Raw genomic sequence first — 72,089 nt, 5'->3', positions numbered from 1 at the left:
CCATGTATTGCAGATGTGATTTAAACAACGCATTATACACCGCTCTTTTCATTTCATCAGACAAATAACTCGCACATCTTTTGATAGCAGCACAAGCGCTGGACAGTTTCTTCTGTACATGACAGACGTGATTTTTGTAATTTAATTTTTCATCAATATATAGTCCAAGGTATTTGTAGCAGTCAACTTTTTTAATTAGATTATTGTTTATTTTAATGTCTGTTTCACTTATTTTTTCATTTTTGTTCCTAAAGACCATATATACAGTTTTGTTTACATTTATTTTTAAATTATTTCTTAATAACCATTTGTGAGATCTGGCTAGACACACATATGTTTCCTTGACTAATGTTTTGAGACACTCACCGACAAACAGCAAAACGGTATCATCAGCAAAAGTTATGTATCTACAGTTAAAGGTGGCTTTTGACAGGCTGTGCACGTAAATAAGGTAGAGCAGCGGTAGGACAGATCCCTGTGGTACACCCATGATAGTCTCTTTGTTTTTACTTTCTTTGTTGTTCACACTTGTATACTGTTTACGTTTCACCAGATAAGATTCTATTAATTTATAGGCAACGCCTTTAAAGCCCATTGACAACAGTTAACTCAACAGCTAACACATGACATTTCTCATCCAGAGCTTTTGTTATATGATCCTGTCGTTCAATCACTACCGCCTCCGTATTGCTAGATTTCTGGAATCCAAATTGTTGTGGATCAAATTTAAAAGTTTTTTCTATAAATTTTATTATCCTTCTTTTGATTAGTTTCTCGGCAATTTTAGATAGTGTTGAAATAAGAGCTATAGGCCTTTTATTTGTTGGTTCATATTGATTTCCTGCTTTATGAATGGGTATGATTTTTGTTACCTTTAAACACTCTGGAAAACATCCATTACTAAGCATCTCATTCAACAAGCGAACCAGGATAGGTATTACCAAGGTCTTTACATTTATTATATCAGAGGTTGTAGTTTCATCACTCCTGCATTTTTTTTTAGTTCATTTATAATTTCATTGATTTCTTCATCTGTACATGGTGTTAAAAAGATAGTTTTGTGTTGAGTCTCCTCCTCAAATATAGTGTCCAATCCTACCGCCATTCTTTCTTGTTCAACTTTTTTCCCTATTTCATTTCCAACGTTTAGAAAGTAATCATTTAAGGTATTAGCAATTTCCTGGCTATCATATATTTTTTTATTGTTTATTTGTATGTATTTAATATCATTGTTCTCACTTCTATTATATTTATTGTGTATAGTATTATTTATGACTTGCCATATTTTTCTTTTATCTCCACTTGCCTGTTCAATGTGGCCATTTACAAATTTATTTTTTAATTTTTTTCTGAGGAATTCACACTGATTTTTCAAGTTTCTTAATTCCTCTTAAATTCTTAAAAAGTACTTCTTCACTTTTCTGGTTGGTTGTTTTCTCTTGAACTGTTATTTGATTTTTTCCATGCAGTTGATGCAGTTTAAATTCCTCTTGGTGTGAAATGTATTGAAATTAGGTTTTAGTGCTTTTAAAAAGCTTTTTTATTTTAATCAAATCAAATTACAAATTTCTGACAATTAACTCCAACTTACCTCTTGTGTCACGTGATGAGAATCCCCATCACGTGTCACATCATTTGTAATCAGCAGTAAAATTTATATTGAACAGTGCAAAAAAATATTAAATCGGTTGAAGTACCAGAGAATAGCGATCTGGTAATCGTGAATATTTTATCGACCTCATACTTTGGTATGTCAAAGGGCTATCCTATAGTGCAGCATACAATCTCCAATCCAACGGTGTATAAAAAATGTAGGTTTATAGACTTATAAACAGTAAGGATGTAAAAAGGCGTTAAAAAAATAAACAATTTAATCGATTCACAGGGGGTGATTAACAGAACTTTGTCAAATATAAAATTAAATACGATATCAACAACATCGTTTGACAATGACGTTTTTTTTTGAGAAGTTATTAAGGATGGTTCGTTTTGAAATGAAAACACTATATATTAACATCCTAAGAACAATAAAATTGCTCATTTCATAAAATGTATGGCTTCTCAGGTAATGAACAAGACAACTTAAAGTCAACACGACTTTAAAAAAAAAATTAATAGGAATAGGGAAATTTAAGTCAATAAGATAATTAAATGATCTTGTTGACTTAAATTACCTTACCTTAAATTACCTAATTACCTTAAATACCCAATTCTTCAAATTACCTGTCAGCCCACGAGGTTCATTAGAGGTGATCATCTGAATAGTGTTATAAAAAATGTATATTTGACATAAATTTATGTTTAAGAGAAATTATATCAATCTTCATTTTATGCTATATGATTATAGATAATTAAATAGTATTATGAAGAGGTAAATACGTTAATTATTCTCATTATTTTTGTACTGTTTTGCTCGTATTTTGTAGTTTAATTTATGTAGGGTTCTACTTTAGTTTATTATTTTCTCCTACAGTGTCTAGTTTCTAAGTAGTTCATCCTGTATAAGCATTCCATTTGAGTTTCGATATGGGTTATTTAGGTTATATTATTATAAATCCTTTAATTTAAAATATTGTAAACATTTTAAATTGTCTAGAAAACCTTGCTTGCTTTGATTGTCAGTATTCTCTTGAAATTATTGGTCTCCTCTTGATTCCATGGATCTTTAAAAGGGACCGTATTACATTACACTATAATCACCTTAATTAGTTTTGCTATCTTCCAAACAATTAAACTACAGTCAAGACGATTCAGATTAAAGTTTTTGACATTGTTAATAGAAGAGTGTTCCTAATATAAAAAAGAATTCCTGGAGTAAGTGTGGTCCAGAAATTATTATGTTACATTTCGTTACAATTCGTGTGAGAGGTCCTGATATTTGGAAGCTTATTTTACTGGAACCCTTAAACAAGAAGTTAGTCCAAGTTTGATGAGCAGAAAGTAGAACAAGAGAAAAAGTACCGTAAACTGAGAAAAGAACGAGACAAGAAACAAAGAGAAGTACAAAAAAGACGGAACCTGAACAAGGAGCAGAATAAGAAGAATGAGACAAACTGGAAGATTTATTAAAAACAATTAAATCCGACCTGAAAAAAGGAAATAAGAAGACCTAATAAAGACCATAAAAGCAGACTGAATTTAAAAGATGGTCTTAAGAAGGAGCAGGACGAACGAAACAGAAAACAATAGGAACGACACTTAAAACTTTTGAAAATTTGATATCTTGGCTATGTAATGTCAGAAAATGATGTCAAGACTGATCTAGATAAAGTAGAAGCAATGGAAAATTGAATACCACACCAGTTAAGATGCTTATTTTGTATTATTATATTAATACTCTAATACTTTTGATTAACATAAACCTTAAACCGATTGCCAAAAATCGTTTCATGAACATCCTTGACTTGAAAAACTATTTGGACATTACTACAAGGCAAGAAGAATTATTACTCCATCAGGGTCTGAAGGTCTATCAAATAAAAAGTTACAACACTGACATTAATTTCACGTAAAACTTAAACACTTATAGTCTAGTAAGTCTTATACAGATATACCCAAACCTTTTTGCTACTATTAGCGTTAAATATTCAGAATGGATCATTGGATAAAGTATCTGGACTGATCCACTTTGACTCAAATGGCTAATGTGGTATGGAAAAATGACGTCCAGTCAATTATTTCTTGTAAAAAAAATGTTTAAAAAATGCTTTCTTGTTTTTTAGACAAATATTTATTTTATTATTCAAATTGTTCATGAAAAGTCAAAAACATCTTTGCTTTTATATTAGTTGAGTATGGATATAGGAAGACAAATTTATTGGTGTGCCTCTATACACACCCAAAAAATTAAGTCATAGGGTTAAAATCTTATTTAAGTTAATACTTACGACAGAAAACATATATATAAAATAATCCTGGTTAAAATTATATATCAATAAGCAAAACTGGAGTACACTAAAAAAAGAAGTCACAAGCGTCACAAAAATCTGAAAAGAAAACAGTTCCTCGATTGTACGTCTTATTTGGTGCAATTGCAATGCACACAACTCAATTTCCTTTATATATTTCAATTTATTTATTTCCAAATTTAATCTTAAAATAGATGATGCCAAGTAGCCGTATTCACATTGTAAATAATAAAAGAAGGCGAATATCATAAATTTGTGTAATAAATTGTTTAGTTGAATTATTATATCATTAGCACATAATATGTAGCCTTTCCATCCCAATACTACAATATTTTCCCTAAAATGTCTTGAATAGAAAAATCCTGTAATGCTCACATCTAAGAGGATAGCAATTAAGATATAAAGATACATGTATTGAAAAAAGTGTATTTTAAGTTTTTTATGCTTTAATTGTATTTTTTCTAATTTAATAACTTGCTGATAAAACTTCTCCCAACGTAGTCTTCTGCAGAATGTTCCAAATATTGGTTCTCCTTGTAATAATTCTGTAAGAAACATATTTATTTTTGTAACTGTGATCAGTACATCGCAGTTTTTTGGAAATATTGTACTATAAATCCATATTGTAAAGCAAAAGAATGTCAATAAAACTGAAACTTGTAGAGTGTAAATTGAATGATTGTAGAGAGTCACTTTACTGAAATCAAATGGAGGAGAAAGGGCAAAAACTTGAGTAAGTTTCCCTATTTTCCTAAAATATTGAATGGAACGTGTTCTCTTGACTATCCGAAGCGACATTTCTAAATGAAATAATTGCATAAATAGAATCGGCTCATTATTGACAACTAGCAGCATAAAAACAAGTTATTTAATTGTATTATTAATCATCACCATTTACTAAATTATAATTAGATTAAAAGGGAAAACTGCAACTCGGAAACACATGCTATAAGTCTTCGTACAATAAAATAAAAACTGTACATGGATAAAGTACAATTATAATACATATTTGTAGTAGAAATAGAAAAAATGTCAATTTTTTATATAAAAAAATATTCTTTAATAAATAAATGACTTTTTTTTGCATTGTACACTGTAGAAGTTTTATTTAACTCTGACTTTGATTGGAAGATAAAGATCATGCTCCCCGTTTCAGTAAGTAGTAGTGAAACAACCTTCTGGAATTGCTGATACGTGCTTGCGAATTAAGCAAACGAATTCAAATGTGAATCGAGGAAGAGCTAATATTTTATATTTTTTAAAGAATTTTAGATTAAGAGTTCCTTTATTTAGTCATAATGAATAGCGAATTTCTTTTATAGGTTACAAGTTTAGCTCCCTGGAAATCGATCTGATCGATGAGTCGCCTTTTATGGACTTGTTTATAATAATGAGTATATCAGTTGTACGCTGTGTTTGATTAATAAATAAAACACACTATTTGTACTCAGCATAAAATAAATTAAAAAAAATTGCGGCCTATCACTTTCAACTGTAGGCCATCATCAGGGCTTAAGACATTGTCAAAGCAACGACACTTCAAAAAAAAAGCAGTACACAACATGTTACCTATAGTTTCTTAAGTACTAAAAAAAAAGTTGTTTAAAATAGGTCCTGAATTTAAAATTCAGAGATTAATCGACTTTTATACTGCTGGTATAAAGTACAGAGGGTTCCAACCTGCTTTTAAATAACAAGACTTTTAAAAATGTTAAAGCACAAAGGATTTGAATCACACCATGATTTAATGGTGACTTGGTAATTTGGTACGATTTTATGCAATGCCTTAATATCTAGGTTGATTTAAGTAAAACTTGCGTATTCTGTAAAGAGATATATTTTACCGCTGACGTCCACGTTATAGCGATGTCATATATAACCAAATTAGGACCTAGAACTCAACTTGAGGTACCTGGCATTCTATAGACTTTGTCATATAAACCTTTAGAGTTTTATAATTAAGATATGACTTATTACAACTATTCTAGAGGCATTCTTCTGAACCCGTACTGCTGCAACTTATTAATTAATTAAATTATAATAATCAGATTCTCAATTTGGTTTTTGAAGTAAAATGAGTACTGAGGATGCAATTCAACAATTGACTGAGTGAGTATTAAATAGTTTTAATGAAGGCTATAAGACCTTAAGGAATTTTATTGATCTCGCAAGAACTAATGGAGCACATTACATTCTCTTGCAAATATGGGTGATGTATGGTTAAAAGGTAATCAGTTAGAACTCTTGGAATCATACCTTAGTGATCGAACACAACAAGTAAAAAATTAATAATCTCGTTGGAGAGATAGGTACGGTTGAAAATAGTGACTGTACCACATGGTACAGTCCTTGGGTCACTTTTATTTTTGACCTATATAAATGTAAACGACCAAAATTTTATAAATAAGACACGAGTGCTCACGACAAATATATATTCCAGACTACCGGGCTTTTCCTTTTTAAAATACATTCTAGCAGATCTAAAGTCCAAACAGTTGGATAACAGATATGGGTAGATTCCCACCATCGTTCGAAGGCTCATTAGTATTCTTATCACGTCCCAGCCTAGGGTTGCTTTTAGCACCATGTGGTCTCATTTTGGACCCGGTACTTCTGCGTAGATTACATAAACAATTTTATAAGAATTTTACCTAAATTAAATTGTTCTATGATTTGTTACACCGATGATACTGTAATTCTAATTCTAGTAAAAGTAAAATCATAGTCAGACGTACAAAAGCTGGCTAAAAAATATATCACATTAATTCAACTTTGGACGGATCAGCATCTGCTAACTCTAAATAATATTCAAACATACTTCATAAATTTCTCAATTTATTATAATAGTAATCAACAAGAAGAACGTTTGGAACTAACAATACATACTTATCCTTGTCTTGCAAATCAGAAGGAAAATTGTACTTCTGATTCTAAGATTTCAAAACCTCGGTGTTTATATTCATAGAAACCTGGAAGTCAATATGCACATTGATTACATAATTAAAAAGATGAGAAAAACAATTTATAGGTTTCAGCAACTACGCGAGTTTATGCCTCGTGAGTTGTTAGGAGTGGTCTATCAGGCTCTAGTTGAATCCATTCTAAATAATGGTATAAGAATTTGTGTAATGCATGCAGCACCATTTTATTAAACTTGGTTATCACTTGAAAATATATACTAAAAATAATAAATAAAAAACGAAAAAGATACCCAACATTTAATTTATTTTTGAAAAGTGGTGCTCTAACTATAAGAGGATTTTACCTAAAGAGCATCCTTAACTTTATGAAGAATAAGAACATTTATCTGATTCTACTTCAACGCTTTAATATTACTAGATCTATCACGACAGATGTTTTTTTGACTAAGGTGGATTTTACAATTTATCAGCGTCATATTTCTTATGTGGAGCCAAGAATCTTCAATCTTCTACCACACGACTGAAAGTACAACTATAAGAAAAAACTATTTAATTAACGCATAACTAAATGGATAAGGTATATATGAAAGGCTTCCATTTTGCTATGCGTAGAAGTAATGACTTAATATTCTAGGACCATAAAACATTCAGTGGGAGCGATTCAAACGATTTATCGCATGACCCCCTTTCTATTTAATTTTCAAAATGGCGTCCCGCCGTTATTTTGCAAAAGTTCAAGGAGACACCCTGTATAAACATTAAGGATTTAATTAAAATGACAGAAACATTAAAAATAGTGTACAATAGCAGATTTTTAGCATAGCTTTCAACGAACTCTTGTAAACAGTAAAAGGCTTTGGAACATAATTCTTTCTTAACTGCATTTTTAAAAGAGCTGTATTACAAGGTTTTTATATTTGTTAGAAGTTTATTGAATACTTTCACAGCTATAAGCTTGGGTCTCGTCTATCTGATACCACATCGATAGACGGCAATAAGATGGTACAATACTGCTGCATTGTCTAGTTTGATAGTTGTGAACATCACTGTGAGTTAAAAATGCATCTTGTATTCTTAACATAAAGAACGCATGATGTAAACTGACGGCAAGGTTGGTATATTAAGTTTTATAAATGTTGACCCTTCTTACAACCAACCCAACCCAACCCAAATATTCTGGCTGCAAAAGCTTTTCCACCCTAAGCCTAAAAAATTAAGAAGAAATGTTCCAATTGTCCCTGGTCTACCCTATACATCAGCCTTTAAACACACATCAATAAGGCAGTAGTGCATCCGGCAAAGGAATTACAAGCATAATAAAAAATAAAAGATTTTCTTCATAATCTATTAATTTCTCTAATATTCTATGATAACAATCATTCTAACTAAGGCAATTCCCAAGCATTATAATTTTTATTCCGTTAAAAAATTTAATTCATTGTTTTCCATATTTAGCCTTGGAAAATGGATTGCCCCATATACACATATTCGATTTGTAAATAATGCAGATAACTAAAAATCAAATATTATAATCTACTATAATACTAATAATCAAATCACCCTTACTGTTTATAAGCCTATAAACTTTTTTTATATGTATAGGTGGTAGATTATATGCCCTTAAAAATTATGTACCACCCTATAGGATAGCCATTTGATGACGATAAAATATTCATTATTACCAGACATTTTTGGTGACTATTCACTGGTATATACGTTAACCGATTTAATTTTTTTTGGCATTGTTGAATAGACATTTTAATGCTCCTTACAATGATATGTCATACTATTGGGGTTCCGATATGACAAATCAAAGTGAGCTAAGCTGTCGGTGAGGAGGTGAGAACTTTCTCAAATATAAAATTAAACATTACCCTTTATATCTAGATTGACGTGTTTTTTTAAGAAGGTATTAATGCCATTAAGGGTGGCTCTTTTTGAAAAGAAATGACTGTATAATGTCCATCTCATAAAGCGGAAATTAACACTAACATACCCTAGAATAGAACCACTAGAACCATCGCTTTTACAAGTAAATGCTCCCTCTATAAAGAGTCAGTTTACCAAAGTCAAATAGAGGTGAAAAAAAAACATAATTTGTGTAAACTTTCCCAGTTTTTCAAAATAATCAATCAATCAATTGTCTTTTATTCATTATCGTAAGCGACCTTTCTAAATGATAAAACACTTTGCTGGATAAAAGACTCTATTAGTTCTAATTGCTAAGGCATTATAAAATTATAAAACATTTTATAGTATTAATACGATGCCATCATAAAAACCACTGGCCATTATTTACATCACTCATGAATACAAAAACATTTCTTGAGTATTCTAGACTTTTGAACTAAATTTTTAATTTTATTCGAAATATTTGATGAACGTCTTTGTCAAGACATCTTTTATTTTATTTCAGGCCTTTAATTTTCTATTTGCAGGCTTTGGGAGTAATTTTTGATGCGTTTTCGATGCATTTCATCTATTTTTTGCTTTTAAGTTATTTTTATTCTTAGCTTTTAAAGGCATTTAGTCTTTTAGGCTTTATATTTGTATTTTTATATTAGAGTATTTGGAGAAGGTTTTTATGAGTTCTAGGAATTGAATATAAGTTTTCCATACTTTTGTAGTATTTTTTTTTGTCTTTCAGTGATTCGACGTAATTTTTACGCCTTTCAGGTATCGGAATCATTTTTCAGTTTATTCCAATCGTTAAAAATTTGTTTTTGCAACAAAAAGTTATTTTAATTTACTTTACCATTATTCGTTTTGTTTTGAAAGTTTTAATCCCTCCCAACACTTCTTTTGCTATTTGCAGGCGTTTGGTTTTTTTTTAAATATCTTGCATACATTTCACGACACTTTAACTTGAGTTCCACTTGACCTCAATGAACTTGAAAAAAAAGATCTTTCAACGTTTTCCAGACTTTTGGAAAAATTGTTGTAATCAGCTGTAAGACATTACTTTTACGTCTTCCAGGAATTGGAAATTATCTTTAATTTTTTAGTGATTTGAAGTAATTTTCCATATTATTCCAGCCGTTTAAAGTTTCTTCCACCAAGAGTTCATCTTAGTACTTTATTTTATGCTTTTAGATATGTTTCATTTTGTTCCAGGCATTTAATGTCCTATAAAAAGAGAAACAAATTTTTTCGCTATTTATGTGGTTTTCTATGCATTCAATTCAAACTACCCGACTGAAAATTCAGTTTTTTTCAAGTTTTTAAAGACTTTTCTTAGTTTGTTCCAAGCGCTTGGTATCTTCCATCAGAAGGAAAGGAAAATTTCATATCTTAGGCATTAGATGTTTCGTTTTATTCCCGTTATCTCATGTATTTTTTACATTTTCCCTGAATTAAAAAAATAGATTTCTTTCCAGACCTTTTTACTATTTTTTTATGACTCGTCGTAAATTATATTCTTCTTATATTCGTCTTAATTTTTACGTATTTCGGGAATTTTCTATGAGCTGCCATTTAAGTACAGCGAAAAAAGAGTAAATACAGTAAATACATGTACTGGTATCCTCCAAATCTCTCAAAAATCTTTTTAAGAAAGGATAGAAGTTGACCACAGTTAATAAGACATACCAAGTTTTATGATATGTATTATACAATGTTACAATCCACAAAAAAATTACTTTTATGATCTGAGCTTCAGAGGTAAGGCCTAAAGGAAGGGCTGTACTATTCATATTACGAAACCTCCAAAATTTTAATCTCACCCTTTTCAATGTAAAGTAAATGCTTAGTGCCTTGGATTAAAAAAATCTTTATTCTTTTAGATAACAAAACTATGCTAAAGTTTAGAAAAGTATTGTTAACACCGTGAATATATCTGCTAGCGGTTCTCCCTCATTGCAGGAGTGTCTTTTTGTAGGAAAACGTAGGTATATAACCCACATTGCGAAAAAAATAACCTCAAAAAATGTATTCCAGAAACAACCCCCTCCCTTACAAAAACTACCCTTTTTGATTTTCCAAATTATTTCTCAGTATCACTATTTGATTTATTGACAAAATTTATGGCAGAAGATTTTGTTTGGAAATTTTATCTGGTTTTTTAAGCTTACAATTAAAAAAAAAACATTTTTAAAATTCCCTTTTCAGTGACGCTAACTCTCTTAATATGCATTTTCTGCCCTATACTTATTTTTCTTACTATTTTTTGGAGTACTATCACTATGTCAAATTTGTTTACAGCATTTTAATGACATCCTGTATAAGAAGCTACCACCGCTATACTTGGGTTACCGAACAGATGAAGTGGTCACGTGATCGTTCTGCGCCGGAGGTGTGGCCTAGAGCCTCGATAGGGTTCTTGACTTGGGGTTTTATTTAATTTTATTAGTCGAGCGGCTTTAGATCGTTTTGGTTGAATTTTCTGCTATTCGAATATTTGAATCTTCGCAATATTGAAAAGTTGAGATTGTGTTTATTTGTTTGTTAACAAATAATGGCTGACGCACCACGTACATTGTCACCCCCCAAGAAAAGAGTACGAAAACATTTGACCATTGCCGAAAAGGAAGTGATTATGAACATATATAAAACATGTGATAACGAGCATCCAGCATACAACAAATTGCAAAAAGTCCAGTTTACAGCAGAAGCAGCAGGTAATAAATATTTTTAATATACAGTGTGTCCCAGGATGAGATGATGAAATAATTTATTTTAAAACACATATTTAAAAAAAGATAAAAGCTACTTAAGTAATTCTCAAAACCAGATTATGATCATAAAATTATATTTTATAATGACCGGGTTTCAGAAAAAAGCGCTCCCTGAGCGCTCGATTGTTGCTCAGGTATGACAATTTTTATTGGTCCTTACTATTATAGGCAAAACTTCCAGCGCTCAGGTAGCACTCGGTTCTGATGAACCTGGCCAATTACACCCTAAATGTTTGACCTGGCACGATTACTTAAAAGGATTACCTATCCCTTTTCGGTAAACCCCAATATATTAACATAACTTTGCATAACAAAATACTTAAAAGGGATTATTATATCATTACCTGGCACAACCTCAAAATCGGTTTGGACCCATTTTACAGGCGACCGTATTATATTTTAAAAAAAGCTGCTTACAAAGCAAAGCTGTACGGTAAAATAATTTAAAATAAGTAGGCATAATTCTCCTCGTCTAAATCTGCCAAGGTTGCATCGATGGGCGGGCCTATATTTCGCGCACATCATTTACTCCATCTGTTCGGTAATCCGACTATAGGAGGCCAAACGGCGCTCAAGTCGGAATATTGATGCAACTTTTAAATTGATATAAACAGTAGTAAATAAACACAGTATAAATAAATCTTTCTCGTAGTCTTAAGTGATCGTGTTTAGTAAAAACGTGTAAAACAAATCAGTTAAAAATGTTACAGTATTGTAATCCACACTTAAATTTGTTTGGAAGCTTATGTTAGAAAATCGATATACTTATTATGATTTTAGTGAGTTGGTTTTTATATTTAAAATTCGCTACCTTAATATAGCAGTGTAATTCCTAAGTGGCAGTGAAAGATTTAAAACTTTTTCATTAATAAATTTAGTGATATTTCTAATGAGTTATTTTACATTCTTTGCTTTATATGGCAAATTATTATATTTTGTAGTGTTATAATAATGTTTTTTATTTCCAAAAGTACTCACTTATATTTAAGTTACATACTCAGATAATTTACCTTCTATGTTGTAGGATCTTGAGGCATTTAGAGTGGGAAGGATTCTACACGAAGGTCTACGCTGATGAAGGTTTGTTTAGTCATTTTCACAGGGAAATTCATCGGCGCAATTTGCAAGCGCTCATTTACTAATGTGATGCATGCAGGATCATTCAATGATGATGCGTGGAAACAGGGGTCACTGTCAATCCTGATAAAACAGATCCAAATAAGAAGGAATCTTTCGTTCAGATCTTTAGTGATATACTAAACACCTCTGCAACTAAAGCAAAAGGTTAAGTACATGGGGAGTCGATCTCGACAATAAGCTGACGTGATCAATCACGTTAACAAGGTGATAAATAAGGCCCTCCTGTAACAACTTCGAGGGTCTGCCAACTGGCAGGAAGTTTAAAGTGTGTAATAGAATTATGTTTGTAAATCGTCTTCTTAAGTTAACCCCAAAAATTAAAGTCATCTGAGAGAAAATCTGCAGATTTACGAGGGTACTCACGCCAGTCTCTAAGGTAATTAGGACAAATATTTGTTAAAAATTCTTTTACTCTAACGGCATATTGAAATTGCTGAAACTTGTTCAGTTGTTTTGCAGTAACTCAGGGTATATTTGGGTATTTAAAGTACCATCAATAAAAAATTATCCTATAATATGGTCGCTTAAAATAACAGCCCAACCATTTAACTTTCGAGGATAAGGAATTGAAAACTTCTGTGCTCATTCTTTCCAGGCCAATATCGGACAACTGAACGATTGTTTCCCATGTAATAATAAAGAAGAATTATCCGAAAATAGAATATTTCGATACAAAATTTAATTTTCATTTGCTTTTTCGATTTTTTCTTTTAGTCCACTGTTTCACAACATTCTATTCTGCGCCACTGGTATTCGAGAAATATCTTATTTAGTTTTGGAATGTTTGAAACATTTGTATTCATGTTTTTTCCAAATACTGGTAATAGTATTATAGTCCTTAACCACTTCTAGTTAATTGTGTTAAATCCACATTACTACCAACCATTTCTTCCAGTCGTTCTTGGTTGATAATAATAATAATAATAATAATAATAATAATAATAATAATAATAATAATAATAATAATAATAATAATAATAATAATAATAATAATAATAATAATAATAATAATAATAATAACGTTTATTTATCCACATATACATATGCTTACAAAGCTGTAAAAAAACATCATTGTAACAAAAAATGACAGTCAAAATGCGGATTAAAAGATCATTAATATATTTATTTACTACAGATCCAATATTATAAGAAAATGATCGTTTAAAGATTTCTTTTCGATGTCGTGGAATATCTAAACGCCGTCTATTTCTAACATTAGCCTGACAGTTAAAATTAAAACACATTTAAAATTGTTTTTTTGCAAGAAATTGGTCTATTTTCAAATGTAATTGAAATCAAAAACCTACATTGTACTGCCAAACTTGTTGATGTTGAACACTGTTGAATTCAATTGTAATGCATACTGTTGAATTCTATTGCCTTCATAAAACCATTTAATAATTTGAACTCTTTCGGAAGGACTATAGCCATAATAAATTAAGAAAAAAATTATAGCGCTTTAAGAAAACAGTGCAGCGTGCAGTGGCAGGCCGTTAAGGCAGGCTGATATTTTTTTGTTATTCTGTAAAAAATGAAAACAGTTAATACCCATATAACCGGAGGCGGCCGCTTATAAACAAGAGGAAGTACTATGGTAATTATTTTGTTTTAGGACAGATTTAAATTTATTGTTTGATAGTTTTACTTTTTTAAACTACATTAAATTAAAGTTTTGATTTTTTAAAATTGAAGTTTTACCTCCACATATATTTTTTTGAATAAAGACAATTAATTATCATTATTGTTTTAATCGAACAATTTACACTTATTATTTTATCTTGCTAGAATGACGATATATGATCTATATCTTCGGCTCTTCAAATTTATTTTCAATTTTCACTACCTGACAACAGCCCAAAAAATTATTCAGATTAGATTTTAAACATATTAAAAATTTACTAATTCGTCAAAATGTATCGTTTCAACATTCTGTTCTTAATATTCACAATATTTTTAAAATTACATTTAAGTTTAACAGACCAATGTGTAATAACAAAATTCGAAGATGTGTCAAATGTGGTGGCAACCTGCAAAGATATAGTTATTAATAATTTGATCGTACCAGAAGGTCAACAGTTGACTCTTCAGTTAACAGAAGGATCTACATTGGTATTTCGAGGAACAACGCTATTTGAATATTTTGTGTGGACCGGGCCTTTGATGATTATTTCGGGTAACAACATTACCGTAATTGGAGAACCAGGTACGTATTTATTATTGAATACGCAGTACTGATAAAATACAAAAATAAATTACAAAAAATTAACCCTTTGCTTTCCTTAATAGTTTTCTCAAAACTAATCGATAACAGTTATGGCCAACCAACAAACAGCCTGCAATAATTAGCTGAAGAGTAGACAAAAAAAAAAGAGTTGAAAAAGTCTAAGAGAAAGAGAATGATGATTATTTATTTAATGCAAAAGTGTTATGTTCGTCTATGTTAGTAGGCTTTAATTTCTCCTATGTGTAAATAATCCTACTAGCCCTATCATATAACGAGTAATCAGCAATTCTTTTGTTGATAGTTTTAATAATATCAGTGAAAATAGATCAGGTGCGCTTTATGAAGATCGATATTAGTTCGAGTCTGTCTCAAGTCGAGTTTGGTATATTAAATATACTAATAATCCTTCGCCATATCTCATCCTTATCAAAATTCTGCTTTGATTAGGAGGATAAAAGGATCTTTGTTTGAAATTTGAATGAAGAATTTGCTATTTCAAGTATTTTAGCTGCTAGACAGACGAAATCCCAAAACTTTTTTACCAAATCGGTCTCAACAATTCCAAAATTATATCGTTTATAAAAAAAACATAGGCCTGGCATTAAAATGAAACCATTTGTTTATCCATTCCATCACAGGATTTCTAACTCACAACATTTGGTAAAGGAATTTTATACATTAAAATTACTGAATGTTTTTTAGCCAAAAACAGTATGACTTCAAAAGTCAATAGTTTCATTACAAACCCTGGAATATCTTGACTAAATCTTTGGAAACTAATGGTTCAAATATACGACAAATAATTAAATTAACAAAACCCTGTCATAAAATATTTGGAAATAGAACAATTCGTATTATGAACAAATTGAAAGAACTCGTCCATTATCTCAAAGAGACCTACGTAAGTAGAGAAAAAATAAAAACCCTAAGTCTCGGTCTCAAAATAACTTATTTACAACTACTTATTCTCAAAATAACTACTTTATACAAAAATAAGTTATTTTAAGACCGAGACTTAGGGTTTTTATTTTTTCTCTACTGTATTGTGAACAAGTTGGAGGTTCAACCATGGATAATTGCTTAGAATTCTTCCATAAACATTCTAATACTATAGGCATGCCATTATTACACTATAAAAATAATATTCAATCTTTGCTTATCAACAAAAAACTTTCCTGAACTGTAGAAAGAGGCACGCGTATGCCCTGTTTTCAAGGTGTCCTGTCTATTGAAAACTACAGACCAATTTCCATTCTGTGTAAGTTTGGTAAGGTACTAGAAAAAATTCTTTACTTGCGCATTCAACCATTTATCTCAAAAGATTTATCGGAATATCAACATGGTTTTTTAAAAGGAAGATCGACGGTTACAAATTTGACTCTTATAACTCAGTATATAGCGGAAGCATTGGACAAACAAAGCCAAGTAGACATAATTTACCTGGATTTTTCTAAGGCTTTTGATCGATTGGATTATAGTATTCTATTAAAAAAACTTCAAGTCTATGGTTTTTCATCTGATTTTAACTCCTTATTTGAAAGTTATTTGTTAAGCAGAAAACAATATGTTTTTCACAGGGGCTTTCGTTCACATAAATATATTGCATCTTCGGGGGTGCCACAGGGCTCTAACTTGGGACCGTTATTCTTTCTGGTATTTATACATTTATCAGTTGATTTAATTACTATCCTTATCAAAAAGAAACTCCTATGTGCCAATGACCTCAAGATATTTTCCACTATCGTAAACATAAATGATTGTTATTCCTTGCAGAGCGACTTGAATTGTATTGGTTTGTGGTGCACCAAAAACAAATTAAATCTTAATGTCCCGAAATGTAAAAAGGTTACTTTTTCACGGAAAAAAAAATCCAATTGAATTTAAATATAGTTTATCAACATATCTAAATCGGTGTGAATCCATTTCGGATTTGGGTGTACTCTTTGACCCTAAATTATCCTTTGTGGATCAGGTGGAGTTTGTCTCTGATCGCGCTAGTGGGGCACTGGGCTTTATAGTACGCAACTGTCGGGGTTTTAATAACATAGAAGCAATAAAAACATTATTTTTTAGCTTTGTACGTTCTAAACTTGAATACACTTCTGTTATATGGAGCCGTTACTATGAAATTCGTAAGTGCTTGATGGAAAAAATTCAACGAAAGTTTCTTAAGTATCTATCCTTTCAAGTTGATGGTTTTTACCCTCCACACGGCATTTCATATAATCTTTTAACTCGATTCTCCGTGGAATCACTTAAATTTAGGAGAAACAAAGCCTCAGTTGTGTTGTTGCATAGAATTCTGCGTGGGGATATTGACTGTTCTGAATTTTTAGATAAATTAAATTTTTGTGTACCACGATTAAATTCTAGGAATACTAAAACCTTTTACTGTACCAAGGCAAATACGAATATACTCTTATATTCACTGTGCTCCGTGCGGAGTTATTTACATCTGTGCCCTGTATGTAGTGTGCAATAACGCTCATAGAGTCTCACAATATTGTGATTTATTTGTATGCTCTGGTGCTGAAGTTGTAAGAGCGTTTTTGAGATTATCCAATTAACTTTGCTGTTTGTATTGTTTATGTTTTTTTTCTCTCTTTGAGATTTAGAGGGTATGTATTTTATTTCTGGGGTTTATAATTTGTGGTTGCTTATTTTTATATAGGAAGCTTAAGATTGTTGCTATAAATTATTAAAATATAGTTTATACTATATTACGGAGAATATTTTAGTTTCAATTTATGTATGTCTTTATTATATCTTAAAAATTGTTAAAACATTATTGTAACCTTTGGCTCTGTAAATGGTTTATACTGTTGGGCTGTATTGCTAAAAATAAATAAATAATTAAATAAATAATAAATACATTCCATGAGTTCAGTGAAAATAAGTTAATGATCTTAAAACATTGAAAGGCCTTTCAATGTTCTAAGTTAATGATATATTTGCCATGTTCGACAAAAATGTAATATTGATAATGTTCTAGAATTATTCAATAACTGCTTTTGCCTTGTCACTAAAAATAATAATAGGGTAGAATTTGATATTTATATAAAAGAAACAAATACTTTTAGATACATAACTAGTGACTCTAACCATTGACGACATAAAATATATACCATGGATTTCTTAGTACTACGTTTAGTATAATTTCCTCTAAGTAGTAACAGATTTAATAAGAAGAAAAAGAAATAACTAAAACAATTTCTAGGGTAAATGGTTATAATGATAGGATTATTACATCATGTTTACAAGTGGCCTTACATCCCAAAGATATTGATGGACATTTGTAAAGTTTTAATTTAGCTTTAATTTGCCTCGAAGATACTAAGTATGTTAGCGAAACACGTGTCGAGAACAAAATAAAGAGGTTTGGCAACCAGAGGGCTATAAAGAGATGAACCTCATTATTATACCTATAATATTTACCACTTTTGAGTACTAATACACGCTACATTTTACTGGAAAGACTGGGGTCATCAAAAAATGGAAAGTGATTAATCTATAAAAATTCTTTCCGGAACATTCAAGCCAGAAATTTAATATGTAATTAGTTCATTGAGGTGATGGCTTATGGATAATAAGGATATTCTAAGTTAATTATAAGGATATATTTATTAGTAGGTAATTAACTTTATTAAACATAATTACATTAAATATATACAGAGCTTTTCTTTAATGTCCCTTCCCCCTCTTTATTTTTTAAACGGATCAATTCAAAATATTGAAACTTGAGGTAATTCAATTAAGAAGATGCTGGAAATGGTTACTTTGAACTTCTTGATTCAAGAACTGTCGGTCCGAAATTTCACACCGAACATTGTCAAAAACACTAACATCGATATTTCTAAAAATATTCGTTATTATTTGTTGTAAATGCAATACTGAAGCAGGTTCAGTTTCGTTTACCTTTTGCTTCAAATAGCTCCATAAAAAAAAAGTCTAGAGGTGTCAAATCTCGCGAGGGAGCTGGCCATTCCACAGGTCCTCGACGGTCAATCCAACGACCGGGAAAATTATTATCTAAATAGTTCCGAACTTGTCTGGAGTAGTGTGGTGAAGCTCCATCCTGCTGGAATACAATATCCATATCGAATTCATTAGGATTTGTTTCGACAATTTCGATGATTAGAGGGTTAATAGTATTTTCCAGCATATTCAAATACCCTGTTAAATTTTGTTTGATAAATAGAGGCCTTATAATATGTCGCAATAACTCTGCCCAAACGTTTATTTTTTCTGGATATTGAGTATGAGTTTCCCGGAAGACGTGAGGATTAGTGTCACTCCAATAACGACAATTTTGTCTATGAACATTACCGTTGAGAAAAAATGTAAATACATCACTAAAACAAATATTATGGAGCCGTAGGATGCCGTGCAATGGTTTTCGTCATAGTTTCGCAGAATTCTGTTCTTCGATCAAAGTCATCTTCAGTTAACTGGTGTACCATTTGGATTTTGTACAAATCATACTTATTCCTTTTTATGTTGGTTCACAGTGGCAGGTTCTTGCTGCATTGACCAAAAAGTATTTAGCTAATATTCCTTGATTTACTTAAACATTAACCATTAAATAAACTTTGTTAAAAAAATGTTTGTGTCCTATTTTATCGATTACTACTAAAACCATAGAATGAACATAAATAAATTTATCAAACTTCCTCTCCTATCGCCAACTATTGTCTTTTAGTTATATACATTAATCGGTCATCTTTCATAGCCACTGTTTTACATCTTCAGAGTACCAAATAATTGCTCTGTAATATCAACCAGCAGAAGCTAATTCATGAGCATAGATGGTTTTTCTATAGAAAGGTTGTGACTGAATAAATATACAAATTTGGTATTTAGACCTATAATATTGCTATAAATATAAATAGTGTACCATTTGGTTTCTGTACGGATGATAGTTATTCCTTTTCAGAAGTCTCCATACAGAAATGAACATAAGAAAACCTCATGTTCATTCGCGAGAATATTTTAACTGTACAATGATATCTGTTTTTGTACTGATATTTTTGTCACTGTCAACAAAAAAAACCAAAACAAACTTTTATCGAAATTATCGCTATCGCTGTGGATATGGCAGAGAAGAACAATTATTTGTAGAGATATGCATGTCAGTGTTTTGGTATTCAGGTAATTATTAAATTCACCACCATTTTGTGGTAGGTAAAGATATTGAATTTATATTCTAGGGTTATAAAGTACTCGTCAGGAGCTTGTGTGAAAAATGATGTGCCACAAGACCACCCTTTCCATTTAATTTTTTTTCAAGATGGCGCCCAGCAGCCATCTTCAAATTTTCATCTGTTAATTTTGCTTTAAAACATAGTATTCATTCGTCAATTACATTACCTAAAGTTTTACTATTACTCAAGTTTCAATATTTTGAATTGATCCGTTCAAGAAATAAAGAGGGAGGGACATTAAAGAAAAGCACTGTATATAGATAATAGAACTATTATTGGAATAATATGTTTAGAAATATATCTTATCATTTACATATTATAAAAAAATACCATAAACTTGTAATTACAATATAAATTTCAGGTTCAAGTCTTGATGGTCAAGGCCCCCTATACTGGGACGGACAAGGTACATGGGGTACAACAAAGCCAAGATTTCTCACAATTACAGCAACTAATGCAATTTTGGAAAGTATTAACATTAAAAATTGTCCTGTTGGATGTACTAGCGTTTATAAATCAGAAAATCTTACTATTAGAAATTGGAAGATTGATAATTTACAAGGTGATGAGGTACTATTTTTTTATTTTTTTTTTAATAATGGTGCAAAAAATCTATTTTCTGTTAGGGTGTGGCATCAGAAAATAAATTTGGTCACAATACTGATGGAATAGGTATTAAAATGAGTAAAAACATTTTAGTAGAAGACTCTATTATCTATAACCAAGATGACTGCATCGGCCTGAATAGTGGTAAGTAAAATATACTCAAGTTAATTACTGCTAAATAAACCATATATTTTCAGGCACACATCTAATTGTTCGAAATATGTTTTGTCACGGAAGTCATGGCCTATCCTTAAGCGTAGCCACTGCAACAATTGAGGATGTTATTATTGAAAATTCCATAATCACCATGGCTGAAAATGGTATACATATTAAGACACATGTGAATGCTGGTGACGGATTAATCAAAGATGTTCTTTATAGGAATATTACTATGCTGGGTAAAAACAATATATTTACAAATAATTACAGGTTCATACAGTACAGCTTCTTTATCATTTTATTTAGACTGCAAATATTATGGAATCAATATTCAGCAAAACTACGTAAACCTTCCAGCCGGCCAACCAGAAGATGGTCCACCAAAGAATAATATTCCCATACATAACCTGACAATGTCTAACATATATGGTAGCGTGCAGAGTGGGGCTGTTCCAGTTTTTATTTTATGTGCAGAAGATGGATGTTTTGATTGGACATGGGAAGGGGTGGAAATATATGGAACCGCTCAAGATAATTGCACCAATTTTACTCCAGATGGATATGAATGTTAATTTTTAATCAAAGATAAAATAAAAAAGTTTATTTAATGTTAAAATAATTTAACTAATTTAGTTTTCTTTAGTTAATGGTTTAACTTAATTAATCTGTTATTCCCGCTTCCTGAATTGTCATTTGTTATATAAATTTTTTTGTTTATCTTTTCCAATCAACTCATATTTCATAGTTAACTACTTACTAATTACTACGATTTTTTTAAGATATTTGAGGTGGCTTACACCCCTTTATCCCCTGAAAAACGTGTGTCTGTGATATGTATGGTGTCTTTTATAATCTTTATTTTATAAACCGAGTTTGAAGGTGTAACAAAATGTTTAACAATTACGGTGATTTTTTTTATTATTTATTATTTCACAAACATTTACATTTTATACTACAAAAAAATTAAATCTACCCACCACTTGTATTTATTGATTTATGTTAATATGGTATTATTCTAAAACCATATATAAATTAAGTTACTGTGTACTCAGACTATGTGGTGAAGAATAATGGTTAAAATTAACTCCTTAGGCACGCGATCTATACTAAGACATTATCTCCGAAGTACTATACAGCTCTAGTGGTTCGATCTATTCTCTATTATTTTTTTCTATACAAAGAACTCTAAAATAGCCTTATGGTATTTAATTTTAATTTACGGTATAGTTACATCTATCATGATACCATGAGATATGGAATTGACTGTCTTGAATTGATCACGGAAAATAATTCATCAGATATTTGTATCCTCGAAGCATCCAACTGTCAACAACAAACACTCACTATCAAGTGCGTCTGTATTGTGAGGCTACTAAATAAGACTTTTGTACAGAGTATTTCTTGAATTGGAGGAAAAAAGGGATACATTTCAAGAATAAGATGTTTTTGTCCTATTACTATCTAGTGAGACTATTATTATCATTGTTAGATTAATCTACTGTGACTTGATCCCAAGGAGTGTCCCTAGTATTGACCTTAGAAGAACTCCATATCTTCTGAGACTTTCCCCTCAAAGTAGGTATATTACTTTTTTTCGCAATAACTTATCTACCATACTATAATGAGATATTTTATCCGCAAACTTTAAATATATTTCTCGATATATTAACAATGGCGAAAATTATTGAACGGGTTTTGAAAAACTGATAACTGTCATGTAGCTTTTCTTCTATTTACTAAAATTGCTGTGTCAAATAATAAGATGATCGCGAATAATGGCGCTCGAATTAACTCTTGACAAACTTTATTTCACATGTCATGTATACAAGAGGGAATGGGTTTCAAAAACAAGAGCTGTTGTTCCATAAGCCATAGTTGTCCCAACATAAAATTAGATTGGTTTATGTTATTTTTTTTAGAAGTTGATTTAGCTGAAACTGTTTTTTCTTAGGCCACTATCTACTGAGACTGATATTATTAATTTAGATAATGAAAAATATTGGCCAGAGAATTCTTTCTATCTCTCCTAAAAGTTCACATCTAGTATGTAAAGTCTTTTTCCATACAGATAAGTCAGCATTTCTATATACATAGATAAAACAAGCTTATCCTCCAGGTGGTCTAGAGTGTTATAATTTACTCTTATAAAACTTTAAACCATGAAAAAACCTATAAATCCTTATATTGATTAGGGTTTTATAGTTAAAGATATGACAAATTTGACTAATATTTCAGTCTTATCGACTATTATTTTTTCCTGACTTGAGTATAGCACTTGGTTAATTAAACTAATGGTAGCTACATGTGAAAACGTAATATCCGTTCATTTAGTAATGGCTCTTCCAACGGTTAATATTCAAAGCAATACGCGCTCGATTATTTATTTTGAGAAATTAAGTAAATTTTCACAACTTCTTTCTTTATCTCCACAATATGATTTTCGCCGAATGACGCTGGTTACTGGCAAGCCATATTTGATAAAATTGGCTTTTACAATTACAAATTCCGCATTAGTACTTTGGTTTTTTATTACCTCCTCGGAATATCAGACTGGTGTTGTGTTAGTGATAACTAAAATAAATATCGTTCTTGGATTTCCAATATTCTTGGAGCCGTTGTTTCGTACATTTTTCTGTCCACATCTTTGGGCAGAATTTTATTATGAAATTGTTAAGTTACAAAATGTTCAGTTAAAATGCCAAAAAGAAAAAACGCATTTTCCAAATTATATGTTTTATTATCTCATGATTCCTTCACAGCTGAGCATATTGATATACGGTCTCTTCTATTTTAAAAATTTTACTATGTTTTTTAAATATTTCGGCTGGAGAAGTTATGTATTTCCACTTTTTGATATTGTGGCGCAATTCTTTAATCTTTCTCACAAGTTTATAATTTGTGCTTATTTATATTATTTAAAATGCGAGTACAATTACTTAGGAATCTCGATTTTATCCCTTGAATTACAAGAAAACAAAATTGCGTTTCTTAAAAAAATCGAACTTTGTGCCTTGCAACTTCATAAGGTCAAACGTGCCATGCAAAACTTATATTCTACAGGATTTTTCTTCATGATTGCATTTACTTTTGCAGCTGCCCTGGAGGCCAGTTTGTTAATATATAACTTTAAGAAAGACTTTTTTATAATGGGGATTCTTATAGTAAGTATGAATATGTTTCTACTATTTTAACACTTACACACACTTTTTATTATTTTTAATTTTATAAGATAAAAAAAAGAACATACAAAATTTTATATAAATATTCTTTAGTTTCCTATTTTTAAGATTATCTTTTGTTTATTTTATATTTTGTTTGTATGTTTCCTAATGACAAATTTTCAATATTTCCCTATTCTTGATTTTCCTATAATCCATCGATGCAGTTCCCGGAAGACCACTGTGTATAAATTTAACATTAGAGGATTGCTGCATTCTAATTATTATGTTTTTTTTTTCAAATGCAATGTTGATATCATATTAGTTTTTGAATGTAATGGCTGTAATAAATATTTTTATGGAAAATGTTAAAAAAATTAAATTCCTGGATTTCATCTGAGAAAATCAGTATTAGTTACACAAAACCGCAGAAGTAAAAAATTATTTTCATCTTAAGCCAGAACTCACTCATGAATCTTCGGCTGTCTTCTGGTTTTTTTTAGGCATCTCTAGAAAGAAGCTTAGGTATACCACATGTGGCTAGTATTACCTGACTCCTTATATATTTGTATGTGAATTATCTTTGTTTATTCTTTGCCCACATTGTACTTGCATCTTGTACGCTTGGCACTAGATATGGTAAAAAAGTTGGCATCCAGGGCGATGCATTGATTCTAATTGCTTAGAATCAATGCATTTTTGCCCTAACCAACATATCATGGAAGAACCCTATTCTTTCTTTTCTCCTTTTTCAGAATTGCTCTTTCTCCACTCTGAGCAAAATGAAAAAAGCCAGCGATTCTAGGTCGAGGAATGATATCAACGAATTGCAGAAATTTCAGTCTTGAAGAAAGTTTGTTAAAAAGTATTGAATTGACCATGTGTGAAAAAAAGATGCAAAAAGAGATCTACTTTAAGAGAATGTCATGGGAGATGTTAAAGTGTAAGCAATATCTCATCTTGTTCTTAACTAAAACACAGGCTGCTGGTGTGCTCTTGCACCTAGTGGTCTTTGCACTTTACACCATCATATGCGACGTATCTTTTTCATCCTTTACACTCCTTAAAACAGTTCGGCTCGTGACCTTTGGAATTTTACTCCTCCACCCTCGTCAATATGGTAAAAATATTAATTTGTCGCTTTCTGCGAGCTTTCTATACCCTTTTATTACCATCCTTGCTAATATTTTTGGATTGCTTCAATATTCTTGTCAAGTAATGTAAATCATTAGCTTTAAAAGTCGCTCTTAATAAATCAGCAGGGTGATTGACAACACTACTGCGCAGCATAAATTAATTGAATCAGTTTTCTTCAAACCTGACCTCATTGAGGATAATTTATGTTACGTCTTAATAATTGACTTCTAACTAATCTAATAAATTTAGTTAAAAGGAGTGAAGAAGTTTTTCTTTTTCACTGACTCGTTCTCCTTTATATTTTCTCTCCCATTTTGTTTTCCAGTAGGAAATATTTTACACACTTAATAATATGTCGAAAGTATTTAAGTTTTTTTTCGCAATATTTTGATTATTTCTTCCTTATTTTAAATGCATCTACACAGTTCTTACTTATGTTGGTAATTCTATCGGTCTATCTATTGTTTGTATGGTTAATTTTATTAGAGCTTTCAATTATACCTTTCTATTGCACTAAACATTATTAATTTTAACAAGCTTTTTTTTAGATTCCAATTTTTGCATGTATCTATACATGTGACATTACAAATAAAGCAGTTCAAAAATTAACTGAAAATACATCGGCGATGTCTACTAGCTGTCAAGATGATCCTGAAATATACGAAATGTTAATGGACTTATCGTTCAAACTTCGTCTACTTCAAAAGGAATTTACCGCCGCCAGATTTCTTATTGTAGATAGAAAGGTTGCAGTTTCGCTGCTTTCAGCTGTTGCTACTTACTTTTTTGTCATTCAACAGATGTATATTCATAGACGAGAGTATTAGTATAACTTCTAGTATTTTAGTAATGGATGTATAAATAAATTCTAGTAAACACTAAATTCCTCATCAACAGTTTTTTTTTTTATATCTTATATCACCGTATGATGATAGGAAATCTATTATAGCTATTGAAATACTTCTGATTATTAATAATACTTTGATTAATAAGCAAATAGTAGTTTAATTAAAATGAACAGTTCTGTATCGTATTACTTTTCTATGATTGATGAAAAATGCATTAATGCATAAATTTTTTACTAGCTATTCTATCGATCCTCTTTAGCCCAATCACTGAATGACATATTATTAAGATACAGAGCATTACGTTTCCATCCATATATAATTAATATGTTTACAGTTTAGTAATAGGTAAATAACTAATTTGTGGTGTCCAAGTTATATGTTATGCAAGTCAATCGTTTATTTTCGTTCTACCACTTCCTTGTATAGGAAAATGATACTCTTACTAGATAGGGTATCTATTTGCTAACTATAAGAAAAAAGATACTTAGTAAACTGCTTATGTTTTTGAACAATGTGTATTAACCATTAACTACTATCCTCCCCATAGTAAAACATTACAGCTACCCGCGGGTCAATATGACCCACTTTTTTATTTTGAAAATAAAAAACTGTTTGATCAAAATAAACTAATTTATTCATAGAAAATGATGAAATAAACATTAATAAACAAATTTTGTTGGCCAAAATATCCTAAACACACTTTGGGCAGATTTTTTTTGAATATTGCTGGCAAACTGGTATTTTGCAGGAATCGCAGAAGGTGTTCGTTTTGCGGTCCTTTTTCGGTGGGCAGAAAGCACATCTCTTTCTCTTGAATGCACCCTGAGCCTGCTGAAGAGCACAATGCGTTTCCATAACAACCTCAAGTATATCTGCAGTCAGTTCTCTCAACCTACGTGGTATTTTGTTGTTGTAAACTCTCGATCTCATATAGGGTTCGCCTAGTTGACGACCAAGATTTTTAAAAAAAATTAATCTACAAATTTATTTTCCTTCAGCAGCAAATTGATAGATAACTCTGCTGTTGATTGCAGAAACGTTCAAAATCATGTGAAAAATAACCATTGACCATCGGCGTGTCCTGCGAGATGTCGAATATGTTGCACATTTCTGGTCTAGTGCGTCAACACCGGCTTTTGTATCGTTGTAAAATAACACTATATCTGGCTTTTTTGATGAGTCGTCTACAACATTATCGTTGTGCATTGTCGATAACAATATTACGGATTTGTTTTTTTTGGGAACGTGAGACACAATAGTGTGAGTAGAGGTAAACCCGAAAATGGAGGACTCTACTTCACCTTTTTTGCAAGGTAAGAATTCGGGTGGAACAAATCTTTTATTCTTCTTGACTGTGCCAACATATGTCAGCTTACGATTGAGAAGTTCACCAGTTAATTCCATTGATGTGTACCAATTATCTCCCGTTATGTTTCTATTGGTCCCAACCACAGGACCAACTAAACGAAGTACTGTTTCTGTCGGTATAGACAAGTTAGACCGATCACTGCGTTTTCCGGTGTAGATTTCAGAATTAATCATATAATGTGATTTGGAATCTGCTAAAATTTGAATCTTGAGGCCGTATTTCGCCGGCTTAACAGGCATGTACATTCTAAAACCGCAGCGCCCTCTAAAAGGAACTAACATTTCATCTACGGTTAAAAATTCAGAGGGCGTGTAACAGATCATTGAGTTTTCAACAAATTCATTATAAATTTCAGATATTGCAGCCAGTTTGTCGACTTTCATTCTCTCCCGCCTGGTAACCATATCATCGAATCTTAGGCAACATAATAGGAAAGAAAAACGTGCAAGAGACATCGTACAACGAAATATATCTCTACCTGTCCCGTCGGTAGCCCATAGAGATCGTAGATCTTCGTGTCCGGATTTAAAAGAACCCAGCAAATATAAAAGGCCTAAAAACGCCTCTATTCAATTTTATCGGTCTCTTGAATAAAAACTGGTCGAAATAATGATCTGCTATTTTTGCGCTTCTTGAAAGTTGTATACTGACCTTGCATAGCTCTAATTTTTGCATTGGTATGTTCAACAATCTTTTCAAGAATAGAGTGTGTGATGAGAAGTCTCCAAGATTCCAACTCCGATGACGAAGGGTTCTGGCGAGCTGGTCCTTTCAAACCAGGAAGTATTTTTATAATATTAGTACTTTTAGTTTTTCCCCTAGGCAAGGGCACCTGACACCACTTAGTTTTATCTTTTCCTTACCACAATTTTGTTTTCGTTACTGTTTGTCCTTCGTCTTCGTATTCACTTTCCGATGATAACTCTGACTGACCCAATGGTTCATCATCTGGCTGCCACTCATTTTCGCTATCGCTGTCATGTTCACTGAATTCTTCAGAATCACATTCGTCCTTATCGCTTTCGTCTCCGTTGTCAGAAATCAGGTTACATGCAATATATCTGTCGTCAATAACGTTTGTGCCGCTGGGTGATGGTTCATTTGAAGTAGTTCTATTTTCTTCAGGCTTATATCTTTAAGCTTTCGAAATAAATTTTCAAAATAGGCTAATAAAACGGTTGCAGTGTCCAAGTAAATTCCTAGAGTCCTTACCTATATCTTTCAGTTTTTCGATATCATTCCAGCTCTTTCTTTTTTTTTTTCTTTGAAGCAAGCGCTTTTTGTGTCTACAATTACAACCATCAACTTCCTCTTCTCCGCACACTTTCACTATTAAGTTGAGTCTTTGTGACTATTAAGTGACTTTTTGTAGTCACAGTTTAATAGTAGTTTATCAGAATACATGATAATAAAAAAATCAGTCATTTTTATATAGAAAATGTCAGAAACGAATATTCTGCCAACGTATACTTATTCCTAAAGAATCACATAGAGATTATTAAGAATCTATTTTTATAACGATACCACACCAGGAAGCTGCTCTTAGGAAGATTTTTATATTCTAAATCAATCGCCTGCCACGGAACCTTCCCCATCTTAGATTCTGATTGTTCACTAACACGTTAAAACATTAAACTTATCTAAACTTTGTCAAACTTAAAATCATTCATATCTAATTGATTTTGTCGCTCTTTTTGGGCTTCTAACGTCAGAACGTCAGAACATGGGATCCAGAACAAATAGTCTTTTTTTGCTTTCTAAGCTTTCCAACATGTTATTTAATTGCTAATTCTGTACTTCTAGGATACTGATACCAATTTGACTCCAGTTACGGCGCAGGATAAAGGGTACTGGCTGTTCAAAAGACCTCTTACTTGTTGACAAATACCATTATAAAAGTAGGTTGCGTTAACAACACATAACGTTGGGTTAGGAAAATGTACCAGCTTTTGGGTGTGCTAGAGGATGTGGCGAAATTGATTCAGTTGGTCCAAAATATGATATAATTCTAATGAAGATTTGTGCTTTTATCAAGTATTTCATAGTCTACATGCAGGTCTACGCTGATGATCTGGTAACCGCTCAGGCAAAGAATACTGTCATAATACACAGCAGTATGGTAATGTCTATATGGCACCTGCAGCAATCAAATACACAGAGCCATCTGGTACACTTTGTATATTAAATAAATCTTTAAAGACTTTGAGTACACTAGAGTAAACATTGGCTGTTTTGGATGGTGCGCAACATCTACACATGGGGCAGAGGAGATATTTTGTTGATAAACATGCTTAGTATTCCATGTTCCCCGTGATTCCTCCATTTTACAGAAAATTAATTAGCAGAAAGTAAATTATAAAAACATTCTTTATTATAAAGCAAAAGAAAGAGTGAAATTCGTTTAATAACCAAAACTATTTTGTACTATATTTATACTAATCACTAATAATAATTAATATTTTTAATTTAGATTTTTTAAGTCCTCAAACTTTCACATAGAACGGCAACGCTGTAAATTTCGCCTAGAAATTTATTTCCTCGATAAAGGTATTTGGCAACTGTGCCCCTTATGTACGTTTGAATTCTGTACCTTTTGTATAGGTATATATTTGTGTTCTGTGTTGTATAGTATTAGCAATATTAGTATTAAAAGGATGCTTTGAGGTTTTCAGTGCATTTTTTTTAATTAATAATATAATTAAAAACTTTCTTTTTTGCTGAAAAATTAAAGTCTTAACTGATTCACATATATTGGCAAAATGGAAATTCAAAATAATATTATAAAAGACGTCATATTTGTTAAGTATCTATTGAGTATTTCATACCAAAATTAATCTTCTTCCTTTTATTTTTTTTTAGAAAAATATTAATAAAAATGTGTAATTAAGTAAATTATTATAAGGGCAAATTTTTCGCTTATTCGAACCAATAAACGCCGCGAAAACAATGTGGGTGAAGCTAGTCTCCGGTCGATATCTAGCGACTAAATCCAGAACGCAGCATGTGTTGAATATACAAGGTGTCCAAATAGGGTATCAGCACTTTATTTGTGCATTTAATCTCAGACGTGGCAACGCTGCCACTTACGGTGGGAGTCAAAATGTAAACGGCTTTTTGTGTACGTGCATTTTACCAAAACAATAATTCAATCGTGACAGCACGCCGTCTATATCGCGCTCATTACCAATTACATGATATTCAATTATCACCTACCCCTGATGTTATTAGAAAATGGATGAGAATGCTTGAAGCTACTGGATCCACAGTGAAAATTCATAATCCAGGCCGCCCACGAATCGTAAGAAGTGCAGAAAACATCAAACGAGTACGTCAATCAGTCAGAGAGAATCCAACCTTATCTGTACGGAAGCGAAGTCAGACGACTACTCTCAAAAGTCATGTTTACATAACATTTTGACCAAAGACTTGCATCTGCATGCATATAAGATACAGTTAGTGCAGGAATTAAAACCGAGGGATTACGATACACGGTTAGAATTTGTCAATGAAATGATGGAACGATTCGTCGATTTCAATAACATTTTATTCAGTGATGAGGCTAATTTTCATGTAAATGGCCACGTAAATAAGCAAAATTGGAGGTACTGGTCTGACGTTAATGCTCGCAAAAAACACGAACGTCCACTGCATAGCCCCAAAAATGTCGTATGGGCTGCTATGTCTGCTGATGGCATAATTAGGCCGTATTTTTTTGAAGATCAAAATGGACGGGCACTTACCGTTAATACCGAGCGGTATTGTGCAATGTTACAAGATTTTCTCTTGCAATATCTCTTCGACAGTTTCAAGGTTTTAACTTAAAAACCTGGTTTCAGCAGGATGGTGCAACATGCCATACGTCAAATCGGGCAATTGAAGCTGTTCAACAATTATTCCCCAATAAAGTCATTTCAAGAAGAGGCAATATTAACTGGCCTTCTAGGAGCCCGGACCTGTCGCCACTTGATTATTTCTTATGGGGTTACCTCAAAAGAAAGGTCTACGAGAATAATGCAGCTGATACAACTCAATTAAAGCAAAATATTCAGGAGGAAATAAGATTAATATCAAGGGAAATGTGTGGACGGGTTATCAATAATCTTCGCTCTCGATTTGAAGAGTGCATACAGCGCAACGAACACCATTTAGACAACATTGTTTTTGGTTCATAAATTGCCATTGACTGTACATTAATTTGCCATAAATAAATGATCATAGAAATATGGTGTATTTGGTTTATGCTATTTGGACACCTTGTAGAATGCAGAGGTTTGTAACGGCCATAAATCGATTAAATTATTCTTTTTTAATATTTGGACAAAAAAATATTAAAATTTCTCAGGAATTTCAGAAGATACAGGTATTATATCGACTAAATAACATCGGGCGCGTACTATAAATAGCTTGCTGGCAAGCAACATACGAGCGGACACTAGCTTCACAAACACATGCAAAATTATGTAGGAAAAAAACACAAGGTGGCAACACTGAATACATGCAGTGTAAGCAATAGGTTTGTTCACACTGTAATTTTCGAACAAGTTTAAAACAGGGCCTGGAAAGTTTGGGCGATTTACGGAACACTAAAAAGCTTCTACTCCTTCAAATTTAGATGGCGCTAAGAATGTAAAACTAGTTAAATTACCGCTTTTACCGATGCTGCATGGACTTTACGTGAAGTAAAATAATTTTCTCATGCATAGAATTGCTTATTACTTATTACTGAGTTTCAAGGCTTAAGAATCAGAACCCAAATATTAAATATATCGGGCCTGTTAAAAAACCAGGTAATCTTTAGTGTCTTTTGCTATCCACAGATTTAACATAACAGCTTCTTCTTCAGAATCCATTTCTGACTTTTGTTGTTTACATTTGCACTTGCCATTTTCACAAAAAAAGTTTATTGCAACAACTTTTTATGCAAATAGAATGTCGCCAATGTCTACATTCGATTAAACGTTTTTTACTGTTTTTATCCCAGTTTCCTTACAATGTAATTAACTGCTTTTTTGGAAATTTTTCTGTATCCCAGGTGTCAGCATACCCAAATGAAAATTATTCCCAGCAGAAACAACACACTGAACTAAACTGGAAAAGTTCTGTGCGAAATATGAGAAAAAAATCAATTTTGATAAGATTTTTCGCAAAATTTGGTCAATGAAAGTTAGTTTTTCTGGCAGAAGTAAAAAAGAAAGCCGGTGCAAGCTTAAGAACTATGAAAAATGGCTGCATTTTATATTACATCATTTGGTGCTTGATAGTTTAGTTTAACTAGTTTGGCATTCTTAGCGCCATCTAAATTTGGAGGAGTAGTAAAAGCTTTTTAGTGTTCTGTAAATCTAATAACTTAATTTTGTTTGTATAAATTAGGATTTTTTTTTATAATTTCTTTATATTATACTATATGTAGTAAGTTTTTCTTGACTTTAATACATTTACTATAATCTTTTGTAACACCCTGACTTACAAAGTTTGTTCTTCATACAACAAAGTTCCATTAAGGAATTTGGAAGAATTGTTATATTTTATTTAGTGTTTTAACAAGGGCGTCCAACAGTTAATTTTTATCGTAAAACTTATGAATTTTTTGCTATAATCTCTTCTCATAATATAGTAGTACATTTTGTAAATATTTATTGTTTAATTTCTGAATCACAGACCTATGAATCTAGTAGGAAATGTATGGGTCTTTCAGAAATTATAGTACGTAAACAGAAAAAGGGACAAATTGAGGAATTTATTTAATATGGGGACAAAAAAGTCCCAATTTAACACTTTTTCTTTGTGCCTGAAACAGAATTAAATTGGGGCTTTTTTGTCCCATATTAAATAAAGTCCTCGATTTATCACTTTTTGTGTTGTACTATAATTTCTGAAAGAACCACGCATTTTCCACTAATTTTAAGCGCACGGTATAGTAAAACAAAATTCAAATTTGGCGCCATAATCAAATTTTAAATAACCCGCTATTATGACGTCACAAAGCAATTCTTACTTCCAGTTAGTACTACTCCTCGAAATTCAGACGGCGCAGCAGTCGATCGACGTTCATTGTTCTATTGGCTCTTACGGAAGTTTCCTATCTAAGTAGTATTAATATATGGTTCTAATAAACTAATAAAAAATAAAATAAAAATTATTGGTGCATTTTCAAGAATATTTTAGAAATATATATTTAACATTGATGATTTTCTTGCTCTCTTTAAAATGAAATAATAATAAAATAAAGATATCAATGAAATTAGGCCCTTTTTGAAAAAATATAGTCACTAATTATATTAATTATTATCAAGCAATAAGGCTAATGTTATTTTGTGCCTGTAATAAAATAATATCGAACTGTTCAATAAATATGAAATTACTTGGAAAAAAAAACATTTTATTATTAATAGATTTAATACATCTACTGGATGAGGTGTTATGTTACATGCGACATCACGCAATACATCAATATACTTTGTTTGTTTTTTGGATCAAGTTGTTTCCATTTATAAATTTAATATCATAACTATAACTAGTTTCTACCAATATGCCATCCAAAGCTGTCGTACTAAAACGCTCGTTCATTTTTCTAAATACGGTTTTTTTATTTCTTCCCATTGCCTCGAAAACAAAGCAACAATATCTCAACAGAATTTTGGAAATTCTACAATGGGTGTTTTTTATTATGGTTATAATAGTACTGCCTTTATCTATACTAGTGAAAGATACAGTTTTTTACGATACACCAGCTTCTTCAAAGGTCGTATACGACTTTTCAGTGGTATTTTTGTACTTCACCAATTTATACTTATCATATGTTAGTATTTTCAGAAGAAACGATGTTCGGGATCAAATGAAGTGTGTCTTAAGCCAAATCAACTTTGATAAAGAGTTTTTGACTCATTTTGTGATTTTTTTAGTAGTTCATTTGGCAAATACATTTGCCATGTTGTACACACAAGTCAACAGGACACAAAACCAATTTTACTATTTTACAGTTATTTTGTCTGATGGAGTATTCACATGTAGACTTATAATTGGTTTGTTTAATATATTTTTGACTATAAACAACGTATGTAAGGCTATCGTCGCATTTAATGAGAAACTTTCGCAATGGAACAACTTAGCAATGATTAAGAAATTTAGGCTCCAACATAATGAGCACTGTGACTCCATTCAAATGGTAAATAACCTGTTTGGTGGATTATTGCTCTTGATAATATTTTACTTTGTGACCTGTATTTTGCGACATGCGGTATATATACGATTAAATTTTGGTGTGAACCTCAAAACAATTGTGAGAAGCTCATGGATATTATCTTATGGGGTAGGTATAGTTTATTATAATATTTATTAAAAAGACACAGTATATACCAGCTAAATCTATTAAAGAATCCTTAACTGCAATATTTATTAGATAAATAGCTTAATTCTTTTATTTTTAATAACACGAGATATAGACTTCTACTTTGCAAAACAGCTCAGGCAAAAGATAATGATGTGGTATTATCCTAAAAGTAAAAAAATTTAATCTGTTGAACAGTGGCGTACTATGATGTCTTCGTCGCATATTATCCTACTCAGATGGCGACAGGTCTTGGAGGTTTGGTGTTTTGAACTTGGGCATTCCTACTGAGCTGGTCAATCTCTTGTGAAACCTAGTGAGTCTGGAGATCAATAGGACGTTATGTTGGATCAATGGAATAAAATCTATAATACACCCATTTTTAACTGGGAAGTGAGTCGTAAGTTGGGAGATCCTGTAGATGAAGTGGACTTCGTGCTGCCTTAGGGAAAATTTTCTGGTTTCCCCTCTTTATTTCTTTTCAGCATGCGTTTAGGCTAGAGAGTAAAAAGAAAGCTGCACAATATCTTTCAAATGAAAATATAAGAGTACTGTGAATAATAGTTAATTCATCACTACTTCAGGCATACCATCTGTGACTAATCAAAGAGCAATATTAATCCTTCGTTTACTAGTTTTTGCAAAAACTATTAAACAATCGACCTTACAGCGGAAAAAAGGCTTTCCAAAAAGCCTTTGGTCTCCACATTTTAACGAGATTACTCAAGGTAATGAAAATGGTCGTAAAGAGGAGTTATTTAAAGAATAATTGTATTTTATATATAATAGGGGGTGCTGAAATTAACCAAGGAACTAATATTACAAATGCTTGTCTCTCAACTTTTTAGGTAGACCTTTGTCAAATGCAGCCTACCACATGTGTAGAATCTAAAGTAAGAAAGGTGCTTCCAATTATTCCGGAACGGTTTCACCTGTATCTAACCTTAAAGGCATGACATACGCAAAGAATTGCGATATTTTACTACGAGATTTAATAAATCTAACTAAAATTTTCAATATGTAAGGCGAAGTTTAACTCAATCGTCTGTTTTACTGATCGCCTTCCATATATGAAACTTTTTCTTTTCCGCATTTAATTGCTAACGGACTGTTAATGGATTCCGATATAAGCATTATCCTTCCTACACTAGAGTTAAAAAAATTTGAAACCTGTCTTAAATATAAAACAAATAATAATATGTCAACAATTAATGATTTGGAAACAAATGCCGTATGATTTCTTTTGAGAGTATTATAGTGTTTTTACCATTCGTTAGGCATGAGTTAAAACACTAGATGCACAAAGAAATTCAACTGATTTATTTTACACGTATACGCTATACCCGAATACTAAAGACTACTAGAAATATTCATTTACACTGTATTTATTTACTACTATTTATGTCGATTTAAATATCGGGCGATATCCTTATATAATCAAGGGACCATGGTTCTGGAATATTCAATAACTTTCCACGTGTCTCAAGAGATGTCGTGCGGTGCGTCCGCTTGCGTCATCACGATGATTCCAGAATGACAAACAACAGCTGATATTCGCGGTGTGGCCAATATCCATATTGTGACAGTATTATTATAGGGATTCAGAATCTTTGGCTTGAAATATATCACATCAATGAAATTTGTGTTTTGATATAATTGAAACCAGAGTGCAAAATATCTCATTAAATTTAGTTATTTTTTTTTTTAAGTAATTTTTAAATGGTCTTAGGAAATGGAAAAATCCATAAATAAAATACTTAGTAAAATGTACTAACTAATATAACACTTGTTTTTGCGATTTTAGATTCAAGCCGCATATTTATCACATATCGGTGAGAAGATAACCATGGAACACCAAAAAACAGTCGCAATCTGTTACAAATTGATTTCAAATCTGGCCGCCAAAAATGTTTACGTTAGAACTCATTCCGAAATTTTTCTTCTGGCACAGCAAGCTGCTCACAGATCCAGCAAGATTTCAGCTGCTGGATTTTTTAACATCGATAATACTATGATTTTATTTATGGTCACCACTTTTTTCACTTATTTTATTGTTGTTATGCAATTGCTGGCAGGAAAAGATCCTTAGACACTTGATAAGAGATTTTTTTAATTGTAAGAGGAGTTAGGCTGAACAAAAATAAAAGATATAAGAATGTAGACTATTATTATATATTTGTTTATTTAGTAAAACTAAGAATATTATTAACTAGATATTTAACATATATTTTGATGTAAAACTAATTAACATCAATCAAATCCTCATCCTAAACCTGAAACTTTTATCTAAAACTATTCTCAAAAATATAATATACTAAAGTAATCCAGTTTAATCAAGATTACTTTAGTAGGAGACCCGACGTTTGTCCCATTCCAAACCAAGAATCATTTACAATAGCTAAAATGCTATTCCAGAACTGGTTATGCCGATTTGGTGCCCTCAGAGAGATACATTCAGACCAAGGAAGATACTTTGAGTCACAAGCATCTCAACAAGAAAGCAAAAGTTGTCTTCGGTGATGAGCTTCGTTTACCTTTGAAGCCGAAACTCTTGAGGAGTACATCGACCATTGCCAAGAGTTTTTGCAAATGGTTTATAAAAAGGCACGGGACTTTACCTAGAGAGTAACAGAATGAAATGACGTTATGGCATGATTGCTGAATGAATTCTACTGGTTTTAATGCCGGGAATAGAGTGTCATTATATCACCCGGGGAGAACGAAGGGCAAATCACCAAAGCTCCGGAAGAACTGGAAGGTCCGTTTCATGTGGTCACCAGAACCAACGACGTATTGTATCGGATCTAGCGATGTAGGACGACAAAGATGAAAATTATAGCGGCTTATCATTACTCAGGTAGTCCTGGTATTTGATTGATTGGGACGATCAATCAATTTGAGAGTGGAGTAGTTATGAGAATGTAAATACGTTAAATGTTTTCATAGTCCTTCTACTGTTTTGCTCGTATTTTATAGTTTAAATTGATTTCTTAAGTTTATTTAGGGTTCTATTTACTTCTCTAATTTCTAGTTTTAAGTAGATCATCTTGTTTGAGAGCCCCAATTTAGGTTATTTGATTTATCAGGCATTATTAAATATTGAAATAATGATTTAATAATGTAAATATAATTAGGTATTAATATTCAATTTCAAATCCAGTCATTATATGCTGTTTGTCCTCGAAATGAATAGAAGAATATGCTTTTTAAAAATACTTTTTTGAAATTAAGAAAAGCTACAATCCATAGAGTTAAAATTCATAATAATTGTAAGCAATAGACCGTAATGAGAAAGCATAGAACTTAGTTTAGCACAAAATAGAAAAATTTCGCTGTTGGGGAAATGTTAATAATTGGAAGAGCTATAAAATCAACACATATCGAATTCATGCAAATTCGGCATTCTGAGTACAACAGCAGAGAGTCATGAGAGAAAATTTAATGAACTGATATTGATGAATTTTATGTAGGAAACCTATTAACATTTAGTAATCAACTGTAGTAAATTGATTTTTTAATTAACAACTTGGTGTTTTTCTTCTTGATCTTGAAAGAACTTACGAACTTAACTTTTAAATCGGGACATATACTAAAAAACAATTTTGCTGTATTTTCCTTTTAACTTTTCCATTTAAAAAATATTGCTGCATTTCTATACTTACTGAATATTCGATTAGATATTTTAAGAAAAAGTCAGCTATAAATACTTCATTTTGTTCAAAATTTTTTGGACGACTTTTGATGAAAATCAACGTAAACATCAATGATTGAAGGCCTAATTAGTACATGTATAAATCCTTTGATAGTATCAAGCTTTTAACAATCTAAAAAAATGCTGCTCAATAACCCGAAAACGTTTATATTTATAAAGTTATGTAAGGGAGAAGGAGATGGTGTCTATGTTCCGTAGTCTCATGAAACCCTTCTAACTTGCAAGGTTGATTTTCCTTTCGACCTTTTTTTTATATACTACTTGAATACACTGGCACAAAAGGCCAAACCCTATGGTAGTCAAGTTTCATGAGCAAGTAAATCTTTGAACTTGCAATGGCTTTATTTTTAAATGTAATGCGACGTTTCGTTTGATGTGCATCTCCAACCGTTAGTGTAAGTGTAACCTAGCAATAACTATTCTACGGGCTTCTATACGAATAATATGCATTATACCACAGTAGAGGTCTCCAGATATTAGGAATTTCGACACTGGGCTGGCTGCAGATTTTGCGCGATATACGTTGCTTCAAGAATTTTTTTTTCGGTGTTTTTTCTTACATAAAATGTTTCTACCCATACATAAAAAACTTCTACCCAATGTATATTGTGGGCGTTGGATTAAGCGTGTTCTGCAATTCCTGATCTGAAAACTACGAGTTCCCGTATTCACAAAGTATTTGATATATACAGTTCTTGGTGTCCACTAAGCTTTCTGGTTTAGTCTTCGACACGAAACCTCGTATGGTTGTATTCGACGTAAAGGCAGTTTTCACGTTGAACTTCTTAGAGATTCTCCTGATTTTCTCTGAAGCTCCTCTGATATACGCGATCATTAAAAATCCTGATGATTCCTCTGGCTTTTGTGGTTCTCTTCTTTTTGTTACCGCTGCTTTCTTGATTATTATTTTGATCACCTTGAGTGAGCTGCAACAAAATGGGTACTCAGTAAATCTGATAAAAAATTATTTTTTAGTTATTACTACTGTGACAATGTCTACCACCTAACTAGACGCAAAACTAGATTTTTTATTAAGTTCTGCAAGTTTTAGTGACGTTTGGAAAAGACGTGCTTTGAGACTTAATTCCACAGACTTACGCTTACCGATGCATGTATCAACAGATGCATGTATCAAATACCTTGTGAATGCGGGGACTCGTAGTTTTCACATCAGGAATTGCAGAACACGCTTGGTCCAACGCCCACAATATATGTACATTGAGTAGTAGAAGCAAAAATTCTATGTAAGAAAAAACGCTGCAAAAAAAAATTCTTGAAGCAACGTATATCGCGCAAAATCTTCAGCCAGCCCAGTGTCGAAGTTCCTTATATCTGGAGACCTCTACTTTCACGATATAATGCATTTCATGCATGACCAAAAGTTCCATATGACTACGCATATTATTAGTATAGAAGCCGGTAGAATAGTATATACACTTACACTAACAGTTGGAGATGCACATCAAACGTAACGTCGTATTACATTTAAAAATAAATCCATTGCAAGTTCAAAGATTTAGTTATATATATATATACCTTCGTAGCATTGGCGTTACTCATGAAACTTGACTACCATAGGGTTTGGCCTTTTGTGCCAGTGTCTTCAAGTAGTATATAAAAAAAAAGATCGAAAGAAAAATCAACCTCACAAGCTAGAAGGGTTTCATGAGACTACGGAGCATAGACACCATCTCCTCCTCCCTTACATAACCTTATAAGTATAAACGTTTTCGGGTTATTGAGCAGCATTTTTTTAGATTGTTAAAATTTCATACTATCAAAGGATTTATACATGTACTAATTAGGCCTTCAATCATTGATGTTTACGTTGATTTTCATCAAAAGTCGTCCAAAAAATTTGGAACAAAATGAAGTATTTGTAGCTGACCTTTTTAAAAATATATAATCGAATATTCAGTAAGTATAGAAATGCAGCAATATTTTTTAAATGGAAAAGTTAAAAGGAAAATACAGCAAAATTGTTTTCTAGTATATGTCCCAATTTAAAAGTTAAGTTCGTAAGTTTTTTCAAGATCAAAAAGAAAAACACCAAGTTGTTAATTAAAAAATCTATTTATTCAATTTTAATGGCGTTTGGAAAAGACGTGCTTTGAGACTTAATACCACAGACTTACACTTACCTATGTTCTATGCATCTGCAGATGCACTCGATATCCGTGAGTAGATCTTGTTGTATAGCTCTGGATGGAATGATATGGGCCAGTTCGAAAGAGCAATTACAGTGATAGTATTGATAAAACAGAATTAACTCCGCTAGCTTCGTTCTATGCGCCAAACAGTCCAAGGTTCTAATCTTCTTCATCTCTGAATCTTTTATAAAACTTATTGTCCTCTTCTGAATGGAGTAAGGCAGCTTCAAAGTGCAGAGCTCCATATGTGAGAGCAAAGAGATAAAAAAAGCATTAAAAGCTGTTGCGATGCATACAGCCATTTTATTTTAAACAGGGTCCCAAGTTTTTAAGAAGCTGCTTTAGCTATTCTGGCTGCATGATTATGCTTTCATATATTGACATATTGCTTTCAACGTTCACACTTAACAAGAGAACTGACGAAGACAACGGCAAAGCAAGCATGGGCATAAAAGACCTTGGGGCAGTAAAGGTACCTTCTTTGTATATACAGCAGCCTGAGTCTTAGCTGCGTTAAACTCAATCAGATTGCACTCACCTCCCTCCAAAATGATGTTAAGGTTGGCATTAATAGTTGTTACCTGGAAATGCCTATGGTACTAGGTGTCATTAAATTATGTTTGCAAAAGGAACTTTTTCTTATTGGCTCGACCTATATTCAATTATTCTAATTCAATTAATAGTTGGCTCTTGTTTTGTCTTTAAAAAAACTTTAATTTATTAAAATGAATGCGGATTGGGCTTTGTCGCAAAATATCGGATTTGAGGATATTAACCAATAAACGAGAAGTTTACTGTACTAATTTTAACTCCTTCTAAAAGAGTATAAACAGCCGTAAAAAGCTGAGAAAAAATAATAGCGCTTTAACATTCAACAGTTCAGCGTGCAATCACACAGCAATATAAGGCCTACGGTTATTATTATTGTTATTTATTATTTATTATTTTACTGTTTTAATAATTGTCTTTAATTTACATTACCATATAGGGTTTAACTTGGACTTCCTTAAAGGTAAACTTCGCCTCATGCTATGTGATTTTTTTTTGACACTTTTTGACCTCAATATATTTTTTAAATAAAGACAATTTGTTACTATTATTATTTCAATCTAACAATTTACACTTATTATTTTATCTTGCTAGAATGACGATATATATGTACATCCTGCTCTTCAAATTTATTTTGCTATTATTGAAATTACGCTCTTTATCATTAAATAATTTTCAAGGTTCTCACTATCCGACAACAGCTTAAAAATTGTTCAGATTAGATTTTTAAATATATGAAACAACTCACTAATTCGTTAAAATGTACGGTTTTAACGTCCCATTCTTAATATTCACAATATTTTTAAAATTACATTTAAGTTTAGCGGATCAATGTGTAATAACAGAATTCGAAGATGTGTCAAATGTGGTGGCAAACTGCAAAGATATAGTCATTGATAGCTTGATCGTACCAAAAGGTCAACAGTTGACTCTTAAGTTAACAGAAGGATCAACATTAGTATTTCGAGGAACAACCTTATTTGAATTTTTTGTGTGGATAGGGCCCTTAGTAACTATTTCGGGTAACAACATTACTGTAATTGGAGAACCAGGTACGTATTATTATTAAATATATAGTACTAATAAGTCGTTTATGCATAAAAAAATAAATTGTAAAAATTATCCCTTCGCTCTTCTTAACAGTGTTGCTAAAACCATTCGATAAGATCCATGGCCAACTAAGTTGACCAACTATGAACCCGCAGTAATTACTTGGAAAGTAGAAAAGAAAAGAGAAGAACCGAAATTTGGTTGTATTAAAGAGCTTGGTACTTCTAATGTTTTAAATATTTCAAAACTTAGGATAAATCTCTTTTTCCATTACATGGAAAATACAATCCTTCTGTTGTTCGATATTAATTTCGGGCAAATAAGCATAGAAATTTTCAATTCCGGACTCAGTATCATTTTTTATTGATGGTACTTTAAAAGTACAAAAATACGTTGAATTGCTCCAAAACCAAATTGTCCCTGCCATTCAAATTGTCTTAATTTAGTGAAATTGTCTAAATTTAGACGTGACATCTGTCTGTTTTCAACAAAATAAGTGTGCTGCTCATAATGCGGTTATGATAAAAGGATTTTTAACAAATAATTTTCCTAACCATCTTATTAAAGGCCTCCTACAACGTTAGATTTGTTCTCAAATGACTGTTTTATTGAGAGTGAAATTTTATCTTAAAGAGACCATTTACAAACATGAATTTATTAGACCAACAAATTTTGCAAGAATTGCGAGATAAATTATTGAATGTGCCAATTTCATTCAACCAGAAACTCTTTTGAAAGTACGAAATAGCTTTTATAATAGGTTAACTTATTGTTTAGCCAAAGAAAATCTGTTTGAGCTTTTTATATACCTAAACAATTAATTTTAAAGACTTTTAATTTTCCTACTTTTATCAGAGTTATAACACTTTAATTTGCATAATGCAACTTACAGCATAATAAATATTTGAAGATTATCATTCTATGTGGATTGTACAGTGACCCTGTGAATTTTTTTTTGTGAATTGAGAATTTTGGATGATATTGCAGAGTATCCCTTTCATTTTTTAAGATATAGCTTTGCAGAAAATTAAAAATTGAAAACACCCTGTATATTTTAACACCCTGTATTTTTTTATTAAAAATCAGAAAAAAAAAACATATTTCTGTTTATTTTTTTATTAGTGAGCCATGACTTCCTTTCACACATGCATAAAAGTTGAACACCTAACGTATATAAACCTTGCATTAAAAAAATATTTTAGAAATATCTAAACTCTCGCGTAATATTCTGCAAAATTTTATAAACAAGTAATGTTCTTACCTTCATGAAATTCAGGCTTTTACTCACAAAACACAAATATATAGAGAAGTGGTGGTTGCATACAAAATCATAGAAATTCTGCTGCTAGTGTCCTCTTGCTTCGCAACGGAAACTGTTACTTGCTGCTAACTTGATAGTTTGACGTACTTAATTGGACCAATCAAAATGGTAGAAAGGCACGGCCAAATTAGAAATTTCAATATTTATTCGCAATATCTAGAGATATGTAACAGATATTATATAAATTAGAATAAATCTAAAAAAGTTTAAAAGTATTTTGTTAGCATTGAACTACTCCAACCCAAACAAAAGCGTAAAGTTGTAATTACAGCTATTTAAATTTCAGGTTCAAGTCTTGATGGTCAAGGCCCGCTATACTGGGATGGACAAGGTACATGGGGTACAACAAAGCCAAAATTTCTCACAATTTCAGCAACTAATGCAATTTTGGAAAGTATTAACATCAAAAATTGTCCTGTTGGATGTACTAGCGTTTCTAAATCTGAAAATGTTACTCTTAGAAACTGGAAGATTGATAATTTACAGGGAGATGAGGTACTGATTTTATTTAAATTTCTTTTAATAATTTCAACTAAATTCAATTCAAAATATTTTATTTGCCCATAAAAAGAAAAATAATTCTAACTAGAAGCTAATTGCAGCAGAATCACATAGTTTTCTTTAGACAAAAAGGATGGTATCGCGATTTTTAAAACCGTTGACACCTGGCATTAAGGATACCAGGAGTGACACAACCCTACTACTACTACTACTACTAATACATTTAATAACTTAACAGAACGAAAGGCTGAAAAAATAATTGCAAAAAAAATTGTATTCATAAAGAAAAAGAAACAAAATAAAAAGTCACATGTATGGTGCGCAAAAGGTCGAAACTGGCTCGGTGGTACCCCGACAGACAAGGGAGGACTGATCCGCGACATCCGAGAGGGCCTTCAGGAACACTGAGAGGTTCTTAAGTAAATGTATATGTCGTAGCCAGATTACAAAACCTGTCGTTTTATAAAACGCCTAGTCATTTTATAAACGGCGGCCAGATTGTCAAATATTAAGTGTCAACTCATTATTTTACTATCTGGCTAGCCATTTTATAAAACGACTAGGCGTTTTATAAAACTACGCTAACTGCTTGGCCCGATTATTAAACGCTAAAAAGACATTTAATCGTTTGATATTATGACATTGTGAGGAGTGATGCATTTTAGTCTTTTAAAAAACGGCGGCAAGTATTAGCCAGATACTCAAATTTGATCCATAATTTCAGTTTTGCTTGGTTCATTTAGTTACAACTCTTCTTGGTTTGTTTAGTACTCTAAAAATATGGATCCTGTTAAAGTAGCAGCGGCGGAAGTAGATAAAAACTACTTTTATTCCCAGTTAGAAGAGTTTTATAAGGGTAAGTATGTAACATGAAACATACACATCAATAATAATTATAATAGTATAGTTTAATTAATAATTATTATTGTGTCCAATCGATCTTCATCTGTTCATCATCCTGCATTTAACGTAACGCATCCTTGTAAGTTGCAAGTAATAAGTAATGAGACCTTAACCTCAAAGTTCAGGTTGGGCTTTATTCAAGTAGCTTACCGCATGAAACAGTTAAAAGCATTTCGGCAGAAGAGGATTTAGAAGATATGATGAAGGAAAATTCAGTAAACAGCTTCGAGGAAAGCGACATTATCGTAAAAAATATTCCAAATGAGACAGAACCAGATTCAAAGATCTTTAACATTGATGACATACCAATTGTCTTGCAGGATATTGTTGTGAGAGAAGAAGGTACTTGTAATGGGCATCAAAGTATTTCCGAAGTGGTAGTAATGGATCAGGATAATGTCAAAGAGAATAATTATATGGATGGTAATATTATTTTACAGACAACGCATAAAATAAATCAGGTTGAAGAATTTCCAAGTTTTTTGGGTAATGGGTTATCTTCGGGGTCAACGATTATTAACTGTATAACCGAAAATAAAAATGTTTTTAATAAAGAAAATGGGGCAAAACGAAAACTGTGCTTATCCTGTGATGAAAGCGAAGCTTATCCTGTGATGATATCTTTGTGAAAAGGAAGAATTAATAAAAACACAAAGAACACAATGTACAATTGGTCAAAAACGTGCAGCTGACCAAATGGCCCAAATAACTAAAATAAAAGTCAAGAATTTGCAAGTGGGGAAGCATATATCTGTGGAAGTTCCAAAATTTGATAGGCGTTTCCTTGACCCAAAAGGGGTACTAGGAAATATTCTGGATATACAAAATGGGGTATACCAGATAGGTACAGAGCATGGTCGCCTTAATCGATGGTTTTCCAGAGACGAATTAAATCCAGTTGGCAATTCTAACTTTAATCCGTTTGTCACACCAGATGTTAATATCTCTCTAAGGGAACCAGTTTCTAAGGTTTCGCAATTTGGAGGACAAGGTTTTAAGAAATGTCAGTGCAAACCTAGTAAACTGCAATGTTGCACTAAGAAATGCCTTTGTTTTAAGGCTCGCGGAAAATGTACCAGTAGGTGCCATTTTAGTGGTCCATGTTCCAATAAATGAACTTTTTTTTCATCAACGTTTATTTTGTTTTTTTTTGTTTTAAGTATGCTTATGTATACATAATACATAATAAGAATATTAAATGTTTATTTATTTTTGTATTTTTAGTGCTTTTTATTAATAAATAATAAATTTTTATTCATTTGTTTTATTCATAAAATAAAGCGTATTAACATATTCATCTAACTGTCTTATAGGACAAGGACAATTTTTTATCTGCTTAGTGCTGCCAAATATGTATGTTGATATCAATAATTTATATTTTAATAAATACTTTTAAATAGAATTCGTATTTTACAAACCAACTGAAATACTCCACCCACAAGAATATTAAACGGTGAAAACATTACCGTTTGACATTCTGGCAAAGTTGTCATGGTCGTTTTATAAAACGCCTAGTCGTTTTATAAAATGACAGCTTTTATAATCTGGCTACGACATAGATATTATAGCATTTTAAAAACGTCTATATTTTCATTTTAAAAACTTTTGCGTTTTATTGTGATTCTAGCAAAAACACTTTTATATATTTTGCAAAATTCCATTTTGACATATTTTTAGTATTTATTGAGAGATTATTCCATAACGTTGTGGCATTATATAGAAAAGACTTCTGAAAATTTGCTGTTCGATGACCTGGAATTTTAAAATTATATTTTCGCCTGTTTGACATATTGAGAATTTGGTTGTCTTTCAGATACGGTGATATATTATGTCTATAAGGTATAGAGTAAGTAAATCGCATACATGAGTTCTGTAACTTTTGAATTTTTCTACAAAGTACACCAGAAATCGAGTTAGTATAAACAGCATCTCCATAATCAAAGAGAAATTACAAGGGATTCGTAATTCGTAAAGGAAAAATATTTTTTTAAGTGTAAAATATTTTTTAATCTAAGATATGCCAATTTTAATTTATTATTGATATGACTTTCAAATCTTAGTTCGCGGTCCATAAACATTCCTAAATTTTTAACCTCATCAGTAATTGGTATAAAAACATTTCGACGAGCTCTTAATCTCTCTAATCTGATAATTTGAATGACACATCATTACTTGAGATTTAGAGGGATTTATTTTTAAATTGTGTTCTTGTGCATATAGAGCAATATTATTTAAATTAGTATTTATATTTACTTCTGCCTGTTGAATATTATTAAAGTTTAATGGTAAATACAGTTGAGAGTCATCTGCATATTGAAAAATTTGAGAGTGTTTTAGTGATTTGTTCATGTCAGCAACATAAATTGAAAAAAGTAATGGTGATAGAATTGAAGCTTGAGGAACGCCTTTTTCTATTTTGTTAAACTTTGATTTTAGAATACTGTTTTCATTTTTAATAACTACACAACAAAATCGATCAAAAAGGTAACTTTGAAATAATTTAATGGTATTACTCGAAGCCAATATAATGTAGTTTGGAAAGTAATAAGTTGTAATCTATAGTGTCAAAAGCTTTACTATATTCTAACAAATAAGGTTAAATCCTTTTTTTTCCTTGTTAAATCTAATATCGTCGGAAATTTGGACAAGGTATGTAGTGGTGCTAAAATTTTTCCCTGAAACCCGACTGACAATCAGGAATTAATTGGAACTTATCAGTAAATGCAGTTATTTGGTTATATAAAAATTGCTCTATTATTTTCGATAGCACTGGCAGAATACTTATTGGCCTAAGATCTATTTTTTTTGGCTCGCTCTTTTTTACTTTGGCTTGATAATGGCTTTGTTCCAGATATCTGGAAAATCTCCCTTAAAAATGCAACAGTTAACAATATTGATCAGGGGATCAATGCAAACATAATCTTAAATCTTGTATAGAAATGCTAAGAAAAATGCAGTAGATTTTTCTTGATTTTATTCACTAAATCGATGGTTGTAATTTTATCTATAAGAGAAAATGAAAATTTGGTTGCATCATGCCTTAAATTTTCATGTTTAATTTATAGTATGTAATTTTATCCGGAGATGCCGATGTGCTTGTGTTGTTTGAGTTTAGAAAGAGGTTATTTAATTTTTCCGGATCCTGCAGAGATAATGGCAAATCATCATCAAGTTTTAGGTTTTTTATAATGTTTAACTATTTTGCGGATGTCCAGAGTTCTTTCCCAATCTCTTAAAATAACTAATTTATTCTTATTGCATGTCTTGTAAAATTTGTAAGCGATCTATAATAAGTTAATTCAGCTTCAGATTTAGTTTCAATACAACTGCGCCTGGGCTTATCTCCTAATTTCATTAATAGTTTGATATTATTTGTGATCCATGGATTAAGAGGCCTTTCATATACATTTTTATGATAGAGAGGAGCGTGTTTGTCCATTAAGTTAGTAACAGAGTTTTTAAATAAGAACATTTTACTATTGACATCATCAGTGGTGTATATATATATAAATCGTGCAAGAAAGATTCTGCTTTATTTTAGGGTGTAGCACCAGAAAACAAATTTGGTCACAATACTGATGGAATTGGTATTAGTAAGAGTAAAAACATTTTAGTAGAAAACTCTATTATCTATAACCAAGATGACTGCGTTGTCCTGAATAGTGGTAAATAAAATAACTGATCACCATTATTGCTGATTAAATAATACATTTTTAGGCACCCATCTAATTGTTAGAAATATGTTTTGTCACGGAAGTCATGGTCTTTCACTAAGCGTAGGCACTGCAACAATTGAGGATGTTATTATTGAAAATTCAATAATCACGATGGCTGAAAATGGTATACATATTAAGACACACGTGGATGCTGGTAACGGATTAATCAAAGATATTCTTTATAGGAATATTACTATGCTGGGTAAAAATAAAATCTTTCCCAATAATGATATGCTAAACATCTGCATTCATTTATTTAGACTGCAAATATTATGGAATCAATATTCAGCAAAATTACGTAAACCTGCCAGCTGGCCAACCAGAAGATGGTCCACCAAAGAACAATATTCCCATACATAACCTGACCATGACAAACATATATGGTAGTGTGCAAAGTGAGGCTGTACCAGTTTTTATTTTATGTGCAGAAGATGGATGTTTCGATTGGACATGGGAAGGGGTGGAAATATATGGAACCGCTCAAGATAATTGCACCAATTTTACTCCAAATGGATATCAATGTTGAGGTTTAATTGAAAAAAACGCAATTACAAAATCAATATAATTAAGCTAATTTAAGTTTTTTTGCTTACTAATTTTATTAGTCTGTTATTTACACTTATAGTCGGATTACCGAACAGATGGAGTAAATGATGTGCGCGAAATATAGGCCCGCCCATCGATGCAACCTTGGCAAATTTAGACGAAGAGAATTATGCCTACTTATTTTAAATTATTTTACCGTACAGCTTTGCTGTTGTAAGCAGCTTTTTTAAAATATAATACGGTCGCCTGTAAAATGGGTCTAAACCGGTTTTGAGGTTGTGTCAGGTATATAAATAATCAGATCAGATATATATAATAATCTCTTTTAAGTATTTTGTTATGCAAAGTTATGTTAATATATTGGGGTTTACCGAAAAGGGATAGGTAATCCTTTTAAGTAATCGTGCCAGGTCAAACATTTTGGGTGTAATTGGCCAGGTTCATCAGAACCGAATTAATTTTTTGAACTAATTTAATGAAAATTAGCTTTCTTTAAAAATTATAATAAATTAATTGGACAGACGCTGTACAGTGTGTTTAAAGATGAGCGAATTTATACGTAAAAATGACTAAAAAAATTGCAGTTAAAATTTGACCGTTTGGCATCCAGCCCTGCTTGATTAAAAAATGAAATTTAGCATATTTTTATTTTTTTTTTAAATCAAGCCTTGGTACGAGCATTTTTAAAATTTTATGAGTAGGTAATGTAGTATTTCTAGGCATGATGTAAAAAAAGTTTATAAGAAAAAGTTGTTTAGAATGCAAAATTATGCCCGAATACCGAATTTCATAACCATAGGCCTACTTTGATTTTTACAAATTTCAATCTCTAATAATTAAATATGAATAAAAAAATCTATTGGTACACAAAACGTAAAAATCAAAGTAGGTCTATGGTTATGAAATGCGGTATTAGGGCATAATTTTGCATTCTTAACAACCTTTTCTCATAAACTTTTTTTATATCTTGCCTAGAATTACTACTTTACCCTCCACTTTACCTACTTATAAAATTTAAAAAATGTTCGTACCAAGGCAAGCTTGATTTTAAAAAAATAATAATATGCTAAATTTTATTTTTTAATCAAGCAGGGTTGGATGCCAAACGGTCAAATTTTAACCACAACAATTTTTGTCATTTTCACGTATAAATTCGCTGTAAATTGGACTTTTTGCACTTTGTTGTATGCTGAATGCTCGTTATCACATGTTTTATATATGTTCATAATCACTGCCTTTTCCGTTGGTCAAATGTTTTCGTACTCTTTTCTTGGGGTGTACGTGGCGCGTCAGCCATTATTTGTTAACAAACAAATTAACAAAAAAATAAACACAATCTAAACTTTTCAATATTGCGAAGATTCAAATATTCGAATAGCAGAAAATTCAACCAAAACAATCTAAAGCCGCTCGACTAATAAAATATTTTATTAGTCGAGCGGAATTTTATTTTATCTTCTATTTTTCAGACTCCAGTTCATTTATCCCAATTTCTATGTCTACTACAATCTTTTATTCCTCATTCGACCGGATTTAAAAAAAAAGGAAAAATCTCAAGGGAGATAGCTGCAAAGCTAAGATACATTTCTAACTAATCTTTATTATGTATTAAATGAATGAGCTTATCATAATTGAAATATGCAGTATTTTATCTTTTATTATTCACCCAAAGTAGTTAGTAATAGATAACTACAATGTATAATCATTGATGTAAGCACATTTCTCATATAGTCGACGGACGTCACTGTTTTTAGTTTTCTTGTATTTAATTATTTCTCTATTAGATTCATCTGCCCCCTGTATCTAGAGCAATTAATAAGCAATGGTTAATGGTAACATTAAGACAGATATTCTTGAAAACATAAACTGTAGGGGTAAAAGCAATTCAGAAATTAAGTCTTCAAGAAATCAAGCAATCCAAGCCTTGGTGAAGCGAAAATCTAACTTCAGATTTTCTCCTATATCTGTTTGTTGAATTTATCTGATAAATATCACCAATAATAAATAATATGCTTTTTTTCTATTATTAAGGCTGGTGAAGTAGTATTTGCAGATATAGAACCTATATTTTCTTCGGTTTCAGCACATTCTTGTGTACATATATATGTATAAATGTATGTGTATGCCACATATATGTAGTCCAAGACTACTATAGGAATGAATCTAAAAATTCCAGCAATGGTTCCTTTTTTTCAATTGATTCAGCAGTTATCACAGAGTTATAGGTCAAGAAATATTCTACCAAAATGGTATTTTTTTTAATAGGATTAACTGCTAGATCTACGTTTTGAAATTTGATTGAATTCTGCTTTTAGAGTCTTGCTACGTTGGCGTGTAAGTATTTAGCTGATATGCTTCAAGTAAATCATTATCAAGTAAATTTTAATATAAAGAAAATTTGCTAGCATACACTATATATTAAAAGCGCACAAAAATATTGGAATTTTTACAAGATGTGTACAATAAATACAATTACTAGTTAAAAAATATTATAATAACACTTGTAAATATATTTTATTTTAATAGTTCCTTCTTGGAATATACATTTGCTGTATGACAAAAAAGTAAGTACCAACAGCAGACAGAAGTGATACAGCAACTTTTCTATCCACATTTATGAATCTGGCAGCGGTGAAACCCTTTTGAAGCATTTGAAGTTTGAATGATAAGTCCTTTAGCTTCTCGTATATTTCTGGATCATCTTTGAAGGTCGTGGATACTGCGAGTACATTTGCAGTGAGCTTTTGAGCTGCTTTATATGTTACGTCACAGACATAAATGCATACGAAAATCGGAATCTAAAACAAAAATATTCTTAAGAATACCTTAGTGATAAGTATGTTGTGTATTCATATAGAATTTCTTTTTTAAATCATTTAAATAATCTAAATTTTAATCCGAATGAAGTTCCATCATAGCAGAACTGCAATTTTTCAATCAGAAAACAGAAATCTTCTTTATCGGTTGTTGACAAAATATGAATAGCCGACGATGAAATAGAATGATGGCTATAATTTATTGCTCCTATTGCCATCACTGTAGAAGTATAACAACGTGCCGCAATCTCTAATTATTTCTTTCAATGACATTACTGATAATAATTATGAGGAAATCGTAATATTTTGTAAAATTTATTAGGCTTTTAGAATTGCTTTTAGCAACGAAACAGTTAATGTTTATTTATGTAAGAAGTATACCTTTATTAATACTTTCCTGTATAATTATTAAAAAGAGATATAATATATGTAAGTGTTTCTAGGTCCTCAAGCTCTATTACCACTACTTGATAATTTAAAGCTCATTGGTATTATATACCACGATATACGAAGATATATACATATCTTCTCAATTTATAAGAGGCACCACTACACTCCAATCCTTAATAAATTTTTAACAATTTAAAGATACTTTAATTCTGGACTGTATAATTGAAAGAAAAATCCAGGTCCAAATCTGAGTAATAATTGGTAAAAACAAAACCTCAGTCAGCGGATTTGTAGCGTCACGTTTTCCTCTACTTTTGGTTAAAAATAGAATAGCAGAAACGCATTGATAAATATCTACTAAGAAGCCATTAAGTATGTACTAAAGGCTCAAGTAAATTGACGAAAACAAAGAAAACACGAAGTCACGGTCTTACAACAAATACTCGCAGGCGACACGTGTTTCGCTCTAGCTAGAGCATTATCAGGCCTAAAATAAAGTATTAGTCAAATCAAAACTAAAAATTTAAATAAAAAACACTAAGAAGTGTCATATACCCTGCAAGTAAAGCTAGAATTCCCAAATTCTTCGAAGAATGTCGAGAACGATGATGTCCGCAAGTGATGCTGTGAAGAAGGTCACTGCGATTTTATGCTAGTTATAATGGATACTAGGCAGGAAGTGGCCAGCAGAACTGAGGGTACCAAATCTAACATTCTGCACATTCTGCACTGGCTCTATACCGCTATCATTAGGCCCAAGGTGACTGCTCGGTGATATGGTGGACCGCCGCAAAAAGGTTGAAAATGCTCAGAAATGAGCTCGCCTGTCTTTGCAAAAGAGGAGCAATCAGATCAAACCCTGGCACAGAGCTGAACCTTCCGAAGCTTCCTCTATGTAAGGATAAAACACTACGAGATCTATAAAAATCGGCTCTGGAAGCAGAGGCACGTTATAGCCATGATAACAAAAAAGAAGTTGCCCATACAGCTTTCTAGGAGGTGAACACTATCAGAAGCACGCATGTACCTGAATCAACTCTAGAAGAAGAATGAAGTAAAGAGGTAGCCTAAAAAGAAAATAATTATCTACTTTGATAACCAAAAATTGTAAAGGACAGCTAAGCGCTGGCGAAGAATGCGATTGGGGGATGACGGAAGAAATCGGTTCAATTTTGCTGCTTCTGATGTTCCAGTGGAATTTAAGAGAATGCGGTTGCGATTGCATTTGATAGATTTTTGCAAGCACTGATCAGCTCTTTCAGTAAATCGCGCACTTCGATAATCGAATGGCCATAGAAGCAAACTAAAGTAAATTAGATGACAAATAAGATTACGGGTCACTGTCAAATGAAGACTCAACTAGCTGCTGAATCAATAACGAGAGGAGTTTCCTTGCCCGTGTTAGTTAGTAGTTAGTTAGTGTAGAAAGTTTCGTGTTATAATGTCAGATGTCATACATTTGCAAAATACCTAGAATAAAACAAAGATTATATATTATATAATAAAATGAAGATTATATACTTAAAGTGAAGAAGGAAAAATTAATGGCTAAAAATAGATATCTACTTACTACGTAAATTAGATACAACCAGTTCATCGGATCATTGTAGTTTAGCAAAAGGCAGTACTCCAATGTGCAAAAAAATGCCACCATAGACATTATGAAAAATTGAACCGAAAACAGCTGATTCGCAATACATTTAATATTTTCCAGTTTTAAAGCGCGTACTTCAATATTTTTTATGTAAATTGATTTGTTTTCTGTCAAAATTAAAGTTGTGACTGAGGTGCTTAGGCTATTGAATTCGTTTTTGATAAAATATAGAAATGTGCAAACTATAAATCGGTGTGTTAAGTTATAAAATTGGGCAACGAATTCATTTAAAGGAAATAAATCCTTTATTTCAAATTGTGTATCGGCTATGAAAAACGTTAATAGTATTACCATAATGAATGACAATATAACTCCGAAATAAAAATACATTAATCTGTACAAGTGATCTTCTTGTTGTCTCTTTTCTAGAAGCTTTGAATAATTTATAATTTCATTATAAAAGTCTTCCCAGGTTAGTCTTCTAATGAAAGCTCCAACTACAAATTCAATTTCTCCAATAGTTCCTAAAAAAATATTTAAAGTGAAAAGCAAAACGTGTGTGTCTGCTGATAAGACCTCAAGAGTGTGTAAAATTAATCTATAAAGAAATGTTATATGTAACATACATATTATCCCAATTTTAAAGAAGTACGCTCGTTGTCTAATGAAACATTTTCTGGAGAAATCAAAAGGTGGCGAAAGACCAACTGGTTCTGAAATTGTTAATATTTTTTGAAAGTATTTAATTGGAAAATTTTCACTTTGGGGTGTAGTACCAATAACCATGATTAAATTTTTTTTAAAGAACCATTAAAATTAAATACTGTTCATTAATTTATAAGATTAACTTTGAGGTGTTTTCAGTCACAACTATTACCAATGACTGCGCACGAAAATATCACCTAATAAAAGCCACTTTAATTACATGCTAATTAAAGTTAAATATTAATGCATAACTTACGTGAAGTTAACGTAGGTAATTAGTTCATTTATATTATTACTTCTGGATGTTAAATTGTCACCTTAATGTTTTTTTCCCGTCGTAAATTAACGAATATTTTACACTAATACTGCTCTCTTCTCAGGTTTTGATGACACCAGAAAAAGGTTTTTTTCATATTGTAGCGTTTTTATCGATCGCTTAGGTGTGAATTAAAATACTGGATACACAAAGCCTGATTTATTACATACTACGACCGACACTACTGAAAACATTTATTTATGCTGTAATTATTTACTACTATTTATTTCGATTTAAAAGTTGTGCCAATATTCCGACTCCGCTTCCTGAAGACGAAAAAAAGCGACAGACGGTTTCGCTCTTGCAACAAGAAAAAAAAAAGAATCACCAGTCAAATTACCTGGTAAAATAACAGGTCCTAAGAGAAAGTTATCCACAACACCTGTCCACACATTGACTTTAAAATTTACTTGATGATGTGTCTGAACTATGACCCTAGGATTCTCTTCAGCTCATATGTGTGCGTTATGGATATTTGTCATGCCGTTTCTCGTGAACGTAGCTTCTTCAGTAAACAGAATCACCCTTATAAAATCCACATTTCTATTATTCATTTCACACAACCATCTTCAAAAGTCCTGCCTCAGAATCGTTGGGTAAAAGACCTGAAGTTTGAAGATGAAATGGGTAAAGTTGTTGACTCCATAAAATATTGTGTCTCGGTTTTCCCAATATTTCTCACACGTTCAGCCAAAACCTTAGTACTAATGTTTGGTGATTCTTCGAAAATTCTTAAAATTTCTTCCTCTTGCCCTGGTTGAACCGCACGAGGTTGGCCGCAATTATCCTCCCGTCTTTCGCTAAAACTTTAGTCTCCCTTAGACGGTTAATCAAATTTAAAAAATATTTTGAATGAAATCGGTTTGGGAATGTCTGGACATAGTGTCTAGCATTGGAGTCACATTTCCTAGTTAGGAATTGACAGGTGTTTACTGTTTACAATAATATTTAATACTTACTAAACATCAAAACCATATCCGACATTTCGGAAAAGGGTAAATTTATTGGTCTATGAGCCATTATGTGTTTTATAAGTTGTAAGAAAACACATGAAATACAAATATGTTATTAAAAAATGTAGATTTATTTTGGGAGTAATTGAGAAGCTTGTGAAGAGCGTCAGAAGCGTTTAAATTTGTCACTTTGACAGTACGTAAAAAGTTACTGGTGCCCGAGGTCAGCCAATTTGTTTAGAAAGAAGTATCTAGATTTTAAAATTAAGATATCTAATAAACGGATTCTCAGGCTGACATTTACTAAGAATACTTTTTTTACAAGAAAAGATTGTATAATTAGAATTTTTTACTAGAACTTTATTATACAAGGGTACAAAAAAGTTTTGGTATTTTTAACACAGGCAATAAACCGCAAATGGCGCGTAATGCTTAGCTAAGTTAATTAGTGTAATCAATGTCAAATGTCATGAAAAATTTCTCAATTTAATTTTTAATAAACTAGTCAAATAAGAGGCTTTTTCTTCTTCCTTTCCCTGTTTCTTACCTCTTTCTTCTTTTTGGCATGATTTCTTAGTAAAAACTCTTCCTTTTAGTTCATTTCCTCTCAAAATGATATGATGGTAAATATCGACAGAAGGTTTTCCTCTTACAACAGGAGCTCTCGTAAAAATAATAATCCGCGTTGAGGAGTATAACACAACTCGACAAATCGCACGCCTGTAAACCTGAGGATGACTTCTAACATAATTCGTTTCTTTTCCAAACCAATTTTTCGAGTCCGCATGCCAGTTTGGAAATTGCCAGGCTTCTCAGGTCCTCGGCAAGCAACTACTCCTTTAGAGAACTTAAAGCAATTCAAGCATCCTTAAAGATTGATTGCCTTTTGATGTGACGCCTCTTTGGTAACCAGGTAGAAAATAGCCGTACCGACTCTTTCGACCATTACAATGATGGGTCGTAAACTCATCGAGTGTTAAATCCCGCATTGGTTAGATTTGCCGCAGCGCCTTCGTGGTTTCAATAATAAGTAGCCAACCGGTTAAAGTAAATAACGTCCTTTTGTATCTTATAAAGGACATAATAAAGGACAAGTTGACTTTAAGAACTTTGTATGACCTATCTCAGAACGTTTCAAACTTCTGTGATAGATCCTTTTGTCTCTATGAGTCGTAAAGCTAAATGAAGTCCCGCTGTTATATCTCTGTTCTTTGGCATTGACGGAAGAATCTTTTGACATCCGTGTTTTTTCACAGGTAAAACATTTAAAAAATGTAAAATAATTAATTTGTTTTAAATAATATATAGAAAGTGTTCTATCTAAACCTTACAACGCTCGATAGTTTTGATGTTAAGTTGGATATTGGTCGGAGAGGGTTGTGTTGATCCTACTAGTTGCAAGTACTACTGGTAGTGTTGGGCAGTCCAACTTAACAGGCTCCAGCCCAAATCTGAGTAAAGACAGTGTTCTTAATCTATCTTAACCAGATTTCAATCTAACGATATTCTATCCTCTTATGAACCAAATATAAATATTTTATGTTTCCAGCTAACATGGAAGAATTATATTTATCCAAAACCATAATGTTTAGCTAAGTTAATTAGTGTCATCAATGTCAAATCCCACGAAAAGTTTCGCAATTTAATTTTTAATAAACTTTTTTAAATTCAATACAATAAAAATAAGTGTTACTTAAATACATTTTTTAATTAATGGAAAGATTAATTTATAGTAATAAGACCATATCGAATTTTGGAGCTGCTCATTCAATTCTGCTTCAGTTGTCAAAGTTGGTTATTAGGTCTTTTGAGGCCTTTTCCGGCTAAGTATTAAATATCTCTCCACGCTACGCTACAAAGCATTAGAAAGAAAAATGTTTTTATGTGATTTGTTTGGTGCTGTAAAATTGGTAGTAACAAAGTGAATAAATGTGTAATTATTTGTTATTATTATTATTGGTCCTTGTTTCATTTTTGTTGGTGATTTTAATATACAAGATGAAGCGTGTTAAAATATTTAATGAGTACAATACTACTTTAACATTTAAAAACAATGTTGTGAAAGTGTGTTGTATTTTGGGTTTTTGAATTTTGATAGTGCTTTGATTTAAAAACACGAATCAATACAAAGTATGTATCTAAATAAGTACATATAAATTTTATTGTAACATTTTAATGAGGTGCTACCTATTTAGTTGAACAAAAATAATTTAAATGAACAAAAATAAAGCAATTACTTTTGATTAAAATATGAAAGTAAAACCTCAAGACTTTGCGGATTAGAAATTGTAGAATTAGAAGCATATTTTTATGTGTTAATAAAGCAGAAATCATGAAATGAAAAAATCATCCGAAGACGTAAGATTCCAAGGTCTCTTAACCAAACTGTGGACTGCAATCCCCAAAATGACAAATCGCATTAAAATGTTTTTTTAAGGCTAACTAACTATAATAAAATTACTAATTTAGATACTAATACAACTAATTAGATAATAAGATTAACATACTAACATAAAGTTTGGTAGACTGAGATATTTTATTTCTATTTTACGTCAAGTATCTGTGTTTATTTTTAATAAATATTTGTTTAATGCCTATAAATCTGTATTTTTCTATTAAAATTAATGTAATAAAATAATCTCTTATAGTCATATCTTTACTCTAATTCTAAACAGTTTGCAAACTTTTCTGAAATTGCAAAAAAATTTAACTTCAGAAGAATACTTAACGTAGTCAAGCTTAACCACTGAAGGAGTTTTTAATTTATCATGAATTTCATATGAATTGCAGAATAATATAAATCAACTTTTGCCCTATTACTATTTTGTAGGCTTCACAACATTATTTGTTTTCAAATTTTCCAGTCGCATCATATTTGTTAAATACTTAAACATCCTTTATCTTGTATATCGAATACGCCAGCAAAAAAAACATAAATCAATAATAATAACAACATAAATAATTACACAATAATTATATATGTTACTACTAATTTTACAGCACCAAACAAATCACATAAAAACATTTTTCTTTCTAATGCTCTGTAGCGTAGTGTAGTATGTAGTGATAAATAAGGCATTTCTCAATTACATATTATACTCCAGTGCAGAGTCGCCGAGTTCTCTGGTGCTCTGTGCTGTAGTATACTATGTAAATACGCCTCCGGGTAGGCTTTTAAGTTTTTATTGGTATTGTTTTCGCCTGCTCTGGTTTTTCTTATGGCTTTCCCTGTTTCTTGTCTCTTGCTTCTTTTTGGCATGAGTTCTGATTAAAAACATCCACCAAATTTTGCTTCCAGATATCTGTGATTTCTTCTATTAAACGAAATATCATAAAATATGAACTCTTTTAAAAACCTTATGCTTATACTGAAAATTTGACTTTGCTTTATTAAGTATAAGAAATTTATAACTGTAAAGAAAAATAGTCCGTGACTAAATTTTCATCTGAGATCTTTCATTGACCTTGAAGATACAAACACCTTTTGTGTATCAATGTTAAATGTCACTCGAGGCTCTAAACCCCAATAGGCGAGATAGAAGAAGCCACTACTTTTATCTTTAACAGTACAACCCCACGATCTACCAACTTAGATCACACTAGCTGAAGCCGAGTCATAAAGATTCCATGACTTTTCTTGCACCCGAGTTTTGAAGACAAAAGTAGGTAATGATCGCTTACTTAAAATTTAAGAATGAAAAAACCACTCTAGACAAGCTGGTTTCATTAAAGTAAATATACAGTGCATCCCAAAAGTTATGTCTAAATTCATTTAAAATTCAGGGGTGTGTTCGAAAAAAAACGCTCGGACCCGTCAATTTTTATTTTAAGTTACGCATTTTTGTACGTGAAATTTGTATATACAGGGTTGCTCAAAAATAAATTACGATCATAAACTTCATTTTTTCAAATGAAAGCACCTTTTTCGCGTGGAATTCCACGTATGTTTCATGCATTATGTCCTATACCTAAAGTCAACAGTTATCGAAAAAAATACGATTCCTGTAACAAATAAAAAAAGAACAAAAATTAAGTTAAATGTTCAAAATCGTTGCCATTCACGGCTTGACAATAACCAAGGCACGCGCACTTCTCTGCGAATTTTCTCTTTCAAGTCGTCTAGTTTATTTGGCCTATTAATAAATACCTTCGACTCGAGGTATCCCCACAAAAAAAAGTCCATTGGTGTTAGGTCAGGCGAACTAGCAGGCCATTCGATGGGTCCTCTCTTTCCTATCCACCGATTAGGAAAGGTTTCATCCAAAAATGTACGCACAGTGTCAGCATAGTTCTGAGGAGCGCCATCTTGCTGGAAAATTAGTTCTTCGTCAGGATAGTCTGGGTCCAATGGATTTGGAAATAAAGCTAGTAATGCTGGAACTAATTCAAATTGGAGAAAATCGAGATACAATTGTCCCGTTAAAGTCTGTTCAAAGAAGAAGGGACCTATTACTCTTCCGCGCACTATTCCACACCACACATTTAATTTTTGAGGGTACTGGGTATTTACCTCCATCATCCAATGCGAATTTTCTGTTGCCCAATATCGACAATTTTGTCTGTTCACACTACCATTCAAACAGAACGTGGCTTCATCGAAAAAAATAATATTTGTTACTAAATTATTATTTAGATTGCACAGGTTTTGTAAGCGTTCACAAAACTCATTTTGCCTATCGAATTCGTCATCAAATAACTCTTGCACAGGAATAGCTTTGTAGGGATTTTCTTCCAAAGAAAGCAAAACGTCAAGTTGTTCATTTTCATCTCGAGCAGGACGACCAGATTTCGGCAGATCTCTAACATGACGTTTGGCGTACAACTGTCATACAGTTTCTATGAAAATACACGGTCACCAGCAAACAATAAAAAAACACGAATGAATGGAATTTTGCTCTGTATAAAAATTCTCAGAGATAAGGTGACTCGTATGGTGAACTTCAATAATAATGTTTGGTCGTCTTTTTTTCGATAACTGTTGACTTTAGGCATAGGACATGATGCATGAAACATACGTAGAATTCCACGCGAAATTCAAAAATGAAATAAAAAAGGTGCTTTCATTTGAAAAAAATAAGTTGATGGTCGTAATTTATTTTTGAGAAACTCTGTATATACAAACTACACGTACAAAAATGCGCAACTTGAAATAAAAATCGACGGATCCGAGCGTTTTTTTTGAACACACCCCTGAATTTTAAATAAATTTAGACATAACTTTTAAGATGCACAGTATATGACAACTAGTGTTTATCTAAATTTTGTTACGCAGCTACCTGCTTTTTTTGCAATTTTTATTTTAATGTTTGCTTTAGTGTCACTATGTTCTACATGCCTAATTCTGAATTTAAAGATTCCAGAATTGATTAAATGATTCAACAAGTATAAGATAAAAAGTCAGTCAAACTACTACGATATATGATGTGTGAGCAGATAATCACCTTCTTCCCGATCGTTTAAAATCTAACAGCCAACTCTACTAAAGCACTGTTATTGATGGCTTTCGGAGATAATAGGACTCTATTTTGATTCTCCTGTCTGATATTATTATTGCCTTCTTCATGCTAGTTATAAATTGCCTGAGTGGTAGTTTTAGTCGTTGAATGCACTGGGGTTTAAATATTTAGAGAGTGCCGTTTAGTAGTATTAAATATTCTATAAACATATAGAGAAAAACATTCCTATCTTTTTTTTGTGTCTTAAATTGTACTTATAATTTATTTAATTTATAATAATTAGTCTACTTACTATATAGAGCAAATAAACCATGCTTAAATCCAGATGTGAATAGCTGTAGCAGTAAAAGCTAAATTCCAAACAAATAGAAAGTGTAAAGATCACCATAAATAAAAACTGATAAGCGAAGAGTTTATTGCACGTTTCTGCAAACCTATAAACTCGTATTGCCTGAATCTCCACATATTCGATCTTACTAAACAGAAGGGTCTTATTAACTTCATTTTTTAAGTCATCTACTTTAAAGTTCAGATATCTGTATCTGCCTTTAATATCTATTAACAATGTTGAGATCATAAATATTTCAGTGTCTTGGTAAATTATTAAAATTATATCTTCTATACCTGAAATAGTCGCAGCTAGAAATCTGGATTCAATATGCCTAAAAATATTCACATAGTTGATGAGGGTTAAAAATACTAAGCTAAATACGGACAATTTTAGATACATGGTGACATTACTAAGTAAATGATTTTCATATTTGTTAACGTAACATTTAATTTCGCTTTGCAATAAAACGCTTTCCACAAAAAATCTTTGCCAGAGCTTTTTCCTCATAAAATGTCCCAGAAGAGTTTCTATATACCATAGAGTTGAAATACAAAGAGTAGAATAATTCAAAAAATATAAATCATATACTTTTTCTGGTAATATTGGATTTTTTATTAAGTATATGTTTAATGAAACACCTAACACCAGTAAAATAAGACATTGCACTCTCATAAATCCTCCAGTTCTCGTACGTCCGGTTAAAGCTTCTTTGGTGAAGTCAAATCTAGGACATATGCAAAATTTGTAACATTGCTGGCCAAAGATTTTGTACACCGATTGAGGATATGTGTCTACTATTAACATTTTTTTATACTTCAATAACTGAATTAATTAATTTCGTCCTTTTAATTTTAACAGCAAACCGAAGTAATGTGTGTTATTAATAATACGCTTTCGGTGTTTTATTCCATAGTAGTCAATTATCCTGATGGAGTTATAAAAACTTTTGATTAATTTACGTAAGACACTAGTAAATAATTTAAGGAAGAACCAAATACCACGTGTCAAAATACACTATGTCCAATCGCGAGTCGAATTTCTCCATAGCAATGACATTGTAACCAAATAATTACGATCAAACGATATCGACACGCAATCGTCTTATGTGACGTTAGCAGCTTAAACGATACGGATACGATCTTTGGAAACATTTTCAACGACATATATTTCGATCTTGAACTTTTGATTAACTCTACGTTAGTCGCGCGTTGTTAAACGAAAAAAAAACTTACATATGTGGGGACAATTCACAAAAACAAGAGAGAGCTACCCAAGCTAGGAATTTCTACCAAACATAGAACGAGAAAAAAATACTTTTACAATTTTTGGGTTTCAAGATAAATGCACTCTGGTTCTCCAGTATCCCAAAAAATGAAAGTAGTATTGGTCATTTCTATGATCATGATAATTATTGCATTAATGAAGAAACAAGAAAGCAGCAGACACCCGTGATGATCACTTTTTACAACCAAACTAAAATTGGTGTTGACTTAGCAGATCAACTTTGCCAAAAAAATAATGTTGAAAGAATTACAAGACGCTGGCCTATGGTCATAGTCTACAACTTGTTGAATATTTGCTCAATAAATGCATTATGTGTTTATAAAATGAATAACAACATAGATTGCTGGGTAAACCAAGCAACCTTTATTCAAAACGCAATATGGGAATTTGAAACCTCAGATACAACGAAGAGCATACGTACCACAAATTCCACGAGAACTTTGGCTCAGAACTTCTTTACTGAGAAGAACCTTCAACATCAACTGTACCCCAAGAAGAACGAACAGGACCTAGAGGGAGCTCTCTTTTTAGTGTGTAAAAGGTCGAGATAAGACAACAAGAAAATCGCGTGTAAAGTCTCAGAAATTAATTATTCTAGTTTTAAATTCCGTCCTAATCATGTTTTTTTTTCTACCATTAATCTTTATTTTCTCTTTTGAAGTATTCAGTTACAGTTTTAAGAAAAGATTTTTTTTGTAATTTTTAGCAACATTGCCACAAAAGACTTCTGACGAAATTTGTTTACAGTTGGAATTTAAAATGCGTACAGTTTCCGTTGGAGAGTTCTGAAACTGTCCATCCTAATTCCGTTCCTTGTGTTGAAATTTGAAGTCTAAATCTTTGATTTGCTTAGTCTTAATTTTTAGTTTCTGCGAGATGTCTTTTCGCCGCTTTTGGTTGGAATATTGTCTGTATTGTATTGAAATAGCGGTGAAATATTCCCTAATCTTTCCTGTAAAAGTACCACCGACTTTTTTCCATACTATATTTGCTCCGTTCTCTCCACTATTGCCTATATATGTCTAGTTGTCATTTTACTCTTCCTCATATTTTAGTGAATTCTTTTTCTTGTTTCCTAATGTTTCATTTTGCCTGTTTTTTCCTCATACCACATTATTTTTTTTGGCGCCATTTTTCAGTAAACATAATAGTATTTCTTAGTATGAATTAAATCTTACCTAGTAATTTGTGAACTTCACTTACGTCAAAAAAATCTTTTTTTTTTAATACTAATAACCAAACATATAAGATATTTTCTTAAGTAAGAATTCAAAAATATGGAAAAAATATACCTATACGTATTACATCATGAGAATATCTAATTTATATTTAATTAAATATTGATTTACTTTTTTAGTGCACTTTAGAGAAATGAAAACACAAATTAACGAACTCAATGAGAAACTCAATGAGAACTCATGAGTCAAGCAAATAATAAAAGGAAGTCGCAAATGAAAATGAAAAAAAACTTACCAATCCCATTTTTTCATTATTTTGTGAAATTAGTTGTAATAAAAAATACTTTAGTGATAAATGGCAAACTTGAAAGTGAACATTCACGAAGTGAGTCTATTAACTGGAAAAAACTGAAAAACTCGAAAACTTAAAGTTTAAAAGTTACATTCGATTCCTTATTAAATTATGTTATAACATTTAGTGAGAATTATTTCTTTTAAAAAAAACTTTTACGACATTAAAAGATTCAACACTTTTAACGTTAACCAAAATTGATATATATGAAAAATTTACAATTTTTTTGAATATTTTTTTTTGCTATTCAGCATGGAAATATAACAAAAAGTAGAAAGGAGTCTTAATTGCCGATGAAAAAGTCTAGAATATATTAAGAAGTTGAATTCGTTATAATAATTTTTAAAAATTACAGTAAATACTTTTTTTACATATACTTACTATACCAAAACAATATATCATATAATCCGCAGTAAAATTGTAAACCATTAAGGAGAAAAACAATGAACAAACAAATGTAAGTGAAAGCATCAAGAGCCATTGTGTGGAAAACAAATTTTCCATTATTCTCTTCACTTTACTCAATTGCAAAGCACATATTTCAATTTTGTTTATATAATCCATTTGGTTTTTTTGCGTTTTTATGGATAAAACCGATATGACTAAGTAGTTATATTCGCATTTTAAAAAATATAGAAAGGCTCCGAGCATAAATTTGTGTATAATGGTGTAGAATTGTCCAATTATATCCATTGCATAGAATATATAACTTTTCCATCCAAAAATTTTGAATAATGGATCTATATGTCTTCTATAGAATAAATATAATAAAATCACACTAATCAGTACTGTAATTATCATATAATGGTACATGCATTTGTAGAAGTGAGTTTTCGTTATTGAACAGTCCAGCTGAACTTCTTGTAATTTAAGAATTTCCCTATAGAATTCCTTCCAGTATAATTTTTTGTAATAGTTTCCAATTATTTGCTCTATTAGCAATAAATAACCAATAATAATGCAGCACAGAGCCAGTATGTAAAGAATATTTTCATCTTTCGCCAGGCCTATATTTACCACCAACACTATTGCGCATAAACTAGTTACCAACACAAACACGAATGCAACTTTTAGGTAATAAAATACACTAAAATTAAATGACAAGTTTCTAAAATTAAACGGTGGAGAAATAATTGTAATTTGCGTGAACTTTGCTAGCTTTTTAAAGTAATGGATTGAGCGCGTTTTTTCTAGAGCGTTAACTCTTCTGGGAGCCATACTTCACTAAGCAAAGCCTATTATTAATTTGTTGTTTGTTATTATTAGGTTTTTAATTAACTTAATTATAAGAGAAATGAAAGTACGTTTAGCATGCATTTTTGTGAATACAGGGTGTTCTTAAGATGATGTCGATTTTCGTACTTTGGAACATTGTGGAAAAATGGCAGTAGCTTCTAAGAAAAAATAGACTTATCCTCATTTATTTTTTATACTGGTCATGCCATCTATATACAGGGTTATGATTTAATTACAGATAAATTCAATAAAAGGGGCGGTACTTTTTTTAATCCTCGGACATATTCATTTTATTCTTGGATCGGGTATATATCGTGACATCAAAAATAAATATACAGGGTATAATAGAAAACGAATGGTGACAGTCTTCATCTAAAGTTTGTACAGCTGAAAGATGTAATAATTTTTTAATTAAAGAAGACCCTTTTCATCCCTCTTTACTAATAAAATATAAAAATGTTGGAGATAAAATTCAAAATAATTTCAGAATTGAGAATGTTTTTTACAATTTTAAAAGAGCCGACCTACGTATTGTATACCAGGATTTAGTTAACGTAAACTGGGACTTCTTAAGAAATATTTTAGATATTAATACAGCAGTTACACAATTTTACCAAAAAGTGTATAGTATACTAGGTAAAAATGTTCCCAAAACTGCCCGTAGGAAACGAACCTATCCTCCTTGGTTCACGACGCAGATTATTTTAGATATAAAAGTTAAATTTAATCATTGGAAGCGTTATAAGCGATATGGCTTTGAGCAAGATTTAAATAACTTTAAACAATTACGTTGTCAGATAAAAAATAATATTAAACTTTCATACACAAATTACTGTGCACAACTAGAAAACAATTTGATTACTGATCCCAATAGTTTTTGGAAATTAATTCAAAGTTCACAACGCAATAATACTCTACCCCATAATATGTCTGATACAAATGAAAATCTTTTATCTAAGCCCCAAAATATAGCTGATGCATTTGCTAAATTCTTTCAAAGCTCATATACCACTTCCACACGTACCCTTAATATGGAAAATAATACCAATAGTAATGCCGACACAATTAACATAACAGTATTTACAGAAAAAGAAGTATTATGTGCCTTAAAAACAATAAAACCTAAAAGTATTGTGGGACCAGATAAGATTCCAGCGTTTTTTATTTCTGATTATGCACACGTACTTGCCAAGCCCCTAACAGTCCTTTTTAATTTGTCTTTAAAATCCGAAACATTTCCAGATTTATGGAAAGCTTCAAAAATTATTCCTGTACATAAAAAGAATGATAAAAATAAAATTGAAAACTATCGGCCTATAACTATTATCAATAATTTTTCAAAGTGTTTTGAACGAACTCTGCATTCTATACTTTATCCACGCATGAAAAATATAATTGATATTCACCAACATGGATTCATGAAGGGTAGATCAACTACCATGAATTTAGTTACTATAACCGAATTTATTGCCGACTCAATTAACTCATATTCTCAAGTAGACGTGATATACACCGATTTTTCTAAGGCTTTTGACCGACTTGACCATAGCATTCTCATAAATAATCTTGATCAATATTATGGCTTTTCCACACGGTTAAATAATCTTTTTATTTGATATTTAACAAAACGCATACAGCATGTTGAGTGCTATGGTCATACCTCGGTTAAAATAATTCCCACATCTAGTGTACCTCAGGGCTCAATTTTGGGGTCACTATTTTTTGATTTATTTATTAATAATATGTCCAAGCATCTTAAAATGGAAAGTCTATTCTTTGCTGATGATAATAAAATATATTTTAAAATCAACAATATATCTGATTGTACTTCAAAATGATTTTAGCCTCATATACACCTGGTGTAAAAACAACAATCTTCCTCTCAATGTTGCCAAGTGCACTGTGATCTCATATACTTTGAAGAAAAATCCCATACACTACGAATACTCTATAGACAATGTACCTATTCCTAGATCAGAGGTGTTTAAGGACTTGGGGATTACATTCGATACCAGTCTATCTTTTGTTCCACATATTGCAGATATAGTGAGCCGAAGCTATAAAATCCTGGGATTTATTATTCGAAATACACAGCATTTTAAGAATATACAGGGTGTTTTAAAATTCACTACATATATTTTAAGGGCGTATTCCTGAGGTCAAAATAAGACTTTTTTTTCCTATAAACATGGGTCCTAAAATGCACCCCCTTCAAGCTACAGCCATCGCAAGAAGTGTAAAAAAAAACGATTTTTTAAAACTGTGTCTACAGTTTTGCATCAAATTTAACGAAATTTGGAATACCTCTGTTATTTTAGGCGGTCTATTTACTCTTTATCTTAGAAAAGGCGTAAAACTAATTTTAAGGGGTAAACTGAGGGGGTGCACACTTTTGACGGCCAAAATTTTATGTGTACATACATTTTTTTTTAAATTAAGCTACACCAAAAAATAGACCATACAAAAAATTAAATTTTTGGTCTCTTGCATTTTTTTCATACGACTATTAGTTTTTGAGAAAATCGGCGGTGAATAAAAGGATAGCAATATCGTAAGTTAAAAATCAAAGAAAAAATTTAGGAAGTAGGCTGTGTTTCGCAATTGTCGACATTTTTATTTTTGAGGTTTTAGTAGTAGGCTGTATTTGTTTTAGACATTTTTTAACTTGCTTGACATTTGGTGTAAAATAAATTTACTGTCATTGTTGACTTTGTTTAATTCCCGTAGTTTACTTCCCGTTTTAGATTTAAAGTGTAGTTTTTATTCCCATGTTTTATTTCTAAACGCTAACATTGCTAAAATGGAAAATGAACGTTATTCATTCGAACATCTTGCAGACATCCATTTTGTTTATGGTCTTGCTGATGGTAACCCGTATGAAGCTCAAAGATTGTTATCGTTATCGTTAAGATCAGTTAAGGTTTCGCCTAATCGCCGACTCCCGAATGTACGAACATTTTTGCACGAAAATAGCTTGTATCCATACCATATTCAAAGAGTTCAAGCTTTGCTACCTCAAGATTTCCCAAGGCGCTTACAGTTTGTAAGGTGGTTACTTCAGAGATGCGCGAGAGATAATAATTTTTTATCAAGTATTCTATTCACAGACGAAGCTCATTTTTCGCGGGAAGGGATGGTGAATTTTCACAATGTGCATGTTTGGGCAGCACAGGATCCGCACGAAATTAGGCAATCTCACCACCAGGAGCACTTTAGCCTTAATGTAGGGACAGGTTTAGTGGAGATGAGTTAATTGGTCCTTTTTTTCCTAGAATTTTAGTTGGCGACACTTATTTAGACTTTCTACAGCATTATTTAAATGGTTTACTAGACAATGTACCTTTAAATGTGCGAGCGAACATGTGGTTTCATTTCCGTATAACAGTGCGTGACTATTTGAACTTTGTGTTTCCTGAGAGATGGATTGGTAGAGCAGGCCCAATACGATGGCCTCCACGCTCACCGGACTGCAATCCTCTGGATTTTTGTTTCTGGGGATATGTAAAAAGGCTCGTCTATGTATAATCCCGGTCAAGTGCCTTCGCTCGAGGTCCTAAGGCAAAGAATTATTGATGCCTTTGAAACAATAAGAAATACTCCCGGAATTTTAGAGCGAGTAAGACAATCTATGAGAAGACAAATGGAGGCTTGTATTGCAGCGGGGGGTGCGCATTTCGAGCACTTTTTATTAAAAAAAATATTTGTTTCTCAGAACTTTATTGTTTATTTAAAAAATAATTAATTATTATGTTAATAAATGTTAAATAATTTTTTAACCAATTTTTGTATTTTTATAAACCGTCATTCTTTAATGTAAATAATTGTTCATCAATTTATTGAAAAAACCTCAATAACAAAGTTTCAACAATAGCAAAACCAGTTTACCTATTTATTGTTAAATGTCGTGCCGCTTAAAAAATGTCCTAAAACAAATCACAGCCTACTACTTAATATTATCTGTTTAAATTTTAATTATTACGTTATTGGTAGCCTTTCATTAATCGGTGATTTTCTCAAAAACTATTCGTATTATCAAAAAAATGCAAGAGACATAAAATTTAGATTTTTGTATGGCCCATATTCTGGTGTAGCTTAATTTTAAAAAAAATGTATGCGTACATAAAATTTTTGCCGTCAAAAGTGTGCATCCCCTCAGTTTACCCCTTAGAATTAGTTTTACGCCTTTTCTAAGATAAAGAGTAAATAGACCGCCTGAAATAACGGGAGTATTCCAAATTTCGTTAAATTTGATGCAAAACTGTAGACACAGTTTTAAAAAATCGATTTTTTTTACACTTCTTGCGATGGCTGTAGCTTGAAGGGGGTGCATTTTAGTACCCATGTTTATAGGAAAAAAGTCTTATTTTGACCTCAGGAATACGCCCTTAAAATATATGTAGTCAATTTTGAAACACCCTGTATTTACGTTAAAATCATTATATTTTTCGCTCGTTAGAACCATTCTTGAATATGCTTCGCAAGTTTGGTCTCCTTTCTATCAATGTCATATTCAAGGTATCGAAAATGTCCAACGAAAATTTTTGAAATATCTCTGGTTTAAATGTGACAAAGTGTATCCGGAGATCGGTTTTCCACATCAAACTTTACTTGACAGATTTTTCATACGACCACTTAATGTTCGACGTAAATCAGCTGATCTGTAATTTTTATATAAATTGGTAAACCACTTGATCGACTCGCCAAACTTGTTGGGTTGGGAATGTTAAACTTTCACCTTCCAATGGTCTTAACAAGAAATCCTCCTACCTTTTACTCAACAAGAGCCAGAACTAATATTTCTAAATTTTCTCCCTTGCGCAGAGCTGGGGATATATATAATGCTGTGCAGAGCCAGTGTGACATATTTAGCAGCATTAGAAATATTAAAAATGTAAACTTTGTGGTTTAAGTTCATTAAATTGTTATCTTTATTCATTGTACTTTAGTTTTGTATTTGGATAGTTAATTTTAAGTTGTAATTATATTTTTCCCACTAAATTATTTAATTTTGTAATCTGTTTATGTGGTGTAAATAAATAAATAAATAAATAAAATAAATAAATAAAACTTGCATTTTTAGATTCTTCAGAAAATTCTGGAAATGTGTTTTAGATATATGATGAAGTACCTTCAAATTGTGGTGATTTGAAGCGCGGCGTAAGCTCAACAAATTCCGAATTGCTACAAGCTTTGTACTTATTCTTCACCGCTGAAGTAGACCTTCAGGGCAACTCACCGATAGTGTTAATGTACAATGTTGCAATTTTGTTTTGAATATCCTGGATTCTGTTCTCTTCCAGTAAAAGAATCCGCTTATCTATTGAAGAGTATTGTTCCAGAATTTCATCAATCATTTCCTTTTTATGTTCCAAATATCTTAGCTTGTTCTCGGGCTCAGTTTTTAAAGTGGTGAGTATGGCAGAGTTTTCTTTCATCTTTGCAAACTTTCGCAACAATTTAGCTTCCAAACTTAACAAAACAAAAATATAAACAAAAAATAAAAGTATAATTTTTTGAAATATTCTAATACTCTACGTCTATAAAATACTTAAAAAAAAACATTATTAAATACACAGAAGTTTTAAAAACAGTCGATATATAATTATTTGTTTTTGAGTCATCTAACCTGATAAGTTCTATTACAAGCTTGACATTTTATACTTATATTTGTTAAATAAATACTATAAAATGTATACTGAGTAATAAAAGGGTTTTTACGCACTGTAAAAAAACTGTAAACTTTATAACCTGGAAGAATGCGGAAAGGGAGTATATTAACCTAGGAACTAAACAAAGTGTATACGTCTCACAATAAAAATAATTAACATATTACATTAACAATATATACAAAAATATTTATGCAGCAACGTTTTGGAACAACCACCGCAACCGATATTTCCATAATTAATAAGAGACTGGACAAGACCAAAATAAATAACTTTCAATGCCAAAATTCTTAGTACTTCTTTCAATTTTTTAAATTTAAATGTTAACCCTCTTATCTTTTGTACCAAGTGTTCAATATGATAGTTCCACCTTAAGTGGTTATCTAAAGTTATTCCTAGATATTTGAAATGGTCTGTGGAAAATATGTTAATATTTTTGTCATTGTATAATATTGTTATTATACTATAGTCTGGTAAATGTTGAGTATAGGATAAAAAGGGCATATATTTAGTTTTATCATAGTCCACTGTCAATAAATTACTGGTGAACCAACATATTTTTAAGATCTCTCTGTACCTTTGATTTTAAAGCGTCCCAAGAATTTGCTTCATAGAGAACAACAGTATCATCATCAAAAGCAATTTTAGAGGAATCAATCCTCTAAGGCTAATTTTAACAGGTTATTGACATAT

The 72,089-nt window shown here is 31.5% G+C and overlaps 3 protein-coding genes and 1 long non-coding RNA gene across 4 annotated transcripts; 2 read left to right on the top strand and 2 right to left on the bottom strand.

The window, feature by feature from the left end:
- The first annotated feature begins 14,472 nt into the window (after positions 1–14,472).
- Positions 14,473–21,456, top strand: LOC126738686 (polygalacturonase-like). The gene is made up of 5 exons (XM_050444126.1): positions 14,473–14,845; positions 20,429–20,637; positions 20,694–20,817; positions 20,871–21,071; positions 21,139–21,456. The coding sequence occupies exons 1-5, from the start codon at positions 14,554–14,556 to the stop codon at positions 21,402–21,404; spliced, it is 1,092 nt and encodes a 363-aa protein (XP_050300083.1). The 5' UTR covers positions 14,473–14,553; the 3' UTR covers positions 21,405–21,456.
- Positions 21,457–26,959: 5,503 nt separating this feature from the next.
- Positions 26,960–27,748, bottom strand: LOC126738713 (piggyBac transposable element-derived protein 4-like). The gene has a single exon (XM_050444153.1). It carries the CDS (start codon positions 27,746–27,748, stop codon positions 26,960–26,962), a length of 789 nt encoding a protein of 262 aa, XP_050300110.1.
- Positions 27,749–41,756: 14,008 nt separating this feature from the next.
- Positions 41,757–49,152, top strand: LOC126738687 (polygalacturonase-like). Its single transcript, XM_050444127.1, has 5 exons — positions 41,757–42,134; positions 43,740–43,948; positions 48,399–48,522; positions 48,575–48,775; positions 48,834–49,152. The coding sequence occupies exons 1-5, from the start codon at positions 41,843–41,845 to the stop codon at positions 49,097–49,099; spliced, it is 1,092 nt and encodes a 363-aa protein (XP_050300084.1). The 5' UTR covers positions 41,757–41,842; the 3' UTR covers positions 49,100–49,152.
- Positions 49,153–51,516: 2,364 nt separating this feature from the next.
- Positions 51,517–56,672, bottom strand: LOC126738609 (uncharacterized). Its single transcript, XR_007661395.1, has 2 exons — positions 55,281–56,672; positions 51,517–51,917 (listed from the first exon to the last, which is right to left on the bottom strand). It is a non-coding gene; the product is annotated as an uncharacterized LOC126738609 (long non-coding RNA).
- Between the last annotated feature and the right edge of the window lie 15,417 nt (positions 56,673–72,089).

The sequence above is a fragment of the Anthonomus grandis genome, chromosome 7, assembly GCF_022605725.1.
Source record: "Anthonomus grandis grandis chromosome 7, icAntGran1.3, whole genome shotgun sequence".
NCBI classification, from domain to species: Eukaryota; Metazoa; Arthropoda; class Insecta; order Coleoptera; family Curculionidae; genus Anthonomus; species Anthonomus grandis.
Note: the sequence above shows the minus strand (reverse complement) of the source record. Positions and strands in the feature narration are given on the sequence as shown.

What these genes read in the sequence shown, in the direction of transcription:
- LOC126738686 (XM_050444126.1), top strand. Translation starts at nt 14,554, where the DNA reads ATGTATCGTTTCAACATTCTGTTCTTAATATTCACAATATTTTTAAAA. An exon ending in TACCGTAATTGGAGAACCAG is followed by an intron (nt 14,846 to 20,428) that starts GTACGTATTTAT and finishes TATAAATTTCAG; the next exon opens with GTTCAAGTCTTGATGGTCAA. An exon ending in CTGCATCGGCCTGAATAGTG is followed by an intron (nt 20,818 to 20,870) that starts GTAAGTAAAATA and finishes ATATATTTTCAG; the next exon opens with GCACACATCTAATTGTTCGA.
- LOC126738687 (XM_050444127.1), top strand. Translation starts at nt 41,843, where the DNA reads ATGTACGGTTTTAACGTCCCATTCTTAATATTCACAATATTTTTAAAA. An exon ending in TACTGTAATTGGAGAACCAG is followed by an intron (nt 42,135 to 43,739) that starts GTACGTATTATT and finishes TTTAAATTTCAG; the next exon opens with GTTCAAGTCTTGATGGTCAA. An exon ending in TAGGAATATTACTATGCTGG is followed by an intron (nt 48,776 to 48,833) that starts GTAAAAATAAAA and finishes TCATTTATTTAG; the next exon opens with ACTGCAAATATTATGGAATC.
- LOC126738713 (XM_050444153.1), bottom strand. Translation starts at nt 27,748, where the DNA reads ATGGTTACCAGGCGGGAGAGAATGAAAGTCGACAAACTGGCTGCAATA.